Source organism: Colletotrichum spaethianum, assembly GCF_022836535.1.
Source record: "Colletotrichum spaethianum MAFF 239500 DNA, contig17, whole genome shotgun sequence".
Lineage (NCBI taxonomy): Eukaryota > Fungi > Ascomycota > Sordariomycetes > Glomerellales > Glomerellaceae > Colletotrichum > Colletotrichum spaethianum.
In genome coordinates, this window is record NW_026054787.1 from 760,827 (window position 1) to 818,988 (window position 58,162).

A 58,162-nucleotide genomic window follows, 5' to 3' on the forward strand; every position below is an offset into this window, starting at 1 on the left:
CCCTCACGAAGGTCTCAGATGCCCCCTTATCGCTGCTTGCTGATTCGCCAGTCTATACCCCAATCCTGCGTCATAGAACGCCGGCCTCGTCGACTGGCGCTGGCGTTGGTGTGGATGGGAACAAGGATGGTGGCAGAAAGCCATTGGAGGTTAAGTGTGTACCGGTAGGACTTGAGTCGGGCAGCCATCTCAAGGTATGCGCTTTTCCCTACGTTTTGCGGGGTAAAAACATCCAAAAGGGCAAACAACCTGCCAGGCATGCAAGGGGTCTTGTGCTGGAGTCGAACTCTTTCCTCCAGGGTCAACATCTATCAGCTGACTCTCCTTACGGCGCAGCTCGCATGAAGCCAAGACCGCGCGCATGGCGTTCCCATCGCACGAGACGAGGGCACGAACAATCGCGGGCCGCACAGTCTTTGCTGCAGGTTTCGTTGAGTGCGTTGCCCAAGTTACGGCGACACGCCGCGACTGACTGGGCAGCTCCAACACCAACATCAGCGCCAAGACCCCAAGACACGGCTCCGGATCTCAACGGCGTCCTCTCCAGCAGCACGGCCCTCGTCCTAAACTCAACCCCCGCCAAATGCGCTTCACGCTTCTCCAAAATCTCCCGTAGCCCGATACCTGATTCTTTGCCGTTGTTGTAGCCGTTCATTCTGGTACCCTTCAACGACATGTCTCACGCGTGGCTCAACACCTCACGTGCTGGATGTTGGCCACCATTCCGTGACCATTTTCAACCACCTTGTGGTACTATCAGCATCATTCTGAACATGGTCAATGCTAGCAAGATATATTCGGACGGGCTGTCACGCTCCTGTCTCGACCACGCGGCCTTGCGCCAGGCACCGTTCGCGGGGTAGACAAAGTCGGTGGCCAGAGATGGAGAAACATATGAGCTGACCATCGCTGAAACACTTCTCACCCTCCCCTCCCGCGCTGAAGACATAGTTCTTCCCGCCGGGTCTGGACCTCTAGTGATTTCGAAGCCTCCAACTTCCATGGCTACCTCACACGGGATCACTGGCAAACTTTCTTCCCCGCACCTGTGGACATGCGTCAAACGACCTCGCGCAGAAACAAAACCACATGCTTCCGTTTGACAGCCAAAGTCAAAAATAAAGCGTAAGCGTTTACAACCATGATTCGGACCAAGGTGGGTAAGTGAGAGAAATGAGGATGCAGCTTGGAAGGAATGCTGTATCTGCCTCGTCTTGCATTTGCATCTCCTTGGCCATGTTCCAACAGTCGTAATGTTCCCGTATTGTGCCACTCGCTACCAAGAACGACTTTGCTTGCTGAAGGGATGCTGCCCTAGAGTAAGTAAATCTAGATGGCTCAGACAACATCTCCTGGGCTTTGCTGCGGAGTAGTTACTGTCAAAGAACTCAGCGTTTCTTCCATGTTTCTTCCAAGCTAGAACTGCAGCTTAGAAACACTCTGCTTGCGAATCCAATAGAGTGTTTTCCACACCGTTTGTCGAGTTGTAGACCTCCATAGATATATTGCAAAAGATTGCGTGCAGATACCATTACACTGCTAGGTTCCATATACCAGTGGCGATTCAAGATCGCCACGCAACCCAAATTGCTCGTCTGAGTGTAAGCTTACATACAGACTCTGCATGGTACCTCGTGCCCGAGTTCATTTCGGGCTCAATGTGCCGACATATGGAAGGATGCCAGATGTTTTAAGCAGGTGGATAGTTGCAACATTGTGTGTGGGCTGATGGCTCCCTTGACATTTGCGACGTGTCAAGGTGATCACAATGTAACTCTTTGTAGTGTGTTTTTGGATTCTGACACCAAGTTGTCGGCAAACGACATGGCCCTTCTTCTACGCCCGCTGGCCTGAACTCCTGGGCAAAATTTCGCTGCGCCGAATATAGCCCGCACGTTTTTGCCGCGGATTGCAGCCAGCAGGAAGTCGGCAGCGGCATATGGACACGCAGAGAACAGGAAAGGCTCGAGCTCTCCATGCGCCGGCGGTGCGTCTGCGGCACTCGTACGGCCGGACTCGGAACGGTATGCAAGATAACCTCGTTGCTGCCCGTCGATGTACCGCAACGCAGCCGGGTTCCCCTGCATGAACCGCCGTCACTCGTTCGCCGACGTAGGGCATGTCGGCGGACGGGTGTGAATCGCCTAGCCTGCCGTTGAGGTCAAGATGGTTGCCAAAGTTGACGTAGTCATACGACTGGCTCTTCTCAGTGACCTGCCTCGTCCCCTCAGAGAAGACGCCGTACAAGGCCGGGTCAAGGGAGTATGTGCATTGCTGGACAACTATACGCGTGGGGAACGATGGCACAGTATAGACACCAATGAATTTGAGGGGAGAAACACGATTCAAGAAGTTGTCAACATTGAACTCTACGCTTGACTCTCCCCCCGGCTCGACGCAAACAGCGCGTCAACCTTCTTCTACCACTACCAAGTGTTGAATTCTCCTCCTCCTCTCTTTCGTATGGTTCGTGGGTTGAATCGCTCAATCTTTTTCTCTACTGCAAAACATCTACCCACCCTGTGATGTATACAAAAGACCGAAGAAAGGCTCGCTCGATTCGCTCTAACCCACCTCCACGCCTTGGTTCTATCCTCTGCGTAATATAAAAAATGTTACATAAAGATATAAAAAAAAGGCCGACGATATAAGGTCTGCGTGTTTAATATTTGTGGTCGCATACCGCCAACGCCGGGTATTGCCAGAAGAGAAAAAAACGAACGAATTTAACGTTTGCCTCCCTGTGCCTGCCCCGTGGTGGGCCCAGTCTATATCCGGCACGCATGCTTTAAGTTTTCCTTCCCGTTTTTTTTCCTTGTTGATGATTCCTCGCACTAATTATCGGCACTAGTCTTCACTGCCAGGGCCTCGTTCGTTCCTACTATCCCGTCTTGACCCGGCTGTTCAGTCCAGGGAACCGTTTCGAGCTCTTGGGGCTATCGGGAGCAGCGATACTCGGGTCCTCCTCCCTCTCCGGCGTCTCCTCCCTCTGGCTCTCTTGCTTCTGGCTGCTCTCCCTCTGAGCCCCGTCGCGCTTTCGGTGTGTGAGCTGGTTGAGCTTGTCGCGAAGGAACGCGCCCCCGGCCGACCTCCGACGATCGCCCGGGTCCCCGCCCGTTCCTGACCGGGATAGTGATCGGATGGTTCCGCCGCCGGCCTGATCGAACGGCGCCAAACTACTCCTAGAAGAGGGGCGCAGCAGCTCGAAGCCGACTCCCTGTGTTGGCGCGCGGCTATCTAACGGCGTCGGCGGCGTCATCATAAGAAAGCTGGGCACGGTGGGTTGTTGGTTGTTTGATCCGCCGGTCCGCTGCGAGCGGCCACTTGCGACACTAGAGCTCCTGCTTGTAGGCCGTGGTATGGGAATGCTGCTAGCAGAACTGCCGTGGTAAGAGCGCGGCGGCGATCGGGAGTAGTCCACCGGCGAATTGCCGTATAGGCTTGACGAATCGTCGCTGTTGTTGATACTATCAGCGTCCTGTTGTGACGACGACGAAGGCGTTGGCGCGATGAGAGAGGAACCGCTGGCCAGTTCCCGAAGCTTGCTGGCTTGTGCACCACTAGGGCGTTGTTTGAACTTGTTACCAATGATCGCGCCGGTATGCGAGATGAGAGCTTTGATAACTGCTTTCTTGAGGGCGAGAGCGAGATCCAGGTTGGACCACGTCTTGTTGCGCCACTCCACCGCCGGCATACGGAACACAAAGTCGTGCACGTCCTCGACGTTGCGGTTGTCTTTGCCCTTGTAACTGAGGCAGAGCACCACCGAGGGCATCTTGATGTGCGCAAACGTCATGTAATTGCTCGCACGCGACATCATCTTAGTGAGGTCGTCGGACGGCTTGTTCTCTTCCGCCTTGGACTCCTTGCGCCGTCCAAAACGTGACTTCTTACCATCGCTGGCGGCTGTGCTTTCCTTCGAGGAGAACCCGGTCGACGTACGACCGATTCCAGGGCGAGGTTCCTTCGTTGACTTTAGTGACTCATAGGAAGGCTTCTTTGAAGGGACCTTGCCAGTGCCAACGGATCGGAAGAGACGGAACGTGTGTCCTTGGCCTTCGCCGGTGTTGACTGTGAGAGACTTCTTGCTGCCGATCGATTTGGTTGGAGAGTCTGAATTCAGTGTTGGGAGTAGACGCAGCTCAAGTGAACCCGGCCTGGTGTTGAACCCGTCTTTGTCGCTAGTAGTAAGACGGCCAGACCCAGACATCGAGTCATCGTCTTCCTCGTCGTCTTCCGTGGGGATGTGCTTCAGCATGAATGGCGAGTCGTTCTTGGTCTTGTTGTCGCCGTCGATGCCAGGGAAGATGTACTCAAAAATCCGCTTACCCACCTCGCGCTCAAGTTGGATCTTCATTGGGAACAAGTTGACCTCGAAATGATCCATGACGGGGATGCCGGCGATAGCTTCAAGCATGTACCAGTAGACCCGGATCATCTCTTGGTTGCCCAAGTCGGCCGTGCTCTTGTCACCATCTACGTAGGGCGCAATGATTTCTGGATACATGGCGTCGGGAAGGAGGTTCAGTCCAAAAACCTTGCCGACCCTGATCAAGTTGATGTGCGACCCGTCCGCGTTATCGGTCCGGTCATACTCCACGTCCTTGAGTTGCAACTCGACAAGCGGTTCCTTATTGTCTCGGAGCATGTGCCAAACCGTGTCTCGTGCAGTGATGCTCCATTTCAGAAGAGCGTTGCTATCAGAGTTCGTCTCGTACCTGCGCTGCGAGGACGTGATGGCCTTCATCATGAAGAACAGTTCGTCCTCGCATGCTGCCAAGTCTCGCTCGAGAAGGAGTCGATCCTCCCAACCCTGCTGATCCATGTACTTGGAGTAGATCTGGAAGTGGGATTTGATGTCTTGCAGTTGGCGGATGCGTTCCTGCAATTTCTCGACCATCTCCGGCGTGCCGCTGAGATCACTGAAGTCTGAGGCCAACATGATCTTTTCCAGGCGCTCGCTTCGCGTCTTTTCGAGAGGCTCGTTGTACATGAGTAGATCCAATACAATCACATACATGGCGTAGTAGTCGCCAGAATTGCAAAGAGCTCTGGCTTGCGGGAACTCAACCCAGAGGTTGTCCATCTTCCTCTCGTTGTTCGGCTGGGACGAATCGCCGGCGCCGTCGGTGTTGACCTCGTCATTGTACTTCAGACGCAAAGTGTTGTACTTCTCGTAACGGAGCATGGCCGAAGTCTTTTGCACTACACGGTTGAAGCCGAAAGGATCTGTCTCGAAATCGAACATGACTTCCATGGGAACCCATGGCGGCCATGACGACGTGGCAGGGGTACCATATCGACTGCCAGCATAGGTCGTGACGATTTCCGAAAAGTATGATTGATGAGTGACAAAAAACTGGGTGCTGTCCATGTTGACAAGGAATCGTCGTTGTACAAGACCGCTGACCACGTCTGCAAGTCTCTTCTTGTCCATCACCTCGACAACCTTGAGTTCCATGCCCTTTGATGTGAGAATGACCACGTTCTTCTTGTTCTTGTCGCTTTGCAGCTGGATTTGCGGAGCAATGAGTCGGACATGGTAGCTGTTTTGTGGCGTGAACTCGTCCGAAATGCCGCTCGACAGGTCTTCAATCGGCAGATTGGGGACATCGTCGCCAGCTTCTCCGTCAGCGTTGACATACTTCTTGCCTTCTTTCAGAATGTTCTTAATGCGGTCCTCGATATCCTGCTTGAACTCGCGCTCGGCGGCATCGAGATCAGGAGACGCACCAGCAGTGGTGCCTCCTGTGGGGGTTCTGTTCTTGCCTGCTGGCTTGGGATTCTGTTTGGCCTTGTATTGTTCCTCCACGATGTCCAATATGAACTTGACTGCGGGCCGAGACAAGTAGTACACGAAACCTCTCCGCTGGCTAACCTGATGTATGTATCGAAGGACAATGTTTCGAAGGGTGTTGTTCCACTTAAAATGGAGATTATGGATGACGAATCGATTGTTGAAGTCACTCTCGAACTCCGCGCCAGATGGTATTGTCAGGGCGTCGCCTTGGTCAAGCTCAACCGACTCTTCCGACTTGCTGCCCCCTCCGTTCTCCCGCTTGAAGATGTTGCTGCCGTTTATAGGGGACTTGCTGTTCATCTGACGGAGCATGTTCTGAAGGTAGACTTTCTTTCTCTGCAATATGGCGCCTTGTTGCTGCAAACTCTCGAATGCGGCAATCAGTTTGGGGTCTTTGGCATCGTCGCGCACAACTCTTAGTTCGGCATCTCCAAGGCTTCTGCTGTAGTTCTCAATCTGGACTTCCAGCTGATCCAAACGTTCCTGGATGAGCTGTGCTTGGACTCGTCGGGGGTCGTCATCATGGCTCATGATGCAGAAATGTGTCGGCTCATCGCCGAAGGGACTTCTACGGTCCGGGTCGCCTGAAATAACACCCCCGATATCCGTTTGCCGGAAGTAGGTGAGACGGGGCGCGAAGGCAAGGGGCAGAATCTTCGTGTCGGGGTTGGGCTCTGTTGGCAGAATCCAGTCCAATTCCACAAAATCGTCCATGTCGATCCAACTCAAGTCGTTGTCGGGGATGGTGAAACGTGAAAGATCGGCACTATCCTCGTGCTGGTCCGTGACTAGGCTGGCCATTGTGCCTTTCTTGATAGCTTCCGTCGTTGTACCCCGTATACTTGCCGAAACAGCGCGGACATCAGCTGCTGCTAAGTCAAGCTGGGCCGCATGAAGTTTGATGCCGCTTGTCTTTCCCTTAGTCTTGCGACCGCGGTCTCGCGTGTTGAACTCCTCACGCCTCTGATGCAGATCTAGCATGAAGCTGTCGAAGCGGACTTTGAGGCCTGTCGCCGAAACACCACTATCGGAAGCATCTTCCGCGTCCTTATGTTTGTAGATGTGACTGAGGAATAGAGGTGCCAGCAGGAGATTATACTTGATGGTAGAGAGATGCTTGCCGAACTTCTTGCTGTTTCGCTCTCTGCCGGGCCAAAGCGATCCTTGCCGAATGGGTAACGCCATAGCGCCACCAAATAGGGACCACCAGGCAAAGAAGTGAGTAAAGAAGCGAGGCGTGCAATGGACCGTGTTGTAGCTTCTTGACGACTCTACGTTGTCCGCCATCCAATCGCGGTCTACGGGGGCTCGGACTGCGATTGAGAGATGAATGTGCTGGCTTCGGAATCCACGGAAAGCATCGTATGGCTGGTCCTCGGGCTTGACATGATGAGGAGCTCGCAATACAATGTCATAGTGAGGTCGGAACTCGAAGCTGCGTTTGCCATCCTGTATTGCGCGTTCGAAAACAAGGCCAGTCATCCACTGCACCTTGCCAGAGAGCTTCATTACCACTTTCTTGAATGACGCTCCGGACTTGTAGCTGTCTTCACTCATAAGGCTGTCGTCTTCTCCTGTTCGCCTTGCAGCCTCTCGAACCTGGTGACTGTAGTCGGGGATTGCTAGGACGTATTCACCAGAATCCACAGTCATGAACCGCTTTGGATCGTCGTCAGCATTGATGTTCCACCTGACGTCGTTGCGCCAGCACATCAAGAAACCTGCGCCGTTGCCGGTCACGCAGTAAGGATCGCGGGTTCCTTTGAGCGCAAGATGCATGTCGCCATCGCCTCTCCATGCCACGTGTATTCTCGAGTGGAAGTTGAGACGTATCTTGTCCCAGAAACCAACTCTCTCGGAGAGATCGACTTGGGGTTTGGTGAAGGACTCAATGACCATCATCATGTCTTGGATAGCCGGTTGGTAGGCTGGACCCCAGGTGATTCTTGTCGGCAGGGCTGTGTTGATTTCAATACGCATATTTGAGTATGACTTGACTGGTCCAATGGTGCGGCGGACATCGATGGCAAAGGTGCCCTCGTTGCTGCCGCCGGGCTCATGGTTTCGAGGGGGGACAATGTTGACCTTGATACGGCGGGTAGACTCCATCCCGCGGAACTCTTCTGCTATCACAAAGTTCGTTTTCAACGACATGGCTGGGAGTCTTGTCGACTGACCTGCCTTCAAGCTGGGTATGTGTATCAGGGGAAGCGGGTAGTCGCGCAGGGAAATCCTGGCCTCGCTAAGGTCGATGGAAACGTGCATCGGAACGAGCAAACCGTACTCCATATCCTTGGGCATCCCTTTTCCGACGGAGTGGATGAAGTCTGGCAGGTCCTTCATGGCGAAAGTTGGCTTGTCGATAACGAACTGGAGATCGGTGATGAGTGCGGACATGAGTGCTGGCCTTTGGGGCACCTCAAGGATATTCTCCGTGTCCTCCAGGTCGTCGGGAAGTTGGTCAGGGCCCCAGAAGATGCCACGGATCTCTTTCATGCCGTTCTTTGCCATGGCATAGAACCGGTCGATGCGCTTTTTCCAGCTCTGGGCGTTGTACGCATCTAGCCGTGCCTGTGCCTCCTGCTCTGCTACTGAGGCTGAACCTGTGAGACCAACGCCTCCGCCATCAGGGTCATATCTTGGGGCTCTGCCTCGTGAGCGCTCGTCGGTGCTTGGTCTTCTGCCGTCTGCGCTTTGGCTTCGGGCCCACGAGGCTCCATTCTGCTGCCGTCCACGGTGGAAGAGCGAACGAGCCCGCAGTTTGCCTGACTCCTTCCTCGACTCTTCCTCGCGGACCTTCTTTCTCTTGACTTCAAAGGCTTCCTCTCGGGCAAGTCGCTGCATTTGCTCGACTCTGCCTGCGCGGTAGATCATTCCAAGCTTCCACTCAAATGCACCGTCCTCAAGCTCGAAAAGTAATGAGCGTGTTCGGACTGATATTTTGGGAACATTCTTCGGACCGCCCGGGACCTTGTCCAGAATGTATTCATTTGTGCCGGTCTTGAAGCGGTGGTGAAGCTGCTTGATCGACTTGAGCGTATTGATGACATTATCTGAAATCTTGTTGACCTGGACCTCATGCGGCACAGCGAATCTGATGGCGTCGGAGTTGACGTCGATCATCTTGTCCTCATGGAAGCCGCCGTTGGGAAGCTTCCGTCGAGACTTGCGATAGTCGACTCTACCTCCCTTGATGCTGATCATCCTGGCCCATGTAGTTCGCATCCTGGGCGGTTTGACATAAAGACGAACGAGTTTCGACGCCAGGTAGGGTGCAGACCATCTGTGTCGGCCGGCCTCAACCCATAAACTTGCAGCATCAAGTGAGGATCGTTAGGCAGTTCAGCCTTGACTTGCACAAGGGCCGCCTTGAGGTCAATGGCTATGAGTTCTGGTGTAACCGTCGAGTATTCGCTCATGTCGAGAAAAGGTGATTCTGGCGACATTGGAGGAGCAAGTAAGTCGCTGGCATCCTTCCGCGGTGTCGTCGGCGACATTGTCGGCGATCCAACATCCTGACCAGACCTCATGAAGGCTCTCCGCAAAATCATGATAGCTACGCCGACGGAGTAATGGCGGAAAAGAGAGTATTGCAAGAGAACAGTACGGATTCCGGCATGGATATGGAAGATTGGGCCTTGCTGGTCACTCATAGCCTGGAACGCTACTTCGAACCGCGGCATGTTGACAAAGGGTTCCAGTTCGACCCTATCTTCCGACTCGACGATGTAGGCTTCCAAGCCTCGGACGTGGAACGTGACTCTTCGCCCGTCACCATGGTTCTGCTGCTTCTTTCTAGGTGGCGGCGAGATGGGGCTTCTAAGTAGGTCGGAATCCGGGGCCACGGTGCGGCTGTTAGCCCTACGTCGTGACGGCCGCCGCTGAAGTCCCTCCAGCCTTTGTGCGCGGTACTCGGCGGAGAACTCATCGAGCTGCAAAGACACTCCACGGGTGTCATCTGAGATGTCTTCGTCAATGCCTGCAATCTCGACGCTGAAGTCCGATGCTTGAAGTTGGAACTGCAAAAGCCACGTTGGCATTGCGCGCAGGAAGTTCTGCCGCTTGTTGGAAGTGTGTAAGTTGGAGCGCTTCTCTGGTTCCACATTCATCCTCAACTGTCGCACGATCTGCCTGAGACCGTCGGTGATCTCAGGTCGCACCATCTTGATCGAGAATGTCTGCAGATTGCCCGACGCAACAACATGGACGTCCGGAGTCGCACTGAGTTGCACTTTCAGCTCGAAAGACTCGGTCTGTATCAAGTCGAATCGATTACTCGACGACGTTTGGTAGTACAGCTCGTGAGACTGTATTCTCATAGTAGACGCAAGTGAATAGTGTAGATCTTCCACGGTGGAATGGAATGACTCCATGTCGAGCGAAATGGACGAAATAGACGATATGATTAAATCGAAGTCGTCGGACGCCGCGTGCTGGTCGACCGCTGGAAGGGTGACACGGAGGACTGGCTCGTGCATGGTAAATTTGATATTAGCCTTTGGCAGTAGTCGTGATATGAGCACATGACGCGGCTGACGATTAGTTCGCGGCCTTTTTGAGGATTTGGGTTTCAGCATGGCGACGATGAGCGGTAGGTGGCGAGGATCGAGGTCCACCGAAGGAGATGTTACTACGGAATTAGCGAAGAGGATGTTTGCGTTCCTCTCCTCGGCCCCAACGTCTTGTGTCATTTCGACAGTCTTGGATGGCAACGTTGTCTTGACAGTGGTCGTTGCCATCGGGATGTAGATCAGCCTCTCCGGCTTGCCGTCGCCATCGTCGACGCCGACAGAAATGGACAACGCCGCAGCAAGAGCCTCATGGGCGATATCTTTGGATGGGAAGTACATCCTGTGTGAGGGAGACTTGGGATCCAGCCGGTGCAAGTCGATGCCGACTTCTTTCATAGAAGCGTTCAGCATGACGGGCTTGGCATTGGGCTTGACAGAATCCACCCTCTTCGTCATGCCGACAAAGCTGACAGCGAACTGGACCTCCTTGACGCCCCTCAGGATCGAGCTGATGAATTCCTTCGAATCAGAAACCGTCTGGATCAATTCCTGGTGGGTGCTGCCAGGCTGGGCAACCTCGTGTATGACGTTATCCATGAAGACGTCGGCCGACTCGTCCAACATTGTGGACGAGCGCGCAGCCAGCTTGCATTGCTTGAATCTATCGGCGCAAAGTCGGACATCGTCGTAAGGTATATGAACACGGCCCAGCTTGAGGGCGATTGCAGCATCTCTCAGTCCGTCCAAGGCTTCGTACAAAAATCCATGGATGTTTAGCGTCGCGTTGTCAAGGATTTCGAGCGATTCCTTGCCCTCTGGAGTGAAGAGAACGCTGCGCAATGTCATTATCCACTCCGCCTGACGCTGCTTCTGCTTGTTCCTGTCGGTCCGAGACTGGAAGAAGAAGCGTGCGCGGTCCACCATCTTGCGTCGCGTGTCGACGGCGACGGTCAAGCTCCCAAACTGCACGTCGCCCACGTCGACAACCTTGATTGTGGAATTGCTGGCGACGACGTCGACCATACGCAGCCAGTTAAGCTTGCGGTGCGCCCTCTTCATCCGGTCCTTCAGCTTCATCAGATGTCTCCACGTCTCACTTCGAGGCGGAGAGCCGCCATTCCGCCGTAGTAATGGCACCTTGGGTTGCTCAGTCGCCTGGGCCTCGGTCTCTTCCTCCGCATCGGTGCTGTCTGAATCGGTGGAGCTATCCTCGCTCTTCTTCCCTTCGAGCTCGACAATGTCGACCGTGACGGTCAGCTCGCTGATGACAACACTCAGCCATGTAGGCTGGGCAAAGGTCGGGCGGTGGACGTTGAGCCCCAAGCCGCGAACCTCAATCTTGAATCCATCCCGTGGTGTGTATGCGAGCCGACGGAGGGAGAAGTAGCCTATTCTTTGTATCGATACGCCTGTAAGGATTCGGACGACAGCGAAGAGGATAAAGGAGGACAGGTAGAGGAGGACGACGACGCCGAAGATGAAGGTCGGGTTGAGCAGAGCCATAGTGAGCCGGCAAACAGCTCGCGCGATCGATGGCTCGCTTCGCTATCTGTACCACCACCAGCAGCACGACGTTAGTCCAGCAGCTCTCCGGATAGGGTGGACAAGAAAAGAGTACACCCGAGCTGGCGAACCAGAGGCGAGGCAAGGTAGGGCGACTTGCCTGAGAGAGATCCCCGGATCTCTGTGGTATCCCGCACGTTTACTTCCGCTTCCAACGATCCGAGCGCGCCATGTCGTCGAAAATCGGTCCTTGGGTGTGTCTGCGAGCGGATGATTGTCAAAGTGGTGTATACTCGGCTTGGTGCAGCAGAGTTCGGCGCCCACGCGGTACAGAGTCGACGAGGTATGTATTACTAGCGCCAGTGGCTGGTCGAAAGGGTTTGGAAAAAGTGTCGCGTGGGGGGTTCGTAGGAGCAGTGTAGGGCGAAAGCGGGCGAGATGGCGATCGGATCTCTTGGTCGGTCGGCCGAAAGGGAGAGACGAATACACTCGTGACTTATGGGATCGAGCGTCGTGATGGCGATAGTGTGGTGGGTGGTTTGAGGAGAATGGCGGCGATGCGGTGCGGTGCGGAGTATGCGTTCCGTTGGGGCAAAGGGACGGACGGGGAGACCGGGAGACAAGTGTGTGGACGGGCGGTTGATCGTAGTTGTGCGTGGAGGATTTCGCAGAAAAACGGCTGGCGGATCGGAGGTGCAGCTCTTGCAGAAGAGTGACGCAGCTCCAACAGGAATTGGCGAAATGTGAGAGGACGTCGTCGTTCGTCTAAGCCCTTGTCCGTCTGGAGTCTGTTCTCTATTGCTGGTTTCTCGGCACGAGGCGGCTTCCCATACGGAACCCTGCAACTACTGCTGCTCTTTGGTGCTGCTGTCCGCTCCTGATCCTGGGCAGAGGGGAGTATTTGGTAAGGTTACTACCGTACGGGGTTGCTTGGCGTTTTTGTGTGTACGCAGAATGGTATTGGTTGGATGGTCGGATATTCGGATAGCTCAGATAAAGGCAGAGAGGGTGAAAGGCGTCTACTGGTAGTCTGATGGTTTATGAAAGATAACGGCGTTGGAAGGCAGGTTGCTAATCCAGCCAACAACACACGGCCATTTTCTTTGGGCTCGTTTCAACAATAACAAGAATTAGTATCCTAGAGAGACAAGAATATTGATTTGTAAGACATGGCCTAAACAGAATAAGGACAAGGAAGGATGTACGGGAGAGAATCGTGGGCTCGGCTTGGGACTGCTAAAGGGACGGAGCGGCGGATGCTAGGAACAGGGCACTTGAGGAATTTCGCAGGTGGAAATGACAATCACCATTGGGAAGTACACCCCCTGGCCTGGGTCATCACCGATCACAAGTACCGTCGTCATGGCTCTCTCGGCGAAAGAGTACACTTGGCCGATGCCCGCCCAATAGCCAGCCGTTCCAGGCCCGGCACCAACGCATGGCATTCCATCACTCTCGAAATAATTCCCACCCCGGGGGGATGGAATGCTCGGCCACTTCCGCCCATCGTCGCTTCCCATTGGCCGCCCACCGATCCAAATATGGGGGTGTTCCGGCTGCCAGGTGTCCACAGCTAGCCCTTCACCTGGCTGAGCTCCCAGTTAGTGCAGTACGTACCTGACCTTCCTCCCTTTCCGCAACATAGCTCTCGTCGGGATTGGGGATTCATCATTCAACAATTACTTGCATCACTTTGCACTAAAGGGGGACCGTGCTCCCTTTACTCAATGCGTTCGCGCATTGGATGGGACGCTGCAGCGCCGAAGCTAGGGCTGCTCTAGGGATCTAGCACGTGCAGCAAGCGCCTCTTCGCTCCCCAAGTAGGTATTGTCCCCCGACCCTCCCATCGTCTCGTCCATGGCTTCGGATCGATCACATCCAACTTCCTGGCCCCCAGCACCATGGGTAAACCGCTAAGATATTGTCTTGGTGAGCGAGATAAGCCGGGCAAGGGGCATGGATACGCGCAGGGGTCAGGAGAAGGTCGGTCCCTCCCGCCTGTTCTATAGTCAAACCGCCCGCAGCCTCATCGTGATTCACAAGCTCATGCTGGTCATCACCCGAGTGCTGGGGTACCTGCCTGTCTGGGGGGTGCCTGTGCCAGGTTCAAACTGGTTGAAGTCCGTGTCTTTGACTGCCTGAACCAGTGAACCATGTAGACGTGTCAGCCACCTCCTCTTCCATCCGCTGAGGTCCCCCATAGGCGCCTTCTATTGCCATTCGCATACGCGAGGGGAACTGAGAGTTTGACTGTAAACCACGTTGTGAACCTACAGATCGACGATTCATGTTTCAGTACCAACGGTATCATCATGTATCATTGTCCTCTTGCGTGAGCCGCTAGCCGAAGATCACAGCAAGTCCGATACCCTTTGCACTCACTAGTTGACTTCCACGAAGAAACAGGGCGGCACAACATCCCTGTAGCTACTTTTAAGGAACACTATTTCGTCAACTTTGACCGTCAATCAGGCACACGAAGCTTTGGTGGAACGTTGCTTGGAGACGGCGAAGTCAGTTAGCGCCCTGGACAATATCTCTTCCCGCTCGAGGCGCGGAGTGGAAAACAGATGTATTTTTCCACGCAGTTGCGGGTCTCAAGACCCCTTCTCGGTTTCGGACCCAACATCCAAAGCAAGACGAAGAGGTTACGAGCACCAGTTTCGACGGTGCAGATGTGTATGCAGAAGCGTTCGCAGTGCCCGTTTTCGATGCTTCTTGTGATCGTTTCTGTTTTGTGTTTTTGATTGAATTCGTACTTGGGTGCACTGCTTTGCCGTCGTGAGGTTACGGCCAATATGCCAAGTTCTTGAGGCCTGCTTGGTGGGAAGAAGCTGGAATAAGACGCTGGGAATTACGCGTTTCCTGGAGCATAGCATTGGAGTGGAATCTTGCGCGTGGCATTTGCGATTCTTGGAATGCCTTGGAAAGCAGACGGTTGTCCCTTGCGTAGGGGCATAACAACATTAAAATGAAGTCGTGCTCAGAATCCCACCTGTGTGCCTTACGAATACCGATTCTTATAGCGTCATATCTAAAGGCACGCAGAAGAAATGCTCTTCGTTTTGAAAACGCTCAAGCAGGCAAAGGAGAACACTCTAGTGAGTATACATTGAAGCTGTGGGCATGAACGGGAGCGATGGTAAGGCTCAAGTTCGTCAAGCGAAGTCTCTTTCTCACACTGTCGGCTCGCCTACATCCATATCAGCCTGGGTGACATTTCGACATGCCCAGAAAGCAGATGAATCCGGCACTAGAAGGGGCATCCAGTAGTCGTCATAGAGGGAAAACATTTTTACATCCAATTCCAGGCAAACAAATTCCTGGCCTGTCAAGATATTTACAATCTCCTTTAAAAGTCTTTCATACGCTCGACTTCCCTGGCCATACAGCAGGGGCATACTGACGATGGAGATACCGAACCCATAGTAGGCCATGTTCACTGGCCGAGTTACCTGATGGCCCGACTCCCAAAACGTCCTATCCAAAACGTAGGGTTGAGGAGTTGATTAGCCGCCTGCAGGGCGGTTCGTCGTGACGGCAGTGTTGCAGTCTGATGAGAGCACATTAAAGGGGGCTGCCAATCCGTCGGCAGTGTTGAGAGTCTCAGCATGGATGGAGTCAGCCCAGAGCACGCTGCAGGCGTCACCAAAAAGAGACGTCCATATGTATGCCTGGCCAAACAACACCAACTTGAATGTGGCGTCAAGAACAACTATCGGTTAGACGATGCTTGCCCTACAGGCAGGCAGCGTCTTGATTCTGAACCAGCCAACGCCGATCCTTCAGTTATACAAAGTCAGAGAAGGAAAAGGGAGATGACGGGTCTACATCGCCGGTGCTGATTTTGAAGAGAGGGCAGGTGTGACTTGAACCAAGAGGCAACCAGAAAAACACCACTGGTCCTGAAGTGCAATATGTGCTTGTTGGTACATGATAATATTACAGTGTTGACAAATCTTATACATGGGGATGAACATTGGCCATATTAGCTCCTTGAAGCCGGGGGCTGCGTTACTTCCTGGCGAGGCGGCGGAGGGTTAGCCTCCTTTGCTGCGCGCAGCTCGGCAATCTTATCGTCAATGAGAGCGATCTCGGCATCGATTTTGAGCATCTTCTCGTCAATCATCTCGCGGTATTCGTCATCCGAAAGCTTCTTGAGAGGGCTCCAGCTTGACTCGAAGAAGCTCTTCTTCTTCTCTGTGACCTCGGGCCGGTCCTGAATGCCGTTGTAGACTGCCTGCCCGGTTCCTCCAATGAGCGAAAAGACAATCACTCCAGGGATGATGTTTTTCGGGCCGCCTGCAGGGAGTTAGAGCTGGTGAACATCCATCAGAACAAGAGACTTACGGATCAAACCTCCGACCATGCCTGCCGTACCTCCCGCGATAGCACTTGCTTGGGTCTTGGAGGAATTGGAGAGCTTCCCTTCGCCACCCCACGCGCCCATCACCACAGTCCTTGAGACTGGCAAAAAGAAAGGTCAGCACTCTATCCTGCATGATGAGATCGCAAGGCCACTTACGCCAATAACTTGAGCCGAGGGCAAACCATTGAATACCGGACGCCAGGGCGAACAGAGCTGGGGTAGAGTCGCGGACAATGCCGGCTGCGATGCCGCTGAACATGCCGATGGTGCCTGTCGGAGATGCGTCAGTAATGTGATCTTCCGAAGCATAACAGTTGAAGTGACCCCTGAATGGCAAGTCTAAGAACGTTTTCTCCGATATCTCACTCACCAGTCAAGGCGCCAACTTTCAGGGGCGGACCCATGAGGTCAACCAAACCAGGCGGGAACAGGCCTCGGCGGGGCCGTCCCTGCTGCTCTGCTGTGCCGTCTCTCGCATCGTCTGCCATTGTAAACGTAGCGGCAGGGTGCGCCGAGATGTCGTTCGAGTATCGGAATAGCGGCTGAGGCTATACAGATGCAGTTGGGAAGCTTTCCTCAAGGCAGTACATGCATCAATCGGGGCTAGAACAAACAAGCGAAGTGCTGTTGCATATGAAATGTGTTTCGTGCAGTTTCAAAACGTGCATACCTGGTAGATGCATGGAAGGTGGGGTGTCGAAACATCATCCACCCGTCTTTTTTTTTCTGCTGATGACCTTGGACTTCTATCTCAGTGAGAAAGGGAGGGTCGTGTTGCTGCGGTACGTACTCGTATGGGGGGCGGGACGCTGAGCGTGGGAGGGGTTGGGAGGGGAGGGGCCAGCCGCTGACGAGGCGCTGAATACTGAGTGCCCAGGTGAAGTCACCACAAGTGCCAGTGAGCATTTGGCCGGTGTGGTCTCTGGAAGCCCCTCTCCAAAAATGGGATTGTTCAATCACGGGTTTTCCCGGCACATCTGGCCCGAGCGTCTTTGGCGGGGCGCTAGGTAGAAAAAACCAGGCTAGGCCGTGGCGGGGCTAGCGCCTCCCACTCCTGGAAAATTATCCAACCCTCACAAACTTTCAATCACCCTTCTGCCTCTCTTGCTCTGCGCGGGTAAAACTTCGACCTTTCCTCCAAAGACTCCAGCCCCAGCAAATCACCGCAAGCTGGGCCATCAAGTCTACCGCATACCCTCTGACGTATCGCCAACCGACAACTTCCCACTCCGGTGCACGAGATTTCCCCTTCGCAAAGGCGACATCTCACCCTACGAAATATCCCTCGGAGACCCAACCTCGTCCCTTCGCTCTCCGCACCCTTAGCGAATAGCCGCACCGTTCGGCTTCCCTACGAACTCCCCGCATCGCGCATCGATCACATTCGACGCGCGAAGCCGCCTCAACACCGCAATCATGGGTTCGTAACCGGTCGACCCCGTGCCGCAGAGTACTGCGTCGCCTCGAAGCTGGCCCAAGACTAACCGTGTCATCATAGCGCCCAAGAAGAAGGAGCAGGTGAAGATGGCGCTTGGCGATTTCCTCCAGGACTCAAGTCAGTCGCAACCCCCCTCCGACAACAGTCTCCCTGTAGACCCCCGACTGCCGTTCAGTCGGCCCTCTACCTGACCGACCGTTTTATTACGCATATTGTAGACATCGACTGACACCTGGCAGGCTACGGAGGATCATGGGCTGATGAGGTCGAGGATACGTTCAGTGAGTACCTGCCATTACTAAGCTTTTGTTCATGAACTTTTGCTAACTCATCTATAGCCGGTATGCAATAGCTCCACGGTTCAGCATCGCACCCGAATGATCCTTTCCGCTGACATGTGTTTGCAGGCACTCAGGCTCTGCCCGCCCCCGAGCGCGCTGGCTACCGTCCCAGCCAAGGTGGCTGGGGTAGCGGCGGCGGCGGCGGCGGCGACCGTTCTGAGCGAAGTGAGTTGACAATCAAGACGGACGTTGTTGGCATATCACTTACCTTTCTACAGGAGACTACGGCGGCTACTCTTCCATCCGCGAAAACCTTCCCCAGAAGCTTCCCGAGAGACCCCCTTACACTGCCCACCTGGGCAACTTGTCGTACGATGCTACCGAGGAGACTGTCAACGAGTTCTTTGAGGGTTGCGACATCATCAGCGTCCGCATCATTGAGGACCGCGAGCAGCAGCGCCCCAAGGGTTTCGCTTACGCCGAGTTCAAGGACCTCGAGGGACTGAAGCAGGCTCTGACTCTGGATGGCCAGACCTTCCAGGGGCGTGCTATCAGAATCAAGATTGCTGACCCTCGTAAGTGTCCTCGTTGAACAGGTGTTATTACAACAGCTGACATGACAACAGCCCGCAGCGGTGACCGTGGCGGTGAATCCAGCCGCGACTTCAGCGACTGGTCCCGTAAGGGTCCCCTTCCCGACTTGCCCGGACGTGGTGGCAACGACCGTCGCCCCTCCGACTTTGGCGAGCGCCGTGGACCTCGTGAGCCTCGCGAGCCCCGCGAGGATGACGGCAAGGTCCGTGACTTCGGCAACTGGGAGCGTAGAGGTCCCCTTTCTCCCGTTGCTCCCAAGGAGACTGGCTCCCGCGAAGGCAGCCGCCCTCGTACCAACGACGGACCCCGTGAGTTCCGTGACCGTCGTCAGTCTCCCGCCGCCTGGGGTGAAGGTCAGGCCCCCCGTCAGGACTCTCGCCCTCCCCGCCCTGAGCGCGTCCCCACTGCTGCCGAGAAGGACAACCAGTGGAGATCCAACATGCGCCCCGACGCTGCTGGCAAGTCCGGCAGCCAGTCTCGCGACGGCAGCGAGGCCCCCTCTTCTCCTGCCGCCGCTCCTGCCGCCCCCGTCGGCCGCCCCAAGTTAAACCTGGCCAAGCGTACCGTCTCCGAGGCTCCCGACGTACTGTCCCCCTCTGGCAATGACTCCAAGGCCAGCCCCTTCGGTGCCGCTCGTCCCATTGACACTGCCGCGAAGGAGCGTCTGATTGAGGAAAAGAAGCAGCAACAGCTGAAGGAGAAGCGTGAGGCCGAGGAGAAGGCCAAGGAGGAGCGCCGTCTCGCCAAGGAGGCTGCCGCCAAGGAGGCTGAGGAGAAGGCTGCGCAAGAGGCCGCTGCCGCGGCTAATGGCGAGAGCAAGGAGGCTGAGGAGGCCCCCAAGGAGGACGCTCCTCAGGAAGGCGAGGCCCCCAAGGAGACCAGCGGCTCCGACGAGCAGAAGGTGCCCATCCGATCTAGGGAGCCCAGGGAGCCCAGGGAGCCCAGAGAGCCCAGAGAACCCAAGGAGGCACCCAAGTCTCGCGCTGCCGAGGCCAACAGCTGGAGATCAGCTGGTGCCCCTCGTGGCCCCCCGGGTGGACCTCGCGGTGGTCGTGGTGGAGCCCGTGGCGGCGGCCGATTTGAAGGTCGCGAAGGTGGCCGCGAGGGTGGCCGTGAGGGTGGTCGTGAAGGTCGCCCCGCTCGCTCTAACGGCCCTGCCGCCGAGAAGCAGTCGCCCGCTTCCCCGTCCGCTGAGCCTGCCGACTCTGCTGCCCCTGTCGAAGACGACGGTTGGACCACAGTCCCTAACAAGGGCCGTCGCAACGTTGGCCCCCGGGGCGCTGCCTAGAGGGCGGGCGTGCACAGTCCGATCATCCTTCAGCGTCCAGCCGGACCCAGTGGGGTTGACTCCGCATTTGTCGCTGAGAAGATGCGCCCGCGTGTCTGCATGCGCGGCCTAGACGATGTTTCTCGTCACATATACCCAGATGACTCCGAATACGATTGTGACGAACGACTTTACGCCACGAACCGCTTACTTGGGGCTTGAAGGGCATGATTCTCCTCTTTCCCGATACTTTGCTTTCCTCCAACGAACTAAAACTGGCTCATTACGGATCGGCTGAAGGAAAACACTTTCCTTTTACTCGGCACCCTCTGCGGTCCTTGCTCGCGATGGCTTGCCATTGTGGGCAAGACAAAGTCTCCTCGACTCTCAACGACTGGAGAAGGCGCGCATTCTCGCACGCATTCATCGGAGTTTGCGAAGTGGTTACTAAAAAAGTTGGCGGCTCATGGATGTTGGAAGGAAAGGGGCTCATGACCATGTTTTTTCTTTCTTTCTCATTATTCTCTCTTTTCCTTTGTTCTCTCCCCTCTGCTGTACTCGGAACCTCGTCCGAAAAGGTCTCAAAGATCAGCGAAACCTATCCGCCAGGATTTTCTGCCCCCAGTGACAAAAAGGGAGCATAGGGAATTCACAAATCTCAACCAAAGTTCTACTACTACTACTACCGCTCTCGACTCTCTCCCATCACCTCTTTTAGGCGGAACGCGACGCGCAGTGCAACGATAGATGACTCGCTCCCAGAGTTGTGGACTTGCTTAAGATGTATGGCCGGTTGTTCTACGACTGATGATTTCTTGCCCCGGCCCCCCTCTTCATCAAGACCCTTTTGTGTTTTTTGTGGCTTTTTTTAAGATGATGATGCTTTTCTCCTCTTTTCTTTCTTTCCCTCCGATACCAAAGAATGACGGCGAGCAAAAGCTCTGGCGATGGACCGGAAAATGAAACGAATGGAGGGGTATCGTCAATGTGTCAGCGATTGTGGGTGATTCGGGGATGGGGGCACCCTTCGTGAATTGCAAAATAGATGATAGGCGAGGGAATGAAACAAAAAAGTACAAATATCCTTTTGCGCCTCACGACGAGCAGTGCGCGACAGTATGGTTAGCCGTGATTCATGCCCATCAATCATCCTTATGCAATGCTGTATCAGGATCAATTCTAACACTGTCAAGTGGCGTTCTCTGCGTTGAAGTTGATGGCTTCAATTCCCCGCCAGACAAGTTCTACTTTTCTAATCACCGTTTGCCATATGCTTTCCATGAACATTACTACCTCTTGAGCGTCTTCTGCTTCTCCGCGTCTCTCGCCACATTTCTCCCCTCAACCAACAACCCCTTTTTCCTCCGCACGCCGTCCATGTACCTCTTGGCGACATTCTCCTTGTCGGCCAGCTCACCAAGGTCCTCGAGGTCGTCCTCGGTGAAGGGCACCCAGAAGGGGTCCTCGTCGAGGACCTCGTAGCCGGCAAAGATGAGCTGCGGCTGCGCGGCGCCGCTGGTGCGCTTGCGCATCTCGTCGGCGAAGCCGAAGGACTCGGCGACGGGGAGCACGGACTGGATCGTGAAGAAGGGGGTGCCCTCCTTCATGGCCTCGGACAGGACACGGCCCCGGCGGCGGGTGAGCACGTCATAGACGCGGCCGAGGACCTCGGTGGAGGCCTGGATCTCGACGCTGTACATGGCCAGCATCAGGCGCGGGGACCAGTCGAGCATACCGGCGCGCAGGGAGGAGGTGAAGGTCTTGATGACCTCGCCCGTGAGGCGGGGGAGGCGGTCGCGCGCCGTCGGGGCCGTGGGCTCGTCCTCGGTGGTGTTAATGACGACGTCCTCGATGAAAACGGCGATGCCCTGCACGGGCTCGTGGCAGAGGGGGCCCTGGGCCGTGGCGAGCTGGAAGGCGTAGGGGATCTTGTCGGCGACGTGGACGGGGCGGAGGACCTCGTCGGCTTGAGGCGCGGCGGAGCCTTCGCGCTCGGCGGCCGGGGAGAAGAGCTTCGTGAGGAGGCCCTCCTTGGTCGAGTCGATGAGGAGGTTGGGCCCCGTGCGGCGGGGGCCGAAGGCGGCGATGCGGTCGACGGCGGACTTGAAGTACTCGCGGCCGCCGCGGGTGGCCTCGAGGGCGGACTGGAGGTCGCGCTTGAAGTCGTCGAGGGACATGATCTTGGCGGCCGTTAGGTCCGTGTCGATATCAATCTTTTCCTCGCCGTTGGCGCCGGCGGTGGCGGACTCTGAAGGCCCCTCGGTTGTGTCGCCCTGCGAGGCGGCGGTACGGTCCGAGTACATGCGCTTGATGACGTCGCCGTTCTTGAGGAGGAAGTCGGTGACGTCGGCGGGCAATGGGCGGACCTGGAGGCGGATGGAGACCTGCTTGGAGGACGTGGTGCCGACGACGACACCGCGGCCGAGTTCCTTGTTGGCCGGAGGCCGCATCTCCTCGGCGCGGACGATGGTCTCGCGGTAGGGGACGATGGGGGCGCCGGCCTGGATGTCGCAGCGGGCGAAGCGCTCCTTGATGTCTGTCAGGCAACGCTCGAGGTGCAGCTCGCCGGCGGTCAAGAGGACGTGCTCGCCGCTGCCGAACTGCTCGTACTCGGCGCAGGGGTCCGACTGGACGAGCAGCTGCAGGCCGTGGATCATCTTGTCGAGATCGGCCGGGTTGACGGGCTCGAGGGCGACACGGACGATGGGCTTGCCGAGGTTGGCGACGCCCGCGAGGTTGACGGCGCCCTCGAGCCGGCTGCACAGGGTGCCGTTCTTGAGGAGGTGGCCCTCGAGGCCGCCGATGCCGAAGACGACGCCCGCGGGAACCGACTCAAGGGCCTCGAGGTTGCGGCCCATGAGCATGTAGAGTGCGGTGACGGTGATTTGCTTCGGCTGCGGGCTGGCGTTGGGGTTCGCGGGGGACCACTTGGGCGGGATGACCCAGAGGGAGTCGCCGACAGAGAGGGTGCCGGAGTACATGCGCGCGAAGCCGATGAGGTGCTCGGGGTCGATCTCCTTTTCTTCGTGTTCGGGGGCGTAGTCATCCAGGTTGACCTCCTCGAGGGCCGTTGTAAGGTCGTTGACGCCGTTGGCGCCGGACGGCGCCGCGGCCTGGGCGCGAGCAGCCTCCGCCCGCTTCTTCCGTGCAAGCTCTCTCGCCTCGTCGGCCGTCAGCTGGCCGGGCTTGCGTTTGTTGTGGGGCAGCTCGCTCTCGGGGACGGAGACCATCTTGCTGACGTATGCGACGACGGGGTCCGACAGAGACGTCTTGAAAGACACCATGGCGTCCTTGATCTTCTCGTCGACAGAGTCTGCGCCGGGGACGTGCTCGAGCATCTCCGGCAGTCTCTCGGCTTGCGCTGCCGGCGGTGACGGGAGGGACTCGATGACGGAGACCAGCATTGCCGTCGACAGCGGGAGCCAAGACGAGAAGACGGTCGTCAGGAGCAGTCGGGGATCCCTGGAGCGCATGATGTGAGGAGGGATGGTGAGCCCGAGGGACTTGGTGATCTTCTCCAGCAACGCTGGATCGCCCCTGCCCTGGTCGCCGCCAACGGTAGCCTGGTAGACGGTCCAGATGGGCTCTAGCACCAGCTGGACGAACATGGGCTTCAGGTTCCTCCCTTTGAGATGCTTCTGGCCCAGGATCTTCTTGGTCTTGGGGTCGAGGTAGTAACTGCCCCAGAGCACCTTTTCCATCGTGCCCCTCTTGATGCCGAGCTTCTTCTCGTACAAGCTGGCAAACTGTCTTACGGTACAGGCCCACCCATCGATGGCGCTGCTGAAAATGACGTTGTTCTTCTCCGGCGCAAAGTAGAGGTCCTCGTCGTCCCTCTCCTGGAACTGGAGCTCGCCCGAGTCCGTCGTCGAGTCCGTGCCCGCCTCTCTCGCGGCCGCAGCCTGCACGCGCTCTTCCATCCGCTCGCGCCAGTTGAGGTCTTCCTCCATGCGCTCGCCCTGGAAGAAACTGCCCAGCACAGCGTTGACCTGCTCAAGAATCTTGCTGAGGTGGGTGTAGGCCTCCGCGGGGGACATCTTGAGCTCGGTGACCAGACGGTCGATCTTGTTGATGACGAGCAGGGGCTTGAGCTTCTCAGTCCACGTCTGTCTCAAGACGGTAACAGTCTGACTGCAAACGCCCTCGACGGCGTCAACGAGAACCACGGCGCCGTCGCACAGGCGTGAGGCGGTCGAGACCTCGCTGCTAAAGTCAATGTGGCCGGGCGAGTCGATGAGGTTGATGAGGTACTCCTTGGCCTCCGGCTCAGCGTCCGGGGCGGAGCGGCGCAGCATGGAGAAATAGAGGGAGATGGCGGAGGACTCCATGGTGATGCCGCGCAGCTGCTCGTCGGGCCGCGAATCGAGGTAGCGGATCTTACCGGCGAGCTTGGGGGAGATGATGCCGTTTGTGGCCAGCAGGGCGTCTGTTAGGGACGTCTTGCCATGGTCGACGTGGGCCAGAATGCAAATCTGGGGAGTCTGTCAGTGGTGTTGAGCAGACATGTGAGATGAGGGACGACTTGCATTTCGCACATCAGCGGCATGCCTTTGCAGGCTAGCCAACTTATCGGGTGTGACGACAGGCATGATGGACGGTTATGTGGTGGAGAGGAAGGGTGATGAAGAAAGTGAAGGGGGGTATCAAAAAGATCTATGAACAGAAAGAAATGCCGGATGAAAGAACCGAGTGAATGAGGAAGCAGGCCCTGTGTGTATATATGTGTGGCTGCTGTTTAACAATCCTAGAGGCTTGTAACGCAAATGCTGAGGTGAGGCCTCAATGGTGGAGGGATGCTTTCCAAGGCAAAGATGGATGTTGGCGCTGGCGATGATGATGATGGGCTCGGCAACTAATTGGGGCCCTGGCTTGTGACTAATAGGCTGCTTTCAAAATGGAACTCGGATGGGCTCGAAAAGAGAGAAAAGAAGCGTTGTGATTCGCCACCTGTGTAAGAAGTTTTGCACGGATGCCAATGACTCTTTCTTATGCTGCCAGCTTTGTTGCATGCGAGGGGAGAGGGCGGTTGGATCCCGAGTTCAGCTCCAAGCAGTTGGATGCCTCGATGAGCGATGAGTAATTCTGTATAGTGTATGTATCTATGCAGCTTTGGTCCTTCCGTTTTCCAAGTCTTTTGCGTCGTTGGTCTTTGGGGGAGGGGAGGGGAGGGATCGGTCGATTCGGGAGTGGACGAATTACCTCAGCGGGCCCGGCGTCTCTACCCCGCCACGACAGACAGCCTTAGAATAGACGGGGGCGGCGGCATCGAGACTGCGGCGCGCAGAAAAAAAATCACAAAATAAAATAAAAATAACGAGAACAGGATTCCCCGCCAAAACACCGCCTAGACGCATTCACCATGCTTACCGCGCATATCGGCCTAACGGGAAACCACGGGAGAACCGAACCCTAATCGCAAAAACCACTGGTCCTCTTACTTTGCGATACCTCAGCAAATGCGCCCCCTCAAAGGAGAATAGAGGAAATTTTTCGTCGAGAAACCCCCCACCCACTTCCTCCTTCGACCGACCCCCCCGACCGACCGACCGCCCATCTGTCCTCAACAGCAAAGTTGACGACATCACGACTCTCGCCCAGTCCCCTTTCGGATCCGACAATTTCTCCCCTTCTCGTGTTCTATTTCCTTCGTAGTGGGAAATAGATCCGGCACACACACCCGACCACCCATCATGAGCGGCTACCAGAATGGAGAGCGGCCCGCCCGCGCCGTCGACGACGACAGCGACGTCGAGGAGGAGGCCCTTGTCAACGACTACAAGGAGCAGGTCCAGTACGAGGACAACATCGGCGAGGACCTCGAGCAGGTCAACTCCCTGACCATGGCCCAGCAGACGGACGACATCCAGTCGCGCCTCGCCGCCGCCGCCCAGCCCCTCGACTTCTCCGCGCCCCTCGAGGTCAAGTTCCAGAGCTACGACTCGTACTGCAGTCTGTTCCACTTCATCCTGAACAGTGAGGGTCCCGTCGACCTCGAGCCGCCCTCCGTATGTCCCCCTCCCTCCCCCTCGCCGCTGCCCTCTGCCATGGTTGCCGTCGCGGTGCACGCAAGGTGACGGGGAAACGGAAAGCTAACAAACGTGTGTGTCGTAGTACTACTGGGCCTGGGACGTCATCGACGAGTTCATCTACCAGTTCAACTCCTTCTCCTCGTACCGCATGCGCATCGCTCGCCAGGGCAACAACGAGGAGGAGATGCAGGTCCTGAAGGACAACCCCAACACCTGGGGCTGCTACTCGGTCCTCAACGTCCTCTACTCGCTCATCCAGCGTTCCCAGATCACCGAGCAGCTGGCCGCCATGCGCCGTAACGAGGACCCCATGGCCGTCGCCGGCGAGTACGGCAACAAGAACCTGTACCGCATGCTGGGCTACTTCTCCATCATCGGCCTGCTGCGTGTTCACTGCCTGCTTGGCGACTTCAGCCTCGCCCTCAAGACGCTCGACGACATCGAGCTCAACAAGAAGGCCATGTTCGCCCGCGTCATGGCCGCCCACTTCACCACCTACTACTACGTCGGTTTCTCCTACATGATGATGCACCGCTACGCCGATGCCATCAAGATGTTCAGCCACATCCTGGTCTACGTCTCCCGTACCAAGAACTTCCAGAAGAATGCCCAGTACGACTCCATCACCAAGAAGAACGACCAGATGTACGCCCTCATCGCCATCTGCGTCGCCTTCCACCCCACCCGTCTCGACGACACCATCCACTCGGCCCTGCGTGAGAAGTACGGTGACCAGCTCCTCAAGCTCCAGCGTGGTGGCCCCGAGTCCCTGCCCATTTTCGAGGAGCTCTTCCGCTCTGCCTGCCCCAAGTTCATCTCCCCCGTGCCCCCCGACTTTGAGAACCCCGAGTCCAACATCGACCCCGTCGAGCACCACTTGGCCGTCTTCATGGAGGAGGTCAAGATCAACATGTGGAGCCCCACCGTCAAGTCCTACCTTCGCCTGTACACCACCATGGACCTCAACAAGCTGGCCGGCTTCCTCGAGGTGAAGCCCGATGAGCTCCGCTCCTGGCTCCTCGTGAACAAGCAGCGCACCAAGCAGCTGCGCTGGACCGACCACCCCAGCCTGCTCGACGGCGATCTCGTCAACATTAGCGACCTGGACTACGCCATGCAGGGTGTAAGTTATCACTCTGCTCAGTCATTCCACGAACCCGTTGCTAACCCAGTACAGGACCTCATTCACATCTCGGAAGCCAAGGTGGGCCGCAAGCTGGTGGACTGGTACCTCCGTAACCTGTCCCGCACGTACGCTTGAGCGATCGTAGCGCACTAGGGTCTATACAACCAGGAAGGCAAGGTGGCGAGCAGCTGGCCGCGAGGGAAGGAAAAGAGTTTGAAGACAAAACTCGGCGTATGTTGGCAAGGCACATATGTCCGCGTGTGTGTAGTTACCAAAGACCTGTCAGCGAAGGGGAAGAATGCTCTCCTCGCCCGCTTGACGATACCAGTGGGTTTCGAGGCAGAGAGAGAGAAGTGGACCAAAAAAAAAGAACACTTGGGAAGAGAATGGGGGCCCGGTAGAGGGATGCTCGCATTGTTACGGCGTTCAGGCGTCTTTGCTTCCTGGAACACTGGACCTGGTTGGCTGGGGCGGGATGAAGTGAACCAAAGGGAATAATTAGAATTCAAAGTACGATGTCCAACCAAAGCTTTCAAGGCGACATGCTGTTGCTGTAGGGATGGAGACATGCCGATGCCGAGAGCTGAAGTACGGGTTTGAAAGGTGTCAGGGACCGAGGAAGCAATCTAGCAGCCGTTTGTCTAGAGACCCGAGTCGCCCGCGTTAGGCGGGTTCGGAGATCCCGGCAGGTATTCCTAACAAGTTCAAATCAAAAACAATTGATCAAGGTTCCTGTTGCCTCTTGCAAAAAGACCAGAGCAAGGACATTGCCGCTCGCCTTTCTGCTTTTGACATTCCCACACCCCGCTTACCATTTGATTGACCCTCTTCCCCGCCATGTTCTGAAGAATGAAACGTGGTCAAGAGTACTGTAATGAACACCCCGAGGTCCATTCGTCAGGGAAAGGCTGCAACGTTGCCTGCTTAGACAAGCATGATTCAGTTGGGCAGAAGGCTTAGAATGCCAAGGCCGAGACATATAAAAAGACTGGAGATTGATGTGACACTGGCAGACAATCTGCTGCACCGCGAGATGTCAAGAGCGGCAAAGCGGCTTAAGCGACTCGCAAAATACCTGGGCTGCCCAAGAACGGACCTGGAGCGGGGAGCGCAAGACGATGAGGGGCCATCCTAGTTTATGGCGGCAGATCGGGAGGGGGAGGTGAGGCTGACTCCAGATCCAGATCGGTCAGATAGGAGGGAAGGTCGGATTCCCCAGTAATTCAAGGAATCCCGCACGTTCGATGCTCTAGGTAGTAGTGACGAAGTCTGAGCGGATCCCATGGGAGAGGTGATTCCATTTCGGGTGTTGGCTCCGTAGTCGCGGCGTCGGCAGACCGGGGAAATGGTCGGTCGGTCGGGATGGCTACGGGATGGTCCGCAGGGAAACTGGAGTATGCTTCCCTAATCCCAAGTGGGTGGCCGCGAGCATGTGCCACTTGCGTGAGGCTAGTTGTTTAACGTTGGCTGGTGTCTTACGTTATTCTTTCTAGTTGACCTAAAGCTGTACTCCTAATGTCTTGGCCGAGTCTCTACGAGTCAGATTTCGCTCTCTGTGCGTGCGTGTGCTGTTCTCTGCGAGCCTTAGGGTTGCCAAGACCTCTTGGTGTCTTGAGGTCGTGTGCTGGAGAGAGTTGGTAGCAAAGACAACGGGTTGCGCCTGACGTCGTCATTTCTAGACCAGTCTGTATCTGTCTCCGTGCCAGCTACTGGGATGTCGGGACGGAAGAGCATGGCAACATAGCATATGGGCAATTGTCGCTCGGCTATTGTAGGCACTTCGGCATGTACGCCGGTCCGTACACATGATTACGCTCGAACTTACGCAAGCGATCGCGGGATTATCAGATGTGGTTGCAGATGTGCACAATCTCTCGACTTGGCCAGCATGAGGCGCTGGTGTTGGTTGGTGTCGGTTGTATGTCAGATAGGAACGCTGCACGAAGCAAGCAGGTAAGAGGCCGCGCTGACGAGATGGCTGATTGCATGCCGCGAGACTCCGGCTTGGACGCAGACAAGGCACGCCGATAGGCTTTACACCGCATCAGCTACTGGGCATAGTCGCCATGCGAGACTGTAAGAAACGGGCAAGCGTCCATCCTACATGGCGACGACGTGATCTAGTCGCGTTGCTTGGTTGGCAATCAGCCCGCCTCAAGAGAGCCGTTATCTTTGTAGGCTTCCGGCTATCTGCTCCGTTGATCGACGGCGGCGTCGGGAGCAAGCTACTCTTTTGAGCTTCGAATTGCCCATCAAATGTCAAGGTTGTCGTTCCCGTCCGACAAAGACGAGATGAGATTTGACAGACAAGCGAACGCGGGTCCCTGCCGGCCTCGTGGCTCAGCCGAGTGATATGGCTGGTCCATCAATTGAGCGCTACTAAGAAACCTTGCGACGTTTTACTTCGGTGAGACTGCAGGACGCACACGGCGGTGAGTCTTGTCATGACGACCACTGTGTCGGTGAGAGGTGATACAGCCAGGGCGGAGCACTATCGACGACAAATGCAACCCCGGAAGATCGGGACGGATTGCTGTGCGGGACAGTGGGCTGCGAATGGCATCACTACAACTGGATAATTGTCGAATCTGATGGAAAGGCAAAAGAGATGGCGGTTATTGTCGTCGTCCCTCTGCTTGGCACGGGCTGCCTCTTTTCCCGACCGCTTGTGCCTGCCGGCTTGGTGTCTTGGAGGCGCATCCCTTTTGGCTCTGTGTATTTCCTTTCTCAGGGCTGCATCGTTGTCCTGTCTGCGACGTGCAGCGTGATCTAAACGACCCCTCAAAACCGTACCCCAGCAACCGAGACGGCTCCCTGCGACATGAATGGGTCCTAGCCAAGAGATTCGCGCGCCGAAAGAGATGTGAGGTTATAGGAGTCAGTTCAGGTCCATCAAGCCAGGCGTTGGGTCATGCCGTATCCGTAAGTCGAAAAGGGGACGCAGAGCTCGTGAGAGAAGGCAAAAAGATACGGCTAGCTTGGCGCATGCTTGGCGTTGGGCATGAAGTGTGGATTGGATGGGCCGGGTTGCGAAGTTGCGGACTGGGGCTCAGTGACAAGAGGCATGCCATCTCATTAACGAGAAGAAATGAGAAGAAGCAAGGTCGGAGGTAAGAAAGCAGCTTAGGGCGCGCGCGCACACACCGACTCGAGTCTTGCTCAGGCTCAGACTTTCACCTATCCCTCCATCCTGGAAACCGGGAGAGATTGGCCGGCATGCTTGAGTGGTTTGCCAAGACCTAGTTGGAGGTGGACGAGTGGTTGAGAGGATCGAGAGGGAGGGGTGAAGTTGCGATGAGTCGAGCAGAGGCCGCAAAGACGGTAATCTTAGCACGCGGAAGGCCGGCTGGGCAGACGTGGAAGTGCATCGAACGCGCGATGAATAGAGTGCACGGTTGGTTGCTGGTGCAAGCTAATCCTCACTGCTGCTTGGGACTGGTGCTGATGATGAGTGTACTCTTGGAGAGACCCGCCGGCGGCGATAATCAGCTTGGCGCACTATGCTGCCGTGTGCTGCCGTGTGCTGCCATCCACGTTGGTGGGATTTTTGGGCGTTCAGAGGTTTCCGAGACGAGAATGATGGGATTGTGGTATGATTTGCAGAGGACGACTGACGAGAATGATGGGCCACAGCGGTGAAATCTGCGTCTGAATTACTGCTTTGTGAGCCCTAAACCAGGCACCGCGGGAGAGAGAGGAGGGGGGCCGTGGCGTAGTGCCGTCGCATAGGAGCTCTGGATGGAGCTGCGCTGGAGCAATACACGTCAGAAGGTCAGGGTAGGACGACGTTAGCATATGGTGCCCTTGGAGGGGGCCACCGACAGAGAAGACGTTGCACACCCATATGCGAGCGCGATCATGTCATGTCATGTCATTGCAGGATTATGACATCGGCCGACAGCGAACAGCAAGCGAGAGACTGGCGACGTGACAGGAGAGCGCCAAAGGCGCGGGCCTGTTCGTCCGTTCGAAGTCGATTCTGGCGAGTCGTTTCCGTTGTGTGTTGTCGAGCAAGCCTGTACCTAATGTAGTCGAGAGCTAATTACTGTACGTCGTACATACTGCAGTGCAGGAAGAATATGGCCGACAGGGATGGGCCATGATGGCGCCAGGTTGAAGACGGGACCGGAGAAGCTTGAAAGTCAAGTGCTGTAAGATGTGTAATTAGAGCCTGGCGGAGGCACTAGAGGCGCCGTAGAGGACGAGTGTGATTGGGCTCGGTACTTGGGGTGGTCTTGGCGAGTTTGGGATCGTGTTCTCAGGTTTATTTTGGGTTCGGTGCTGGGCTCAGCTCCATTGGTGTTGTGGTGAGGAGGTGTCCCGGAGGCCGCGGTCGTGGGTCTATCATCTCTGAACCCAAAGGATCCGTGAACTGAACATGGTTGAAGAGTTTTGGTTTGCAAGGTCTTGCTGTAGGGATGCTGAGGGTGACAGAGATTGGAGATTTAAGATGCGGTTGCTCGTACATGATCGATGAACCAATGTTATCCTGGGTAACAGTGGGAGACCGCAGACCACCACCAATGGCGTTGCAGCCTAACAATTGATCTGCCGCAGTGGAAGGAACACGCCGCATTCCTTCACAATGGAAGCTGCAACCCATCGACACGCCATCAGGTGCGACCGGTGCAAAGCGCAGCTGGTGCAGCTGGTGCCTTGGGGAATGGTCCTAGCTCCTACCCAGCTCCACTTCACCACTCACCTCGCCCTTGCCTTCTTGAGGACCTGAGTTCAGCTGAGATGTATGTCAAGAATAGAGGCGGGCAGGCGCCTCCGTCCCTCCTGTCTCCTGCCTACCTTGGGTACCTATTGAGCTACATGAGACTCAGGTTCGGTTATTCATTAAGAATGGCCCCTCATGGTTTCTTTTACACTGCGTCTGGCATTAGGAGTTATTGTAGACTGCCCGCAATTGCAGTGGGGTGGAAAAACAGGAAATGACAGAAGCGGACATGAGGGGTACATAATCCACCCGCAAATCTCACTGCACACGCAAGTCTCACCTGGACCTGATCAAACAGTCTCTAGCCAGCCACCCCTGCTGCTCTTTCCGGCTGGACACCACCACCACCACACGACCCTGCGGCCCTGCGACCCTGCTCTTGCACTCGCACCGCACCTGCCTGCACCTGCACTTGCCTTCCGGGCCCCTCCCCCTCCACTCTTCCGCCCTCACCTCCTCGGTGCTCTCAAGCTCCCTCTTCCCCCTTCCCGTGTCTACCTACCTAGGTACGTAGTGTAGGTAGAGTCCATTGTCGAGAGCCCTCTCATCCATGGCCCACCGTCCTCCACCGTGTACCTACCTACCCAGAGTCCTAGGCCCAGGCTTGCCAGGCCAGACACCACGAACCCCTGCTTGCTGCCATTGTTTGCTTGCAACTCTCCCTTGACGGGCTTGACCTGTGCGTCACGCTCGAGATTTGCACAAGCTCCAAGGCTGGGAGGGTCCGGCTGCGCAGCAAACACAAAATATTCATCCGGTCTGCGCCTGTACCTACTTAGATCAGAGCAAGTCCTCTTCCGCAGACTTCAGTTCGTCGTCTGTCTCTCCGTACGTATCAACCTCGGAGTCTATTCGAAAACCAACATCATTGAACCACGCACGCCCAGACTTTTCAACACCACTCCGGGACATCTTTTCGGCCAAACTGTCTTGGACTCTCCTCGCCGTTCCACCCCCAGTTCGTGCTACACATATTCTTCCCCCACATCCAGCTGTCTAGGCCGCGCGCCGCGACTACGGATGCCAACTGCTATACTAGAGCACATTGTCCATCAAGTCTTCGCCAGTCTACTATACCTCCTCACCATCCGCGAGCCAAGCCTAGCTTTGTCACCCCAGCCGTCCCCCTAGTTCCAACGCCTGTTGGAGCAGCAGCTGCTGTCCCGGCCGACTAAGAACATCACCTGCTCACCGACCCGGTCTGCTATTACCTAGACTCTCGACCCTCGACTCGCGCCGCCGCTACGCCACCACCCCCCGTTTGCTCGGCTTCGTCGACAACAACACCATCTTCGGCCTTCCCAGTGCCTTGTGAGGCCCGCAAGCCTTGGCAGAACCGCCTCCTACGCCGCATCTCTTGCCATAAGAGAGTCCCGTCTTTCCAAGCCCGTCGTCCGCGCTTGCAAACATTGCCTCGCTAGCATTACTGGGCATTTCTTCAGGTCCAAATAACCTTTCTATCGGCCTCTCTCCTACATCCAACTTGGGAGAACCACACACGAAGAACCCCACAGCGGACTCCTGAATAAGCATTGTTCGCACCGAGAGTCATTCTCCCAGTACGCACCTAGAACCATAAGCATCCGGTTCCCCTCCGCTCCTACTTCCTCTCGCACACCTATCCATACCTCTCGTCATTCTCGTGCCGTCTACATAGCATCCCCATCGACGATACGCTCCGACTGCCCCCCGTTCGAACCACCATCCCGAGTCGACAGACGCCCTTTGCCATCTTTAGACGGTATAGTCAGTCTACCATTAGCCACTTGCGCGCGCAAATCACCTTTGGGCTTTTGCACATTGCTTTTCAACCCCTTCCAAGACACATCGTTCCACTGTCTCTTTTGGCGAATTCTTTGCCGCTGCACTTGCTTCATTCTAGAATCTGCAGGTGTCGACTGGTTGCCTGCCTGCCTGCCTGCCTGCCGTCCCCATGCTGACCCCATTTACACAGCAATTGCAGAGCCTCCAATGAGGCCATCAGAAAACTGGCGCAGCGTGTTCCTGCTTCCGCAAAGCGGCAAGAAGAAGAAGAAGAGTAAGGGTAGCAAAGACAGCCCTTCACCACCATCGCCAAGAATATCCTTCCCGAAACCTCAGTGGGAACCACAGACCACCCAACAGCGTCGACACACAATGTCGGGACCCAGCCCCCGGTCGATGCTTGACGTCCAAAGTCCCGACTCCGACATATCACCCAAGACACCGGCGCAGCCTGCGGACAAGGCAAAATCGGACTATTTTTCCATTGAGTCGCAATCGCAGAGGAAAGAAGAGGACATCAGCGGCGGCGACGCAGAACCGTTGAGCCGTGTGACGACGCTTTCGAGTTATGCGAGCCCTTCCCCCGAGAGCGCAACAGGGAGCTTCTCAGCCGAATCGTCAAGGACAGAATCATATGGAGCAAGGCCTCGACTGTCCTCGGCAGCGTCGCTGGCTTTTGCGCCGCTGCGGAATCCATCTCTGCCACAGGGCAACCAAAAGAAGACAGACAAGGACCGTATCCGGGCATCGTCACCTCCCCCTGAAAGGTAAGCGCATTGTATTCCTTTGAGGTTTTTTTGTGTTCTTTTAGCCTCTCATTTCGTCTTACCAAACACTCATCCCGCGGATACCGCGTTTCGTGGGCTCTTTCGCCGCATCTTGTAGGATGTCAGCCTTGACGTGTCGAAGCGGACGGGACGTAAGTACGTCACTGGAAAACGGATGAGCCATCTGCAGTGTATTTCCGGGGGTCAGTCTACTATATATGCTACCCTGCATTCGCCTTACATACGTCGATTATGCAGCCCTCGAAACCGCCGGAACGCTCGGCTCAAGCCCACGAACCGACTGCTGTCTGCGCAGCATTCTTGCCGTCCAATTTGCCCGGTTCCCAGTGGACGACGACTTTCCGGATGCCACCGCCTCGTACCCACTCGACGGCTGTCAGAGCCCACGGAAATGCGCATCGAATGCGGGGAGCTGCCGCCGCTTCTGAGGACAGTTAGAGGGGGCTGACTCCAGCGTCTGGACCGAAGTTGGTGGGGTTTGACGACTCGGCCAGCCCAGCGACGAATTTGACTACTCTATTACGGCGACCTCACCCTTCCAGTTCTTTCGTAATGACAGCGGCGCCGCGATGGGTCCCTGCATTCGCCAACAAGAATCACCCGGGTGTCTTCTGCTGTTGCTCTTCGACACCTCAGTTTCGGATATTCTTGTTCACACAGAACTTTCATCGCGTCTTATCCATACTCCCGCCAGGATGCAACTTTTTACCAGACCTCACACGACAGCGACCTTCTCTGCCCTGGCATGCGCTGCTATTCGTCAGTGTCGTGCTTTGTTACCCCACTACCCCGCTGCATGCACCTGTGCCTCTCCGTCTACTCTTCACAAAGAAGACGGAGGGGAGCTGGGCGTCGGGCGTCGGGCGTGCGACGAACCAGACCAAAAGGGCACCTAAAGCGCTCATCGACTTATCCCCACAGCCACCCTTAGCCTGGAGACGCCGTGACGTCCCCGCAGAAAGAGGGAAATCGCTGTCATTGTTGTCGCAATCAGTACATCCGCTTTCCTTGTTCCTGGCTGCCTCTTACCAAACCACAACCTCTTTTTTTCTGACGCTGATCAGTGGTCTCGTCACATTCTCACCTGTCCACTTCGCTTCTCAGACCTCTACCACAAATAACCCCGTTTAATTATTTGCTGGCTCTACTTTGTCACTTGCTCTTACGTACATTACTTGATGGCGACGCTGACTCAAACCTCCGTGCCGGACAGGTTCCAGTCACATGTCGCATTCGACAATCTGCCGCTGGGCGAGGCGACTAAGAACAACACGCTCTCGCTGACGCTGGATGTGCGACACAAGGGTTATCAGGCGCAACGACGATCGCGTACGTTCATGGTAGGCGTCGACGAACATGCCTATTCCGATTATGCATTGCAATGGCTGCTCGACGAGCTTGTCGACGACGGAGACGAAGTTGTGTGCGTGCGCGTGATCGAAAAGGAGCTCCGAGCGACCGATACCAACAAGGCCTACCAGGATGAGGCGCAAAGGGTTATGGACAGCATAGTCAAGCGGAATGGCCTGAATCGCGCCATCAAAATCGTGCTGGAGTATGCGAGCGGCAAGCTGCATGCGACATTTCAGCGACTGGTGAGCAAACCCATTGGGCAGCACATCTTGGCAACCACCGTAGAACAGCCGCTAACAGATTTTCCGGCTGCCAGATCCAAATCCATCAACCTGCTATGCTCATTGTAGGGACGAGAGGCAGGTCGCTGGGCGGTCTGCAGGGACTGGTCAACACGCGCAACTCCTTCTCCAAATACTGTTTGCAGTATTCACCCGTTCCTGTCGTCGTCGTCCGACCAACAGAGAAGCGGGAGAAGAAGAAAAGTAAGAGGAAGAACGACTCCGAACGCCAAACGTACGTGCGGATGCTGTCGGCGACAGGGGGAAGCATGAGGCCGATAGCGAGAGGAGCAGCATGTACAATGTGGAGGTTCACAACACTGCAGACGAAGAGGCCCACCAAGTGGCCAAGGCGCTGGGTCTGCCGGCAGCCTTTGACCCGACCATTAAGCCGGTGGACTTGAACGCTCTTCTGCAGCCCAGACACCTCTCGTTGCCGTCCAACCCCTCGCAATCGAGCTCAGCGGACCCCGGAAGATCTTCTGCAACGCCGAGCGCCGCCGGTGACAGTGACGAAGACGATGACGATGACGAAGACGATGAGTTTGAGGTCTTCTCAGGTGACCAAGCCATCAACTCTTCGCAAATGGACAAGCTACACAAGATGGAAGCCAACGAGGCGGCGGCTCTTAGACAGAACCGGAAATCCAGCCTTGACTCTAGCGCTAGCGGAGCGGACGACGACGAAGATGATGATTCAAAGGTGTCTCGAAACAGCAGCAACAGCTGATTTCGCAGGCTCTAGAGAAGAGACGGCTGTCAATTTAGGAGTTACTTCACGAGTCAAAAGGTCTTCAGTATGCATATGTGCTCTAGAGGGGCGTTTGGTTGACGGCGTGGGCATGGTTTAGTTTGCTAGGAGGATGTCGCACAAGGTAACGGTCGGTTTGGCCGGAATTCCTCCAGGCACACAGTACAGCAGCACTTCCTCTACATGGGCTCACGTATTGATACCCAATAAAGACATGGATTAAACAGAGGCCTATATCGAGAACCCCCCTTAATCTAGCTGTCTCAGTGCGCAGTATGGTTCCTGCATGCAGATGTGATCCCATGGATGGCTTGCTCATACGGTGAGTCTTCCCATGATGGCCATTGGACGCGTCGTCGCATCTTGCGGGGCTTCCAGTGACAGGATGTGGCGGGTGTGGCTGAAGCTTGCGCTGAGGCCAGGTAGATATGTGGCTGGATTAGACTCCGTCACAGACCACGACGAGAAGGTTACGAATGTCTCTACTTAGCCGTCGCACTGCAATGGGTGTCCAAACTCAACAACTACATTCCACACCATGTCGAAGCCAGCCTTACTGATGATTCCTCGCTGAAGAACTCTTTCTCACCGCTGCAGTCTTACCGACATAGAATGAATCTTGCTTTATTCAGTCACCAATCGCACATGTCTTTTCGATCGCGCGCAACCGCCCCACTAAGCCGCCCCAGATGCCCTGGTTCAGCTCCTCTTGCGACGAGTCCGCTTGCGCTGCCGTAGACCCCAATGCCCCATCGACAGTCGGGCTGCTGTTCTCGCTGCTGCCCTTCATAACCACTTTCACCGCCGTAGCCGCCGTTGCGAGCCAAAAGATCTTTCCGAAGCTAGCGAGAGTACACGACGCCCACGATGGCGAGGACCACTACCTACCGTCGCACGCGCCGCCCAGCCTGCGACAGGTGCACGCCGAACACGGACAGAAGAGCCCGAGGAGGAGGGCGGCGGCGATTGTGTTTTCGATAACCATCGCGCTGGCCACGGTGCTGGGTGAGTTGATATTGAGCGAGATTTCGGATCTGGTCAGCCCCCGCGCGAGGGGAGTGGCGTTGCGCTTCACGGTTCCTACGCTCCTGGTGTTGCTCGTTGGCATCATCCCCTTCCTGGAGATCCAGAGCGTCATCTCGGGGTTCGGGTGGAAGTTTCAGCGGAACAGCAAAGGCAAAATTCCGCGGGTTGCTTGGGGGATGCAGTTGTTGGTGTTTTTTGGGTGGCTGTTTGCCTTTTGGAGTTTGGGAAGTCTGGTCGGCCTCGACAAAAAGACGACTGCGGGTGGAGGCATCTTGCGTGCCTGTCTTGAGAGGATCGGGGTCATTGGGATTTCGTTGATGGCGATGCTCAGCGGCTTCGCGGCCGTATCAAGTCCCTGGCATACTCTAGGCGCCCTCTCGGAACGGAGAAAGCGGCCCGTCACGGAAGCCGACATCACGAGAAAGGAGGCCGGGCTGGATGCTACCAACGAAATGCTGTTGACAAAAAGACACCGTCTCCAAGCGCTGGAGCGCAAAGCGTCCGAGGCGCAGGCGGCATCCTCCACTTCTGGCGGGTTCATGGGCAAGATGCTGGGCGCCGTTCGCGGTATGGGTGGGGACGAGGCCGAGATGCGCGCGCTGCGCTTGGAGATCGCGGGCCTGGAGACGATGGAGGCAAACCTCAACTCGTCGCTGGGCTTGATGCGCTCGCGTCAGGCCGCCGACGCCCGCGCCGCGACATCGCTGGGGAAGCTGCTCGCCGTGCCTCACTACATCTTCAGCCTCTACTGCCTATACCGAATCCTGGCCACCATGCTTGCAATGCTGCGAAGGGCATACTACCCCAGCTCAAGCTTCAGCTCCTCGGACCCGATCAACCGCTTCCTGGGCCTGCTCGCACGGCACTGGGACCCCAAGCTGGACCAGATCGCGTGGGCGCGGCAAATCAGCTTCCTGCTATCCGGCGTTATCCTCGCGGCGAGCGCCAACAGCGTGCTTCAGACGTTCCACCTCTTCTCCAAGTGGATGCCGGGCTTGCTGTACCAGGCGCAGGCGAACCTGGCGCTGCTTATCGGGCAGATCGCCGCCGTGTACGTCATCAGTGCGGCGCTGCTGCTGCGGAGCAACTTGCCGAGGGAGATGGGCAGCGCCGTCGGCGACGCGCTGGAGGGGGCGCTGGAGCCGCGATTTGTGGACTTGTGGTTTGAAGGGTGGTTCCTGATGAGTTGTACCGTTACGGGATTGGGCGTGTGGATTTCCAGAAAGATTGGAAGGGACGATTGGGATGAATTCGGGTCCGAGGAGATGGGTGCCAAGAGGATGTAACGAGGCTTGCAGGAACCTCTGGGTCGTTGGTAGACTATCATGCAACGTTTTAAGATGGATATGGAATGTCCGGGATGTGGAGTTTGGGCGCGTATTACTTCCTGATGGGAACGCTACGAGACCTTGTAGAGGCATGGCATATCGTTTGAATTGTGCAGTGAATTTAATACCTTGCACTTGTCTTGACGTTTCTCGATATGGAGATTATCCTAATGGGAGCATGCTCTTCTGAAAGAGATTTGTCCCATCTTATAAATCTTTGACTTCATCACTGCCGCCTGACTCCACGAAATCGTACACGACATCAGCGCCCTCTTCTTATTTCCCCATATCCTTCCTCCAAGCCCTCTTAACCTCCTTCAACATGCCCTCCTTAGTAAAGACATCCATCGCCACCCCGGCCAACCCCTTACCCACCCTCAGACACCTCTCGAACGCCACCCTCGTCCCCGCCGCCTCCGCGAACTCGGGGTTATGCGGCCCCTGCCCCGTCTTTCCCGCCGGGATCGCGAACCCTACGCTCAAGCTCGGCATTGCGTAGCTCACGTCCCCCTGATCCGTGCTCGCCATCGACCGCCCGCGGATCTCATCAATGTCCTCGTCCAGGGGGATTCCGCTCTCGCCGGGGGACGTGAGCGCGTTGAAGTACCGCGTGTAAGAGCGCCCCAGGACGCGGTTGGGCACGTGGTCCATGTAACTCCCAGTCTGCGTGATCTGCAGCTTCGCGCCGGTGGCCTCGGCGCCCGCGGCGAAGCACTTCTCTACTTTTGCTTTGAGCTCCTTGAGGCGGGCCTGCGTGTTGGCGCGCACGACGAACAGCCCCGCCGCATAGGCGTGGATAATATTCGGCCGCGTCCCGCCGTGGGTAATGTTGCCCTGTATGACGTCGCCCGGCATCGTCTGCTGACGCAGCACAGAGATGGCGTTGTACGATGTGATGAGGGCGTCGAGGGCGTTGATGCCGAGCCAGGGGTTCGCGGCGGCGTGGGCCTCGAGACCGAAGAATTCGACGCGGAAGGACGAGTAGGCCGAGGTGCGCATCAGTGACGTGTCGGCGACGATGCCCGGGTGGGAGATGAGGTTGAGGTCGACGGCGTGCTGGGCGTAGGCGCCGGCTTTGAGGAGGCGAATCTTGCCGCCGCCGCCTTCTTCGGCGGGGGTGCCGAACAGGACGACCTTACCGGGGAGACGGTGGCGCGAGAGGAGGATCGCGGTGGCGAGGGCGCCCGTGAGAGAGGCTGTTGCGATGAGGTTGTGGCCGCAGGCGTGACCGATGCCAGGGAGGCAGTCTTGTGCGTGTCAGTTTGTGGCTACTTTTGGCATGTCTCGTTCAAAAGGTTGAGCAATGAAAGATTCTGTGGACTCACCCATCTCGGCGTTGAACGAGACCACAGGCCCCTTCTTCCCGCTATCCCACACGGCGACCCACGCCGTCTCCATGCCGTACGCCGAGGGCGTGACCTTCCAGCCAGGCTGAGCCCGCATGAAGGTTGTGAGCGTTTCGTGAGCAATGAACTCGCGGTAGCCGAGCTCCGGGTTGTCGTGGATCTTCTTGTTGACGGGCCAGAGGCTCTCGGCGAGGTCCGCGACGATGGCGGAGATCTCGTCCAGGTACTCCGGAGAGGAGGGCCCCGTGAAGGGGTATGGGTGGGTGTCCGCGTGGGAGACTAGGATGAAGTCGTCGTCTTCTGTGGGGGACATTTTGAGATCCATTGATACCGTGTGATGTATTGGTGAGGGCGGGCGTTCTGGGAGGGAGGACGGGGGTCAATTAGACGACGCTGTGTGAGAATCGAATTAGCTCTGTGAGTTCTAGCCGGTGATGCAGCTGAGTGAAATGAAGGTTCATGGGAAGTCGCTCGGCTGGTGTGTACTGACATTGGATGATGAGACGGTTCCGAGCGGCGTGTCTCCGACCACCGGCCGGTTATCTCCCGGGGCCGCGGGTGCGGTGCGATAGCAGTTTTCCCGTTTCGGTTAGCGCGTCCGCTGTGTTAGCGTAGATCTCAGGATGCGCCTAGCGTAACTTGGATTTGCACAAAATACAGCCCGCTGCAGCAATGCTCGCTTTTCGAGTCCAATTGGGACAGAGAGCAAGAACCGAGCAAGAAGTCTATCTGCGAGGATATAACTAAGGAATCTTTTTACTGAAGTGTTGAAAATGGTACAATTGGTAATCCATTTGCCATGGTCATAACGTATCGCTTGTGCGGGGCGGCCCATAACTTATATTCCAGGTTGTGAACTGATTTACATTGTGTCGTAGAGTCACCACTTAGGGTGGAAAAGACATAAGGAAAACTGCTTAGATTTCTATGTGCAGGATTGCTTTGTCTAAAACGAATAAATATGTATCCTATGTGGTGGATCTGTATAAAAGGACTGGACTAATAGTTAATCTAGGCCTGGCGTAAATCTTATAAGGCTATATAATGCGCGTAAAGGTATTATAATATACCCTTTTAGGTAAATTAATAGATTTTAATTATTATATATTTAATACTAGCTATATATAAAAGAATTACTTTAAAAAAATAAATAAAAATATAAATATTTATTTTTAAAGTAATAAATATAAAAGAAATAGTTATATAATATTATATTTAGTTATTAATAATAAAAAAACTATTTTTTTTATTATTTTTAAATAAATTAATTAAATTAATAGTTTTTAATTAATTAATTAATTATTAAATTAAATATTTTTTTAATAAAAATTTTTTTTTTTGCTTAATAAAAAGGTCTTTTTTATTTATTTATTTATTTATAATAATAATAACTATATATTTAAAATATTATTATTTTTTATTATATATATATATATTTACTTATATTATAAGCTTTTTATATAATATTAATGTTTAAAAATAAATACTTCTACAAAAAAGCTATTATATATACTTATACTATTATAGTATATATAGCTTAACTTAAGAAGTATAATAAAGTATATAAAGGTAATAAGGAAAGTGGTAGCTCTTTTGATTCTCTTAGTGAAACTGCGTAGGATAAAGGAAGCTAGTAAGTAGGCAGTTAACACACAAACCACACCAAACACCAAGGTCCCAGTATTATCACGAGTGCACCTGGAGTGACTAATTACTCTAAGTGATTACCTTAACGCTTAGACCGTAAGATACTACTCTTTTCAGGTCTTCCTTGGCCTGATCAGGGCTATAAGCAAACTAGAAAAGTGTATCCTTTACGTTTTATAGTTTATTTGGATTTGCTTTTATTACTAAGTGGTATATATATATATGTTGTGATCTTTAGAGAAGAATATTCTCTTAGACTTTAAAGGTCTAGTTAGGCCTAAGGAAATAAAGTAATAGTTACTTATTATATATGTTATTTAAATATTAAAATAATGAATTTGTTTATGTTTATTTAAGTACTTATTTAAAGATATTAAGCTTATTTATTTACTTAATAATTAGATATTAATACCTTGTTTTTATAATAGTATTTAACTAAAGTCCTTTTTTATACTTAAAAAGGTTCTACTTAATTATGTCTAATTAGGCCTATAATTATGTTTATAGGCTAATAAAAGGAAAAATAAAAACATAAAACTTTACCTTTTTTTTAATTATTTTTTAGTTTTTTTTTTATATAATATATTAAAAAAAGAAAAATATAAAAGTATAAAAGTAAATTATATATAAAAACAAAAACTACTTATTTTTATTATATTTTTTCTAATTAGACTTATAATATTCTTTTAGTAGTAATAAAAAGAGTATCTTAAGCTATTTACTTTATTATAAGCTACTTTTCTCTTAGCCTTAAGACATTTTTTTTTAAACTTAGTATTCTACTTTTATTTCTAATTATACTACTTATAACTCTTTTATCTAAGTATAATTATAAGTTATAGAAATAGCTATTAAAGGTACTATTATACTACTATTATTTTATAAGGGTTTTTAAATATATTAATATATTTGTTCTTAGTATAGTTAGTAATAGACTTAACTTTATACTCTTTTAGCTTATAGTATTATTTTTATATATTAAATAGGGTTTTTTTATAAGTATTTTATTGTCTTTTAGTCTTTATATATATAATAGAAGTTATATTAGATAATTACTTAAAGTTAAAGGGGTAGTATAAGAGCATAGGCTTTATAGTAGCCTTAGACTTAGTATTACTAACCTCTTTTTTGTTGTTTATATCCTGAGCCTGATTAGGCTTAGGAGATAACCTTACTATATTATTTTCTGGGTTTAGTGTAGTAGAGAAGCCTGGCTGGTCTTGTGGTGTATTAGTATCTGAAGGGGGGCGTATTAAACCAAAGAGACTAGTAAGATTGTTGTCTTAAGGTACTGAAGAAGGCGTCTTTTTAATAGGCTTAAAAGTCCTAGGAAAGGTGTTAAAGAACTCTGGTGTGTTCTCCTTAGTCTGATCAGGCTTACTAGATACTTCTTGTCAAAGTCTCTTGTTATAACTATCTAGTACAAGGTAGATTCTTCGATAAGTGTGATTGCTTTGTATCCTGTAGTTAGGAAGAAAGGTGTGTAGCTTGTTGGTGCGTGGACTATTGTTTGGTCTGTAAATAGTGTAGTAGGTATAATTTTCTCTTAATCTCTTTTTTTTTTGTTTAACCAGGTTAAGATAGTGTGTGTAATAGGTTTATGGCCTTGTTTATTAACCTTGTTTACTTTTAAGTTATATACTAATATAACTCTTTTTTTAATATTATACTTTTTATTTAAGTGGTTTATAGTCTTTTTGTTTTTTGGTTTATTGTTAATAATTATTTTTTTATAGATACTGTGGTAGTAAAAAAAGTCTTCCTAGATAAAGTTGGTAACTTGATTAGAGGTAATAGTCCTTACTCTCCTTGCTTTAAGCTAACTTGTTATATTATAATGTCTTTTGATTAGTGCCTAGGAACTAATCTACTAGATATTAATAGATATCTTTGTAAATAGTAATTCCTTTAGGACTATATTAATATACTAGTTGTTTATCTAGGTTAATTAAGCCTTTTAATAGGATAGGTATAATGTAAGCTAGGCTTATACTTTTTAGTATATATCTTTCTAGATATAGGATATAAAAAGCTAATAGAATGTTGTATTATGTCCTTAGTGTTTTGATTTGATATGTATGTTTTTGATTAGGTTCTCTTAAATCTTTAGGTTATTAATAAAGCGTCTAGGGATCAGGTATCTTTTTGTTAGTTAGTAGTATAAATAATTATTTTAAGTAAAATAATACTAAGCTTTTATTTTAAATTTCCTGAAAGTATATAGTAATATTTTATTTAGGTGTAATAGTGTTTTTAAATAAAAGATAATTTATTTTGTTTAGTTAGTTTAGTACTAATTAAAGTAAAGTTATATTTTAAGGAGTTAATATAAGTAAAAGGTCTTTAAAATACTAAATTTAGATCTTTTAAATAATTTATGTAGTTAAATAAAGTAGAAGTTAGCGTTAATAAAATCTTTAACTTAATTAAGGCTTTTATATTCTTTAATATTAAATAGCCTTAGTACTTTTTGTAATAGTATATTTATTACTATATTCTTTATTCCTAGTATATACTTAACATTAAAGTTAAAAAGATATATTTAAGTAATTTACTTAGTAATTAGGGCACTAGGAAGATTATAAGATTTTTTATTAAGCTAAGTAACTAAGACTTATATATTAGTTTTTAATAAAAATCTAATACTATAAATATAGTTTTAGAGCTTCTTTAATATTATTAAAACTGCTTTTAATTTTAGTTTTTTAAAGTTATATTTTAACTTAGTGCCTCTTTAGATACTATTTTTATACCTTACTACAGTCCTTTAGGTACTAATTATTTAACTTAGTATTATGCCTTAACTTTGTAGGCTTATATTTATACTAATAACTACTAACCTAGCTTTTAGGCTATAAAATAATAAAATGATTACAGGAGAAGTTATTAGTTTAGATTTAAGGGTATTTATAGCGTTGATTTAATTAGGCCTCTAGGTAAATATAGTGTTCTTTTTAAGGAGTTTCTGGAAAGGTAAAATAATCTCTAAGTATTTGTTAACCTATAATCTATAGAACCTAGTTATCTTTATAAATGACCTAACTTTACTAATATCTTTGTATTCTTTTTATTCCTTAATCTTAATAACGTTTATTTAATTAAAGCAGTAACCTCTAGAACTATAGATATAGTTAATAATAATAGTTGTTCTTTAAAGCTATTATAATTTCTTGTTAGCTATTATATAGCTTATTAACTTAATATTAAAGAGTACTATGTTAATATAGTGAATATGTTTATAGATATAGTATTAAATACTAGCTTAATTAAGGAGCTTTTTATTGTTATATATAGTTATAGGCCTTTTAATAATAATATTATTAAAAAAAGCTTAGTAATAATATGGTATAAGGTTATAGAGTATTTAGGTAATAACTCTTATAAACTATATTATAGAATTAGTATTATTTTATAGTAAGGTATATATATATAGAAGTCTAAGGGGAGTAGTAAACGTTATTAAATTTTCACTTTTTTTAGTTAAAAGAACTTAGTTATATTTAGAGAAGAAGTCTAAGAGTAAAAGAATTTAGTATATATTAAAGTCTTTTAAGAAATTCTTTGCTTTTAAAGGAGTAAAGGTATTATAAATTATAACTTTATTTATTTAAATAATTAAATTAATTAGGTATAGAGAACTATTCTTCTTTTTTATAAGAAACCAAGGGTTTTATATAGCCTTATGACCTTTTTCTAGGATACTTTTATTGATTTATACCTAGATAATGTTTATAGCTTATAATTTAAGCGCTTTAGGTATTAAAATTCTTTTTTTTTGTTAGGCTTTGTGAGGTATAGTCCTGATTACTTGTGGGGAGGTAACTTTTAGGTTAAGCGTGCTGTTTTTGGAGAAGTTCTAAGTGAGAGCATTTTTGTGGTTTAGAAGGACTTAGAGGAATAGGTTCTTTTTGTAGGGTAGAAGATAACTTAGTGTATCTATAATAGCTGCTAATTTGTTTAGCTTAAGGTGTGAATATAGCTTAATACTTAAATACTTAGGCTTAATTAGGCCTTAGAATAGTCTTTTATTAGGTTATATTGTTTTTTTGGCTTTAGCTAGGTTCTTAACTTTCTAGAGGGGATTATTGTTAAAGGTTAATTTATTAGATAATTAGTTATTAACTAGATATATTTTTTTGTTTTTTTCCTTATATATAGTAAATACTTTTGTATTTTGTTTAGCTTAATTAAGCTAAGGATAATGTTTTATTAGATTTATTTTATAGTTATATAGTTACTTTAAAGGTAAAAGCGTTCTCTTTTTATTAATTATGTTAAAGTGCTTAACTATTTGCTTTCTGATTTTCTCTGCTTTAACCTTCTTAATAGTTACTAATAACTAGTTAAGGTAAACCTTAGAATAGTAGGCTTAATTAAGACGATTAGTGTTAATGTAGGATAAGTTAAGCTTTTTAACGTAGTAAGAATATCCCTTGTTGTTATGCCTTTTAACCTTTACTGTAGTCTTACAGATGTCTTTTATAGCTAAGGCAAAAAGTATAGTTAATACTATTTTTATTAAATAATCTAATTCTTTTTTAAATAACTAGATTACTTTTTTATTATCTTCTTATAGCTTATGTCTAGGAATTTTAAGCTTTTTAGTAATAGTCCTAGTACTATTACTAAAGTCTAGTTTTCTTAGTCTTAATATAGCTTAGTCTAATTAAAGAGATAGTCCTTAAGAGCTTTTATATAGTTATCTTAGTCTAGTAAATAATCTAAGAACTTCCTAGGATTACTAAACTTTAGAAATATAGCTAGGATATAGAGACAAGTTTACTTTGTTGTTAGTATTAGTATAATTATATTAGGGTTATATACGTAGTTAATCTATATATAGAACTTAAAAGGCGATCTTAGAAGAAGTAGTTTATTTATTTTTTTATTATTAGTAATAAATATACTAGTTAAGAAATAGTAGCCTTTAACTTAAATAAGTATAATAGCTACTCTATTAAAAGATATATGCTTTAAATTAGGATTAAAAGCATTTATCTTAAGTAATATAGTTATAAGCTTAATAGTATACTTATCTATATATAATCTTAAAATAATATTAATTTATAAACTATTATTAATAATACCCTTAATTAAGTTGTTCTAATTAAAGCAAAGACTATTAACTTAAATATTAATTATAAAGTAAGGTATTATAAAGTATAGAATAATAGACTTAATAGTAGTTAAGTTAAGCGTTTTAATAAGTCTGACTTTAGTAGTTTTATTTATAAGGTTTAGGATGTCTCTATTATATCTATTGATTGCCTTGTAGGCTCTTGATCTTTTATATAGTTTCACCTCTTTAATTAGGTTAAAAAGAGCCTCTAAGTAGATATCTAAATACCTATTACTATCTAACATCTAACGTATTATTACTATTATATCCTGGTTAAGCTAAGGCTAGACTTAAAGTATAACTTTAAAAGAAATAGTAATATTCTCTTTAAATTTCTTAGTAATAGCTTAAGTAGATATAGCTTAGTCTATTATTTTTAGCTAATTTAGGATAAAACTCTTCTTAGTAGCTTCTTAAGTATATCCTAGGCTATATATAAAGTTAGTGTATTTACTTGCTAGTATAGTTTAAACAAAAGAGGACCTTGAACTTTCAGGAGTCTAATAGGCCTGATTAGGGTGTACTAGACTAGTAGGTTGTGTTAGTAAAGGAGTCTAGGTATAGGTATCTATGTTTATTTTCTTAGCCTAGGAGCTAATACTAAAAGTATTTTCTCTTTAATATATATTTTTTAAAATAAAGCCTTAATATACTAAATAAGGCTTTACTTAATTAGGGTAGTATAGAATAGGTTATAGTATTATGTTTAATAACTTAGTAACTATATTTACTTTTACTTCTTAAGTTAAAAAGACTTTAGCGTATATCTTAAGAGATACTAAGATATATTTAATAAGATTTACCTAGGCGTCTTAGGTATATAGTAGTAGGTAATACTATATCTTAGGTTAAAAGAAATATCTAATACCTTAGTTAATTATATGTTTTACTACTTTTATAGCTTCTAAGAACAAAGTATTATTTACTATATAAGTAAAAATAATAACTTAGTTAAGCTAGTAGTTTTTATAAGCTTTTTAGATAATAATATTAAGAACTTTGTTTACTTTAACGTTTAATTCTTAAAGTATTTTATACTTATAAACGTTGTGGTCTAATATAATTAGGTTAGCCTCTTTGTCCTTTTTAAGTTACAGGTATATCTAATACCTTCTTTAGTTATATACATTATATTAACACTAATTAGAATAGCTTAGAACAAAACCTAGCTTACTAAAAGAGGATAGTTGTTAAGCTAGTAGTATATATAGCTGTAGAGAACTAGATATAAAGACGTTATAACTATATATAACTATAAGTTAACTATTAAAGATAATTTAGGCTTTAAGACTAGCTTTTATAATAAGTATAAGGGCTATTACTATTTTTAAAAGTTTATTTATAATAAAATTAGTTATAACTTTAATGTCTTTAAAAATAGACTTTTTAGAGAGTATATTTTTAATTTAATTAAGGCTAGAAGACTATTTTAAGGAATAAGGAACTATAGCTAGTAAGGAGAAAATAGAAGTATTAGAATTTCTATAATAACTCTTATATCTTAACTTTTGTTTTACTTATATAAGTATTATTCTCTTAAAAGCGTTAAAGTTCTTTTTCTTAAATAGATTAATAAGTAAAAGTCTTATCTATAAGGATATTACTATAATTATGTTTTTAGAAAATTATATAGTAAAAAGCTTAATTAGCTCTTAGGCGTCTATTACAGGCTTTTTTTTAGCTTTTACTTTTTTTTTTATACTTTTAACTTTTTAAAATAAAGTTATAGTTTTTATTAAGTTATTATCTTTAATTAAGTTTCTCTTTATAAGGTTCTTAATATAATAGTTTAGTTAAAAGATAACTTCTTTATTAAGTTATTTATAAGTATTAAAAAGAAACTTATTTAGTTTTTTTTAAGTCTTTTTTTTAGCCTTAATCTTTACTATTACTTAGTGTTTATTAAGTAAATATTATAGTAATGCTTTTGTTTTCTTTTTGTTAAAATAACTAATAAGCTTAGTTAAGGCTTTATACTTATTAAGGAAATTAGTAATATTATAGCTATTAAAGGTAAAGGCCTTTTTAGTGTTTAGTAGTAGTATCTTAATAGTTAATTAATATAAGTAATCTATTCTATTTTAATTAAGCTTAATAGACCTTTGGTTCTTAGTTATACTTATATTAACTATTATTAATAGGTTTATTATTAAGAGTTACTAGGCCTAGAAGTTTACTATAGTAAAAGAGTCTAATGCTAGATTAAGGGAAGGGCTTATGTTTTTGTTAGCTTAATTAGGACTTTTTTTGTATTATTAATAGCCTAAGCTTAGGTCCTTGTTTTTGTTTCTTTTAGTGGTTTTAAAGTTAGGAATCTTAGGACTAGTCTTAGACTTAGTGTTTATATTGTTATTAGGGCCTTAGTAACTTTGGAAAGCTTTATTAGTAAATAAGGCTACTTAATTAGTTAGAACTCTAAGCTATTTTGTGTTAGTTATTAATAGGGTTAGTTTAGATATGTTGCTAATATCTTAGTAGGTTAGTTGTAGAAAGTGTAAATAGTATTAATTACTTTAAATTAATTTTAGGGTATTATATATAAAATCTCTTTAGAGTTATTACTTAGCTTAGTCTATTAACTTAATTAGACTTAGGAGTAGTATTTTATATGTTCTTATAAGGTATTAGTTTATTATGTCTTTAATTAAGTTTTTAAAGAAAGTATTTATTAAGTTTAGGCTAATTTTAAAGGAATATTAAATTTCTATTACTATTAATCTATTAATACTAAGATGTTTAGTCTTTATTAATAGTGTAATATTAAACCTAATTAGACTAAGGCTTATATAATAATAAGATCTTAAGAAGTTTTAGGCTTAGTTTATAGTTATAATTATTCTATAACTTATACTAAGAGAGCTTTTTAGCTTACTAATTTTAATAAAAGGTATTATTTTTATTTTATTGTTTTTTTTTTTTTTTATATCTTATAGGCTTTTTTCTTTAATTAGGTTTATTTAGTGCTTACTTATAAAAGGATTACTTATATAAAAGGTTTGTTTAGTTATATTATGTTATTATAGCTAGTTATTTGTTTCTTTGCTTTTTTAAAGAATCCTGCTTTTTTTAGGTCTTATTTATTATAGTTTCTTAGAGTTAAGCTTACTTCTATATTTAGGACTAAGTTTAATTAAGTTAAGGATATTATTTCTTTTATATCTTTTTAATAATATATTTTGTTAGTTAAAGCTATTTTTAAGGTATTAATATTAGATTTATTATATAATTAAAATAAAATAATAAGAAGATTAGTAGTTTAATTTTGTTATAAGGTATTATTAAAACTACATAGAATAAAGGAAGCTAGTAAGTAGGCAGTTAATATATAAACCACACTAAACACTAAGGTCCTAGTATTATTATAAGTATACCTAGAGTGACTAATTACTTTAAGTGACTACTTTAACGCTTAGACTATAAGATATTACTTTTTTTAGGTTTTCCTTAGCTTGATTAAGGTTATAAGTAAACTAGAAAAGTATATTCTTTATGTTTTATAGTTTATTTAGATTTGCTTTTGTTGCTAAGTGGTATATATATATGTATTATGATCTCTGGAGGAGGATACCCTCCTAGACCTTAGAGGTCTAGTTAGGCCTAAGGAAACAAAGCAACAGTCACTTATTACACGTGTTATTTAGATATCAAAGTGATGAATTTGTCTATGTCTGTCTAAGTGCCTATCTAAAGATGTCAAGCTTGTCTATCTGCTTAGTGATCAGATGCTAATGCCTTGCCTCTGTGATAGTATCTGACTAGAGTCCCCTTTTGTACTTGGAAGGGTCCTGCTTAGTCACGTCTGATTAGGCCTGTGATTGTGTCTGTAGGCTGATAAAAGGAAAAACAAAAACGCAAAACCCTACCCCTTTTTATTAGTAACTAGCTTATAGTCTCTTCTCTTTTTATACATTTATCTTTTATTTAGGTTCTTTATATCTTAAGTAGTATTAATATATAAAAGTAGACTTCTTTTACTAAAGGCTATAGTAGCAAAGAAGTTAACACTAAAGAGGATAGTTTATAGCCTCCTCTTTTAGCTAACTTTTTTATAAGTACTATAAGTAAGGATAAGGATGATTTAGAGTTGTTTTTTTCTCTTAGTACCTAAGTTTGCTTTAATGTGGTCCTAAGGGCCTTTTGTAATTAGTAGTTAGCTAGTATATTATGTTTTTTTTATTTAATTTGAACTTTTTATTAATTTTATTAAATAGAGATAATTACTCTTAGGTTTATATTAAGAGAGAAGGTAAAGGAAGAAAAGAAGAAGAAAAAGAAGAAGAAGGAGATATATATTAGGACCTTAGAGCTTACCCTCTAAAGAGACTTTAAGTACTTATAGTATGTTTAGAGTGTATTATATAATGACTTTTTAGGTTAGTATATATTAGTAAGTAGTAACTAGACCTTTAAGTATTAGCGTTATATACTTAATAAAACCTTTTATATTATAATTATTAAAGGTTCTAAGTTTTATTATTTAGCTTAAAAGTTCTTAGTTATAAAGTATAATAATATAGTTTTAAGTATATATTTTTATATATAATATTTATTTATTTAGTTTTAATTATTTTTATAAGTTTTTAGTTAAATAATTAATATATTATAAAGCTATATTATATTTAAGTAGACTTTTTTTTAAAAAAATATTTAATATAGTATATAAAAGTATAATAAAGTAATACTAGTATTATTTAATAAGAATATACTAATTAATCTAGTTTTATTTAATAGTCTTATTTCTAGTATAGCTATTACTATTACAAATAAAGGTTAAGTAAATACTATTTAAGCTATAATTAATAGTCTTATTAATTAATTAATACTTATATTAATTATATTTATATATTAGCTTCTTATAAACTAGTATATAGTACTTTTAAAGGGTTAATAGTACTAAAAAAACTTTTTTTTTAGGCTTTTACTAAGAGTAAAGGCCTATAAGCTATAAATAATAATTTTAAATAGCTTATAAATATTTTTTTTTATTAATACCTCTTTTTTAGTAAATATAATCTTTATTTATATATTTTATAAGTTAAAGAGTACTTTAAAGTACTTAAATTTTATTTTAGTAAAGTTTTTAATAAGATTATTTATTAATATATTATTTATTAATATATATATAATATTAAATAAATATTTATTATATTTTTATTAAAACTATATATTCTAAATATTAATATACTATAAGTAAATTAAAATTTAATTATTTTTACTTCTAATAAAATAAATAGTTTAATTATCATTATAATTAATTCTTTATATATCACTAAGCTTAAGTTATATATTTTAAAAAAAATACTTAAAAGTAATAGTTTTTTTTATAATATACTTAAGGCCAAAGAGCTTAACTTTAGTTATTAATGTTATAATAGTATTTTATTAAGTAGCTTTTTATTAAATTAGATCTTTAAAAAGTAAAATAATATATCTTTAAAATAATCTTTATATTTTATTATTATTTATAAATAAAGTATTACTTATAATTAGTAGTACCTATATACCTTTTAAGGTATTAAAGTATATTATTAAGTACTAAGTATAATATAAGTATTTAATAACTTGATTTATTACTTATTAGTAAATATATAAAAGGTTTATTAGAAATTATAAAAGTAAAGCGTATATAAATATAATGTTAAGTTAAACTATTATTACAATATAAAGGATTAATTTAACCTTCTCTTAAAAACACTTTATACTAGCTAAAGTTACTTAAAAGTTATTCTTTTTAAGTATAACTATTAATAGTAAAATAATTAATACTTTTAAGTTAATAAAGTTAAATCTTTTAGTAATTTATTTAATATATTAGTTATAGGCTAAATAGATCTTTTATTTTAGTTAGTTATATAAGATCTATATACTTAAATACTATTTAGCTAAGTTTTAGTCTTTTATTTTATATATTATTTAGATTTTCTTTATAATCTTCTTTATATCTTTTATATAAGACTTATAATAAAGTATAAAAATATTATTAATATAAAAAAAAAAGTACTTTTTTATTTAAAGTCTGAAAAAGATACAGGTTATTGAATGGATTCTCTTCTTCTAAGAGAACCTGTTTGTATAATTGTACTTGGGTTAAAGTTAAGGTGAACTAAAGATGTATTTTCTGTGATTATCTTCTTAACTATAAGACTTAGCTTTTGTATATAAGATATATAATCTTATATGTCTCTAAGTTAGTTTAGTATAAATATACTTTTAATCTTCTTAATAGTTAATTAAGAGCTAAATATTTAGTTTATGCCCTTTGTTATAATATATATTCTTAAGTTATGTATATTATATAACTAGCTAATGTTATTATTCTAATACTTATAACTTTTTTTTTATAATAATATAACTCTTTATAGTATCTAATTAAGTTATACTAATTATAATATTAATAACCTTATTATATAACCTTATAAGTTAAGCTACTTATATTATATAATAAATTACTAATATTAAAACTCTAAGTAACTATCTATTCTCTTTTTACCTAGTTAAGTAGATAAGTTATATATTAATAAAGTTCCTTTTTTTCTTATTAACTTTACTTTTACTTTTATTATTAATATATTTTTCTTTTTTTATATAATAATTTTAAGTATTTAAAACTTTTTTTACTTATTTTTCTTTTTTTCTTTTTTTTTTCTTTACCCTTTATATATATCGTTTTCTTATATAATTAATTAATAATAATCTTTCTTTTTTTTTAATTAACTTTAATAATAACTACTTATAAATAAGATTTCTTTTTATATGTTTTATTTTATTGATTTATTAGTAATACCTTATATAATTAATTTATTATATTTCTTATTACTTTTAGTAGTTTAACTTTTAGTAATATTAGTATATATATTAATATGTTTAGTAGTTATTAGCTTTATTTTTTAACTAGTAATACTAATAATTATGTTCTTTTATTAGCTTTAGTTATTAATATATATTACTTTTATCCTTACTTTGTTTTTATATATTAACCTTAATTATAGAATAAGAAGTATTTTATTATTAATATGTTATTATATAATATTAAGATTTATATTACTAGTAATACTTTTGTCTAGTAGTTTATTGCTAGTATTATCTGCTGCTAAGGCTACTTTTTTGTAGTCTTAGTTTAGTCTTATAGTTATGTAGCTATTACTTATAGTAATAAATACGCAACTACTAACTCTTTGCGCTTTTACTAGTGTACCTGTATTCTTACCTTTTAGGGTAGCGTCTACGCTAAGTGCGTCTAGTAGTTGTATAGCGTTTACTATATCTACTGTAGTTAAGATGCTGATTTGTCTAATAACCTAAGTAATAATAATAATAATGATAATGGTGGCCTTAGTAACTATAAGGCTCTTAATGTCACTAATACTTATAAGCCTTATATACTTAGTAATAAGCTTAGTAAGAACGTTAATAAGGGTAGTTATTTTTTTAGTACTCTTGTTAGCCTTATAGTTATTAATAAGGAGTAATTATATAACTTTTTTTCTCTGAAATTTTATATAATAATTAAATAGATTATATAATATAGTAATTTAAGAAGGTTATAGATATAGTAGAGGTATAATCTAATATTAAGATTAGTATTAGTAGTAGTTAGATATATTAGATATTTTCTTAAGGTTATATTTTGTTTTTAAATAGTTAATAATATATAGTAGTAAGGTTATATAAATTAATTATTAAGTATTTTTTTTTAATCTTTTAATATATACTTTAATTTAAATCCTTAATATATTTATTATGATTAATTATTTAAGTACTAAGTTTAGTAATTTCTTAGTAAAGGCGTTAATAAGGTTATTTTTTCTATTAATTTATTTTACTTTTAAGATCTTTTTCTTTTATATAACTTATATAGACTTATAATATTAATTATAAGTCTCTTTTTATTTATTATATTTAGTTATATAAGGTACTTATATAAAGATTATAAGTCTAAATAGATAATAACTAGAATCCTTAAGAGTTATAATATATAAAGGATCTTAGTAAGTGTTATATTAAGAAATATTTTATTATTAAATTTTGTAGTTATTTTATATAATTTGCTTATAAGTATGTTTTATGTAACTCTTTTATATTTTATTAAACTTTAGTGTATAATGTTTCTTTTAATTTAGAAGTTTATTGTTATATAAGCTATTTTTTTAGCTAGTATAATAATAAATCTAAGTTATAATAATAGATCTAAGTTGTTTATAAATAATTTATTTATAAAAATATGTATCTTTATATAATAAAGATTAAGAGAAATATATGTAAGACCTTGTATAGAGTTATTGATTTATTATTAAAGTTATATATTCAAAGCTTTAATATTCTTTTTATTAAGTTCTTTAGTTTAAGCTATAGTTAATAGGTTATATAATGCCTTTGGTTAATAAATAGATATAAGGTATACTTTTTTTGCCTTTTAGGAAATATACTACTAATATATATTATATATATTAGGATTAATAAGTTTTAAGTACTTTATTTAGCTTTTTTAAGTAAAGGTAATATAGTTATTATATAATTAAATTTTTTTCTTATTAAAGTTAATTTTATTATTAGGTAATAAGGTAGTCTTTAGTTTTGTATAAAGTCTTTTTCTTTTTAGCTTTTTTTTTTCTTTAGGAGAAGGTAAGTGTAGTAAAGCTAAGTATATTATTTATTTATATAGCTATAATCCTAAAGGTATTTAGTTCTTTTATTATATATAGTAAGTATAAATTATATGTTGACTTTATTATCTTTAGATTTTCTTTATAATACTTAGAATAGGTTTTGTACTAGTATAGGCCTGACTTTGCTAGGCTATATAGTGGTTTTAAGATATAGAGAAGTGTATTCTTAGGGTATTTGTTTTTTAACTTTTTAGGTAATTATATAATAATTGTTTAAGTTAGATAATTATTTAATTATATATATGCTTAGGTTATGTCTCTGAGTTTTCTTTTATATTTATAGTCTTATATAAGGGTAGGTCTAATTATAAGTATAAGCCTTTAGCTTATTTGTTAAATAGTAGGTGTTTAGGTTAAGAGTTCTTTTTTCTCTTAGTCTTTATACCCTTATATAATAAGTCTTGACTTTTTATATAGCTTAGATAATAAGTTCTTAATTTCTTATATTATTTATATTTTATAGATATAGAGGTAGTTATACTCTTTTAGATTATATAGTATAAAGGTAAAGACTTTTTAGTTAATAAGGTTGTTTATTTTTATTTAGTTTAACTCTTTATATAAAGTACTTAGTGTTATAATTATATTATTAAGCTATAACTTCTTTGTTAATTCCTTATAGTCTTTTTTTTCTAAGATAAAAATACTTAATTAGTATATAGTAATTATTATATAGCTTTTTTTTAGCCTTTTTTTGGTCTTTTTTTTTTGTTTAGTTGTTTCTAAGAAATAAGTTATATAATATCTAAATCTAATTATATTATATCTTAATAGTATAGTTTAATATATGTTATATAAAACTATATAAAGTTATTAATTATCTTAACTATTACTATATAGCCTTTTATAGCCTAGACTTTATATAGTCTAGTTTATTTCTTGTTTTTTTTCTATACTAGAACCTTACTTTAGATTAGTAGTAATAATATGCTTTAGAGGTTAGGGCTATTTCTGGTGTTTATTGTATAATTAATTTTTACTTTTATATAAATGCTTTAAAGTATTTTTATTGCTTTTTGGATTACTTTTATTTTTTAGGTGATTTTAGGTAATAAAGGTAAGTCCTTATTAATTCTTAGATATATCTTAAAGATAAGTAGTGTAGGTATAATACTATATAGACTAGCTATGTTGTTTAATACCTTTATAGCTATCTAGAGGATGGTTTCTTTGTTTATATTATACTTAAGCTTAGTATATAAGATATTATATATATACCTTAAAGGAGCATAAACTCTTTTTATTTTACTTATTACTTAGTAGGCTTCTACTAGTATTTCTTTGTATAATATACTTATAATATTAATATAGTTCTTAAATTCTATTAATATAAAGTTTATACTTAAGTTATATATAATATAGTCTAGTAAATTAATGTATATACTGATCTAGTACTTGTAAAGTATATTCTATATATTTTGTGTAGATAAGGACTTTAAGAAGGTAGCTCTTTAGAAGCTTGTTTTTATGTTGATAATATGTAAGGTGTTCTTGTCTTTTAGTTATATAATATTTATAATTATTTTATAGTTAAAGTAGCTTTTATTTTTAAGTATAAACTTAAACTTCTTTAGTATTAAGTTATATAATTAATAATAATAGTAAAACTTTTAGACTTTTTTTAAAATATTAATATTAATATTATAATACTTAGCCTTTTTTAAGAAGTAATAAAGATAGTTTATATAAGGATGTTTAAATTGTTTATAAAGCCTTTAGAGTTATTCTTCTATGAAGAATATACTAGCCTTTATGTAACTAAGGTTAAAGAATAAGTGACTTTATTTCTGTATGACTAGAATAGGTTTTTTATTTTACTATATAATTATATTATTAATATTATTAAAATATATACTTAACTTATCTATATTATATAATAAAAATAAGAATAAAATAAAAGCATTAAAGATATAATATATAACTTTTCTAAGCTAATTCTTTATTTTTATAATATTAACTAATATAATTAAGTTACTTGCTTTAAATTATATGTTTGTTAATCTTGGTTCCTAGGATATTATTGTATAAGGGTTCTCTTATAGGTATATAAGGACTTAAGGTTTTCTTATAGTAGAAAACTTTGTTACTTTTATATCTTATAGTTCCTCTTAGTATAATAAGATATAAGGATTATATAATAAGAATTAATAGGCCTTTAATGTTTTTAGTAATAAAAATATATCTTTTTTTATTATATAATAGAAAAATAAAGAAGATATTAGGAAAACTAATATCTTTTTATTTCCTATAAATTCTTTCTTTTTATTATATAATTTATTTATTAGGTTTTCTTTTTTAAAGTTAAGAAGGTATAAGGTAAAATCTCTTTATAGTTCTTATTTAAGTATACTATATACTTAAAGGTATTAGTCTTTTGTATAATTATGTTCTTTATTTAAATAATTTATAGACTAATAATTCTCTTTTTTATATATAAAATATCTTTTTTTAG

General features: G+C 46.0%; 11 protein-coding genes across 11 annotated transcripts; 6 read left to right on the forward strand and 5 right to left on the reverse strand.

Moving 5' to 3' along the window:
- Positions 1-325: 325 nt before the first annotated feature.
- Positions 326-676, reverse strand: ColSpa_07004 (uncharacterized protein; the record flags this gene model as incomplete). Its single annotated transcript, XM_049273216.1, has 1 exon — positions 326-676. The coding sequence occupies one exon, from the start codon at positions 674-676 to the stop codon at positions 326-328; it is 351 nt and encodes a 116-aa protein (XP_049129173.1).
- Positions 677-2,881: 2,205 nt separating this feature from the next.
- Positions 2,882-11,814, reverse strand: ColSpa_07005 (UPF0651 protein, mitochondrial; the record flags this gene model as incomplete). The annotated part of the gene is made up of 2 exons (XM_049273217.1): positions 2,882-9,026; positions 9,053-11,814. The coding sequence occupies 2 exons, from the start codon at positions 11,812-11,814 to the stop codon at positions 2,882-2,884; spliced, it is 8,907 nt and encodes a 2,968-aa protein (XP_049129174.1).
- A 3,988-nt stretch (positions 11,815-15,802) lies between these two features.
- ColSpa_07006 (uncharacterized protein) lies at positions 15,803-16,671 on the reverse strand (the record flags this gene model as incomplete). The annotated part of the gene is made up of 4 exons (XM_049273218.1): positions 15,803-16,116; positions 16,165-16,281; positions 16,340-16,453; positions 16,554-16,671. 4 exons carry the CDS (start codon positions 16,669-16,671, stop codon positions 15,803-15,805), a joined length of 663 nt encoding a protein of 220 aa, XP_049129175.1.
- A 1,036-nt stretch (positions 16,672-17,707) lies between these two features.
- On the forward strand, positions 17,708-19,784 carry ColSpa_07007 (putative RWD, RING finger and WD repeat-containing protein; the record flags this gene model as incomplete). The annotated part of the gene is made up of 5 exons (XM_049273219.1): positions 17,708-17,738; positions 17,861-17,902; positions 18,029-18,127; positions 18,181-18,477; positions 18,529-19,784. The coding sequence occupies 5 exons, from the start codon at positions 17,708-17,710 to the stop codon at positions 19,782-19,784; spliced, it is 1,725 nt and encodes a 574-aa protein (XP_049129176.1).
- Positions 19,785-21,052: 1,268 nt separating this feature from the next.
- ColSpa_07009 (ribosome assembly protein 3) lies at positions 21,053-24,352 on the reverse strand (the record flags this gene model as incomplete). The annotated part of the gene is made up of 2 exons (XM_049273220.1): positions 21,053-24,244; positions 24,299-24,352. 2 exons carry the CDS (start codon positions 24,350-24,352, stop codon positions 21,053-21,055), a joined length of 3,246 nt encoding a protein of 1,081 aa, XP_049129177.1.
- On the forward strand, positions 21,255-23,243 carry ColSpa_07008 (uncharacterized protein; the record flags this gene model as incomplete). The annotated part of the gene is given in 4 exon segments (XM_049273221.1): positions 21,255-21,356; positions 21,383-21,953; positions 22,044-22,953; positions 22,970-23,243. 4 exon segments carry the CDS (start codon positions 21,255-21,257, stop codon positions 23,241-23,243), a joined length of 1,857 nt encoding a protein of 618 aa, XP_049129178.1.
- A 1,101-nt stretch (positions 24,353-25,453) lies between the features above and the next one.
- On the forward strand, positions 25,454-27,053 carry ColSpa_07010 (eukaryotic translation initiation factor 3 subunit L; the record flags this gene model as incomplete). The annotated part of the gene is made up of 3 exons (XM_049273222.1): positions 25,454-25,768; positions 25,875-26,915; positions 26,970-27,053. The coding sequence occupies 3 exons, from the start codon at positions 25,454-25,456 to the stop codon at positions 27,051-27,053; spliced, it is 1,440 nt and encodes a 479-aa protein (XP_049129179.1).
- Positions 27,054-33,777: 6,724 nt separating this feature from the next.
- On the forward strand, positions 33,778-34,176 carry ColSpa_07011 (uncharacterized protein; the record flags this gene model as incomplete). Its single annotated transcript, XM_049273223.1, has 1 exon — positions 33,778-34,176. One exon carries the CDS (start codon positions 33,778-33,780, stop codon positions 34,174-34,176), a length of 399 nt encoding a protein of 132 aa, XP_049129180.1.
- Positions 34,177-35,371: 1,195 nt separating this feature from the next.
- ColSpa_07012 (unsaturated chondroitin disaccharide hydrolase) lies at positions 35,372-36,231 on the forward strand (the record flags this gene model as incomplete). The annotated part of the gene is made up of 2 exons (XM_049273224.1): positions 35,372-35,788; positions 35,863-36,231. 2 exons carry the CDS (start codon positions 35,372-35,374, stop codon positions 36,229-36,231), a joined length of 786 nt encoding a protein of 261 aa, XP_049129181.1.
- Positions 36,232-37,267: 1,036 nt separating this feature from the next.
- Positions 37,268-38,890, forward strand: ColSpa_07013 (golgi pH regulator; the record flags this gene model as incomplete). Its single annotated transcript, XM_049273225.1, has 1 exon — positions 37,268-38,890. The coding sequence occupies one exon, from the start codon at positions 37,268-37,270 to the stop codon at positions 38,888-38,890; it is 1,623 nt and encodes a 540-aa protein (XP_049129182.1).
- Positions 38,891-39,208: 318 nt separating this feature from the next.
- ColSpa_07014 (peptidase M20 domain-containing protein 2) lies at positions 39,209-40,591 on the reverse strand (the record flags this gene model as incomplete). Its single annotated transcript, XM_049273226.1, has 2 exons — positions 39,209-40,179; positions 40,258-40,591. 2 exons carry the CDS (start codon positions 40,589-40,591, stop codon positions 39,209-39,211), a joined length of 1,305 nt encoding a protein of 434 aa, XP_049129183.1.
- Positions 40,592-58,162: the final 17,571 nt, after the last annotated feature.